This window comes from Dermacentor variabilis, chromosome 10, assembly GCF_050947875.1.
Source record: "Dermacentor variabilis isolate Ectoservices chromosome 10, ASM5094787v1, whole genome shotgun sequence".
In the NCBI taxonomy this organism is placed as follows: domain Eukaryota; kingdom Metazoa; phylum Arthropoda; class Arachnida; order Ixodida; family Ixodidae; genus Dermacentor; species Dermacentor variabilis.
Genome location: NC_134577.1, coordinates 100,531,754 through 100,603,842, shown reverse-complemented (window position 1 = coordinate 100,603,842; position 72,089 = coordinate 100,531,754). Strand labels below are relative to the sequence as shown.

Here is a 72,089-nt window from a genome sequence, read left to right as displayed (position 1 = left end):
AGTCTGCGTCCTTATGTAGGCGACTATTTTACGCTACTGTACAGGAATATTATTGTAACCGCAGAGCCTAGCGACCGAGCCGGCTGGTAGGATCCTTGAGTAAACAAAGCCAGCACAGGGCGTGATGGTCCGTGATCACAGAGAACTGTGTGCCATAAAAAACGGGGCGGAATTTGGAAACCGCTAAGGTGACAGCACTGCATTTGCGGCCTCTAATCGAATAGTTGCGCTCCGCTGCTGTCAGAAGGCCGCTATCGAATAGGCAATAATACAATGTGGTCCATGTTGGCGTTGGGCTAAGACGGCTGAGATACCGGGACGGCTAGCACCGGTACTGGTCTCTGTAGACGAGGACGGGCCATAGTTGGCAAGTATATGGTGCGTGGCGAAAATAGTGGTGAGGTGATCGAAAGCGGCAGCTTGAGGGAGACTTTTACGTAAGTGGCACATCTTTCTTCAAAAGATCAATAAGTGGTGGGGAAAACGCTGCGAAATCTTTCACAAGGCATCAGAAGCAACGGCATAGCCCTACTAAATTTCCGACGCCTTTGGCAGACTCATCTACATGAAAGGATGTCACAAAAGGAATCTTCTCTAGGTCAGGTTAATTACCGACAGCGCCAGTGAGATAACCATGCGCTGCAATATGGCGGAGGCTGTCGTGACACCTCGATTAATTAATTTAGTGGCCAGCCTGGCGGAGCACTCGAAGAATAGTTGATATGAGCTCAAACTGTGTCTCAAATGTTGGCCAAAATACGACGGCGTGGTCTAGGCAGCAAAGCCGGGTTGACGATTAAACCCTTAAGAAAAGAGTTCATACATTCTAACGTTGCTGGGGTGCTGCCTAGACCAAATGACAATTTTCAATTGATATACAGCATCAGACGTAACGAACGCAATCTTCTCTGGGTCCTTTTTATCCCCAAAAATCTGCCATACCTTGGTCTAAGCTATACAGAAAAAATAGTTGGCACCGTGGCAGCAATTGAGCGCATCCTCAGTGGAAGACAGTGGTACAAGTCCTTTCTGGTAATTCAGTTTAACTAAGAATAATCTGAAAACAATAAATCCAATCTAACTCCTTAACGAACACAATAGGGGACGCCCAAGGCCTCGATGCTGATCCAACATTGCATTTGCCGGGCATCTTGTTCATTACTTCCTTTAGAACAGCCTCGCTCTGATGGCAGCTCCTCATGCCAACCCTAGATATGGCCGGCGTTGAATGGGGCTGGCATAACCAGCATTTATGTGATGCTTAACAACTGTATTATCACGCAATTGTCGCTTGTTTAGGTCTAAGAAGTCGACTTGGCAAACCAAAAGGCGCATTGAACTGCTGCTTCTCAAAGGGAAGCTGAAACACTTTTCGAAAAAAATAAATGAGTTCTCTGCGGCATTCTACAGTTTTGAGTCGCCTGAACGCGAATATCTGGTTCAAAACGGGTGCAAACAAGCGCAAGCAGCTGTTTTTTCAAGAAAACGCGCACCAGCACCTCAGGGCATCGCGCGAACGCCGTTGTTGCACGTGATTGGTCGGGGCCGCTGTGACGTCATTCGCGGCAGTCGCCGGTCGGCGCCTAGCTTCCCTAGGATCGTGCGCCCCGGAGGCGTCGTCGTAGGCTTTGCTCAAGGAGACATAGAAAAAGACGTTGCGGACCTCCCACGGGACATCCGCGCCAGGATCACGGTCCGCCCTACACCCAGAAACGTACACCCCGAAAACAACAGGGGCAGACGACAAGCAAGAGGACAATTCCTTCTTAACCAAGCCTTGGCGAACCCTGAACGCTCAGCTTTTGTGGACGCGGCGGCATGCACGGGAAACAAAGCTTTCGCAGTGGCGGTTGTGGACGGCCGCGGATCCACAATATATGCAGCCACGGTAATTGCAAGGAAGCCTGAACAGGCCGAACAGGTTGCGATCGCTGTTGCGCTCACCGACGACAATCTTTCCCATATCTACAGCGACTCCATAGCCGCTATCAGAGCTTTCCAAAAGGGCACGGTCTGCGCACAGGCTCTCAAAATTGTTTCAAAGAAAGAGATTAAGAACCACTTCATATACTGGTTCCCGGCACACTTAAGACCAAAGATCGGCGACGTCCGCAACCTTAACGAAGCGGCACACGAGGCTGCGCGCGCGCTTACAGACCGCGCGGCTTCACCCGACCACTCGGAGAATAAGGACGCGCCCACTACATACAACGAAATCATTAAACACTACTACCTAAACGCAGACAATACAGCACGCCACACCGCACGCTCACTCGAGCTCAAGCGGTTACACTCAGAATGCTACAAACAGACACATACCCCACTCAAAACAGATTGCACCATTATATGCCTGAGCTCTACGACAAGTCTTATTGCACCAATTGCAATACATCCCTTAACGTTTATCATTTACTCTGACCGTGCTCGCAAGCTCACGTAAACTACGAACAGGACAAGCGCAAGTTTGAAGAAGCAATTCGGAGCGAAGTACTCGCTCCCCAACTCTGGGCCGTCCAGCTGGTCCACGACGCCGCCAGGAAACTCAACCTCCCGGTTCCGTCGTGGGAGACGCCCACTCCATGAGAGCCCAAAGCTCTCGTGGCCTGCAGGACCTGAATAAAGTTGATTTCCTTCCTTCCTTCCGGTCAGCGCCGCCGTTTCAGAGCGTAGCACGCTGTTCTGTTCTGGCTTCACAGCTGAATTGTAAGCATTATGGGACGTTCTCGCTGTCTCGGACAGCTTGTATTTCCGCCGTACATGTTCGAACCGACAGACGATACGGAAAACGAAGGCGGCAACGGCGGCAACGACTCTAAGCAGACAACAAAGAGACGACGTATACATCCGGGCTGTCACCCACTCGTCTATTGGCTGTACTCTTCCTTTCTTTCTCGCAAAGTCTACGGACGGTCCACTTTGTGACGTCGCTCCTGTAAACGCACGTTTGAATAACGCCTCCAGTATCAATTAACGTCGTCAAAGAGGCATGGTCGACGTCAACATCAAGTCATTTCAGGTTCTTTGTGAGCGTCAAAGAAGGACTTTGGCACCAATAAAATAATGCAGCATGACCCCCAGGAGCTGCTTGGTCCAGCTTCCCGTCTGCGAGGACATATATTTGATCGGTGACTAGTAGCGACGTGGCTTGATGGAACGGGGCTCGGCTTGCTGCGCCAAGCTGGCGGCGAACGATACGCGTCACGTTCTCATAGAAGTTCGTGCGGGGGTAAGGTCGACGCAGGATGACGTCTCAGCCATGTTAGAGAGGCGGGAGAACTACGCAACGACGCAGCGGCTTCTGGCCAGCTCGAAGTGCTGGGATTCCTTGTCAATGGCGTCGTTCGTGGACACGTTGTAGATTAACAAGCTGAACTCGCCGTCCACGTTCCCTTTGAGTACGTAGCCTAGTTTGTAAATCTCAGTCATTTCCTCGTTGACTTTCCGGCAAACGTCCATCATGCCTTGCATGTACGAGACATATGATTCAGTGGAAGACTGCATGCGAATAGCGAGCTCTTTGCTTTCAGCCAGTTAACGACTGGTCGGGTTTCCATAGAGGTGGCGGAGCTTCTCTTTGAAGGCATCAAAACTATAGAGCTCTTCATCGCGTGTCTGGAACGAAATTGGTGGTGCTCCGCCCAAGTAGAATATTACATTTGCTAGTAATATATTAGGATTATGTCTTCTGGCTAACACGCTCATACATGCTGAGCCACTCCTCGAAGTCAACACTATTTTGATCTAACAATACGCCAGGTTTGCGGGGATAGGTAACCGAGAGGTACGTTGTAGTTGCAGTGGCAGGTGTAGAGGCAGACGAGATGTAGTCACGAGCAGCCATCGCAGAAAGCTGGATGGTGCGGCCGCTGAAGAGTTCCGTCCCTATTGCAATACCCAGTATCCAGTGCGCCGGATTATGGGGCCTGTGCCGCACTCTGGATGCTGGGGCGCTGGGCAGGCGCGGCGTGTTGGGAGGCGCTGGCTACTGGTGCGAAAAGAGTGCTAGCGCGTTAAATTCGCGTTGCCCGGACACCGTATATATATATATATATATATATATATATATATATATATATATATATATATATATATATATATATATTTCAATACAGAAAGCAACAGAGAGTGTTTAGTGCAATAAAAAAGAAACGAAAGAACGTAAACATAAAGGCGCTCCGACCGGGATTCGATCGTCTGACCTACAGATCCCAAGCCTTGTACTTTACCACTACGCTACGCCAGCTTTTTTTCTTCGTTATTGCATGGAATTATCGGTACTCTCAAACCAATGCAGCTACATTACATATGAACATACAAGAGAAACAAATTCACAGATAGTATACAGTCCAATGACAGTTCAAAGTTCTGGCAAACAAACACAAGCCTCCAGACGCGAAATCCATTCAGGGACGGGATCATATGTAGCCACCACACTACGGACTTGAGCAGTCTCTTCTCGGAAGATAGAACCTCGCTCGACATGTCTGTCGATCATTCGACTTCTCCATAATGAATAAAGTCCTAATAACATAAACAAATCATATGGTGTATTACTGGCTGTCTTTTTGAAAGAAAGGAACCGGATACCATAACATGTGAGAGGAAAGTCTTTTTTGATAGTTCTTTTAAAATGTCCCAAAAAAGAAATGCGTCACGACAAAGTATAAAGCAATGTTCTATTGTCTCGGGTTCATTGCAAAGCCTACAATTTATATTCCAGGGTACATGCAGTTCTTTTTCCTGAAGCCACGTTTTAACTGGCAGTGTGGAGGTGTGCAGCTTAAAGAAAAACGTTTTCGCTGCTGGCGCAATGCACATTCTACGGACACGGCAAAGAACATCTTGACCAAATAGAGAAGATACGGCTTTCGGCACAGAGGTTCAGGGAAAAGGTTATCGATAAGTGCTACATTTAGCGACGTGCGATTAACGGTAAACAAATATTCAAAGCTGAATCTGGCTTTTAAGAATGAAATAGTGTCGACAAGTTCCTTTAACAAGCTCCATAAAGGTAGTTCTTAAGCAAAGTTTGTCGTCACAAAAAGAAAAGGGAGTTGTGACGCAAGACGTGGTCGATTAACTGCGAGAAGGAATAGATGACGGACATTTTTAAGGTAAAATAAGCGCATGGCCAATTGTCGCACAAACAAATGCACAAGACCCAGGCCTCCCTTTTGAAGCGGGAGAAAAAGGTTGTCCCTTCTCATGGCTTCCCATGATGAATGCCAAATAAAACATGCAAATATTCTATGAAATGCCTGGACATGGACACGTGAGTAGTGCAAGACCTGCAGAACATAAAGAAGCTTAGAAACGAGAAATGTATTGCATGCCTTAGCTCTCGCAAAAATGGAGAGATCACGTCCCTGCCAGGCTGTCACCTTTCGACGGATAGTGGTTATCGTGGACGTCCAATGAGGTCCACAATTACGGAAGTTATCGAGAGGTGCTCCAAGATATCGCAAGAGACTGATTCCAATGAATATTCGCGAATACAGAGGGAGTGAGCGCCCACATGCCTAGTCAAAGCCTCTACTTTTGTCAAAATTTACAGTAGCTCCTGCAGTCTCACAGAAACGCAGGGTAGCGTTTATTGCCTTGGTAATGCTTGGCTTATCGACGCAAAAAAAGGCAATGTCATCAGCCTAAGCTAGCACTTTTATTTCCTCATCGGCATACATGTATCCTTTAATGCTCGAGTCGCAAAGCACGCTTAAGCAAAGCGGTTCTAAGTATATGGCGAAGAGTAAAGGCGAGAGCGGACAACCTTGACGAACGGATGACTGTACTTGTATTATATCTGAGAGGGTACGGTTCACAATTAACTTTGTGGCGCAATGTTTATAACGAAGTGTTATAAAATTGTATAATACATCCCCTAACTGAAGATGTCGCAGTAGTTGGAACAAACATTCGTGTTGAACCTTATCAAAGGCTTTGGCGAGGTCAATCTGGAGAAGAGCTACTTGATACGTACTACCCTCTATGCACTCAAGGATTGAACGTGCGATATGAACATTTGTCTGTATAGAGCGGCCTCGAATTCCGCATGTTTGATGATCACCTACTAATTTAGTAATGACTGTCTGCAATCTATTTGTCAGTATTTTTGCAAATATTTTGTAATCCACGTTACATAACGATATCGGCCTATATCCGTTTACTCTCTTGATTGTTTCATCATCAGTCCTTCTTGGTATTAAGGTTGTGTGGCCCTGATAGAAAGATGGAGGAAGCTCACCATATTGATAGGCTTCCTCGAAAAGCTGCTCCAGAAAAGGACACAGGAATTCCTGAAATTTTATATAAAATTCAGCACTAAGGCCATCAGGACCAGGCGTCTTGTTCTTATGCAGCGTTTCGACGGCAAAATTAGTTTCTTCTCGAGTTATTGGGCCATCAACGCTGAGTCGATCATCTTCTTCTAAGTGTGGCATAAGCGAAATAAACTGATCAGCGTTTTCTTCGTATCCGTTCTGAGGCTTAACTGCAGCGAAAAGATCTTTATAGTGAGCTTCAAATAGGCTTATTATTTGGGACGTGTCTATGTATATAGACCCACTAGACTCAATTTCTAATATTTGCTTGGAAAGCGCGTATCGCTTCTCATCACTGAGAGCCCTTTTTGTGGGCTGTTCCTCTGTGAAGCGAGTCGTGCGTGAACGCACCATTGCTCCTTTGTACACTTCCGTCTCATATTTCTGTATTTGTGTGCGAACTGTGTTTATTTCATCGCTATACAACCCTGGTTCCTGGCTTTCAAACGCGTGCAGCTTGGGAAGTAGATCATGAAGATAATACTTTTCAGCTTTTTTTCTTTGAGACAGCTCACATGAAATGGCAATTGCCTCATTTTTTACTCTATTTTTGAACATTTCCCATTGGGCAAACAAAGGAAGCTGTTGACATTGTGTTATTTCTAGCCATAATTTTTTCACTTTGTTTACAAAACTTTCCTCTCGCAAAAGTTGTGTATTAAGTTTCCACAGTTCCCAGTTAGGAGCACACCTGCGAAATTTTCGGGGACCCCATGAAACAGCTACTAAACAGTGGTCTGTGAGAAATACAGGCTTCACGACGTAGTTGTGAATGTTAGACCAGAGATTCGTCGAAACATACACACGATCAAGTCGAGCATGGGAGACGCCTTGAAAGTGCGTGAACCGCACCCAAGATGGTGTGTAGGCGCCCACGTCTATTAGATTGTGATTTTCCGCTAACTGATGCAGGAAAGTAGCACTTGCATCATAACGATGAGTTAGGTATGAGTGGTGTCTGGAAGGACAAACACAGTTGAAGTCTCCCAACAGTACCAAATCTTTATCAGTATCTAGGAGCGGAGCAAGTGAGAGGAAGAAAGCCTTCCTGTCACTCACTTTTCAGGGAGCATAAACGCAAACAAATCGCCAATTACGGGAATGAAAAGAGAGGTCACAGCATATAAGACGGCCTTCCCCATCAACACGCAGCGACAATGAAGAATGATGTAACTGCTTTCTGACTAACAAAAAGCATCCAGCGGAAGCACCACATGCTTGGCTAATACACACCTCGTAATCAGGTTGAAAAGTTTGCAGCGCAAGGTTGACATCACCAGCAGACGATATCTTTGTCTCTTGCACTGCACCAGCATCAACTTCATGCTGCCTAAGCACGTGTAGTAACTGCTGCTGACGCCTTATATTCCTCAGCCCACGTACTTTGAGTGTCGCTACACATAAGGGGAGGGTGAAGGCGGTAGCCGTTTTGCTCACCTAAAGTTTTTGTGTTTCATCGCCCTCGGCCACAGGTAAATCTGTGGTCTTGCTCCCTTTGGACTTCTTTGTGGCACTCTCCTGACTACGCTGATAAAACAGGCGCGGCACATTATCACCAGGAGAGGGAGTTCGCTGAGCACTAGGAGACACTTTCTCGGGCGCCTGTAGTGCACTTTCTGTTGCTTCGTCGTTGCAAGGTGCCGGACGTTTCCTTGCCTGACTTATGTCCATCGCCTCTTCCTCTTCTTCCTTGTCATCAGGGGGCTTTTCTTTAAGGCTTGCTATGCCAGGTGGGCAAACTGAGTCATTCTCGCCGGTAGTTTCGCTAGTATGACTTGAGCTGTTGTGTCTGGTTGGCATTGGCTTCAAGGACTCCTGCTCTTCGTCCCCAATGCCACCTGTAGTCTCTCCGGTGGCATCTACTACCTCTGTAGAATCCATGAGATGATCCAGTTGTGGCTCGTCTGCGCTATATTGACCAGAACGAAGCTTATTAGCGTAGGTGGACACGCAGGCGTCCGCTGAGTGACCAAATCGGTGGCACTGTAAGCATCTCGGTGTTCTGCATTGTCGTCGAACGTGCCCCACGCGCTTGCAACGAAGGCACAGCGGAGCCCTGCCGGGGATAAGTACGAGGCATTGGTGTCCATAAATGGACATAATGTGCGTTATTGAGGTTACGGTGATAGTGTCCTTGAGCACCAGAGAAAGCTCCCGGTTTGTTGTCACCCACTGTTCCATGCCAGTGCATCCCCATACTTCTCTCTCCACCGACTTCACCTGACCATAGGCCTGGAAAGCCTCTTCAACGCGTCGTGGTTCAAGGTGAGGTGGAAGCCATAGTAATTTAAGCTTGATGTTTTTAGTCTCCGTATCTATCACCATGCTCTTCAGCCCTTTGACACGGAGCTCACCACAGGCGACGAGAGTCTGTTTTGCCGCACGACTAGCGCAAGTAACCATCCATACATGGCTCATTTGATAGTGTCCGACACCTACAATATCTGAAGTGTTCACTACCTCAAGCAGAGCGTCTCGGAAGTCGGGAGCATGGTATGGTCTGCCACTCAAGTCCGCACGAAGGAAAATAGAATTCAAAACATCGTTACCGGTTGGTAGACGCGAGAGGACAACTTTATAGCTTGCATCTTCGTTCAAAAACGGCGTCGACGATCCTCGGCCTGGGGCCGATACGCTGTTTCCAGCAGAGAGCATTTTGGAGCACTGCCGTTCCACACTGCTTTCTTTCTTTCTTGGTAGTTATTGTAGTAGCATTCAACCCGACATTCACCAGTTCTGCATTGTCAGAGAATGGAAGGCACAATGAAAGTCCCACACAAGAAAGGCAGCGTTCATATGTGAGTAGAAACGTTGGTTTTACATTAGAAGGGTGGTAAGAATAAGCACCTCACCAAAATTGGGTACCAGTCCGGTTATATATCGAGTCCACCATAAACATGTTTTAGGTGTAGGGTCATCTGTATAAAACGTACCCTTGTAGGTACCACCGTTTTGGCGTTTCGGTCCATCATTCGCGTTTTCCACAAACTGTGCGTTCCCATGAGAAATGACATATCGAAAGGTGCACTATTATCAGAGCTTGGGAGAAGGTATCGCACAGTATGAGCGCAAATCTCAGTCTTTCCTTAAAGTCCATTGAAGGACATTCCAAAATAGGATGGCGTCGGTGCAGCTAAAAAACACAATGTTCAATTGCCTCTGGTGCATCACAAAGGCGACTGTTAACAGAAGAGACAAAGATACCTTTTTTTGTAGCCATGTTCTCACCGGTATGGTTGCACTATGAAGTTTATAAAAGAATGTTTTACAGCAAGGGGATAAATACATTTTGCGAACTTGCTTTAGTACATTGTGGCCTGCCCATTTAATGTATAGTGATCAGTGAAATGGAGGCGGAAATAGCATGGAGAGTAAATCTTTGTACAACGTTTTGCGCGACACAGACTACAAGTATTCAGTGGAAAACCGAACTGTCAGGATTCGAACCGCCATGTAAACTTCTTGCATGAAGCCCCACAAGCATAAACGCGAAGAAAAATTTGAAGAAACAATTAAATCAGGTAACGCATTGGCAAGTGCGGCTTGCATGTATGACCGAATAATAGGTTGCGAAGTATCGCGAGAAAAGAAGAAACGAGACACTATTTGCCGCACATAAAGGTGTACTTAGTCCAGCCCACCTTCACTAATAGGCCTAAAAATGTTGTCTCGCCTCAAGGGCTCAAAAGTTGAAGACCATACGAAGGTTGCAAAGATTCGGTGAAAGCGTTGGATGGATAGTCTTGCACAATGAATAACTTGCAATACATAGTACATTTTTGTTGCCAAGAACTTATTGCAGTCTTCGGCTTTCCCAAAAATAGAAAGTCGTTATGGAACAAATGTCTGGGCGTAACTTTGTAGGACCGAAACCTGCTCTTTCCAATAGTGTGCACTTAATTTATTTGCGTCTAGCGGCACGCCAAAATACTTTGGCGGGACATTAGTCCACTTAACGCCTGCAAACTGTTCTGGTGTATAGCACCGTGAGCCAAACCATAAGCCTAAACTTTTTGAGGAGTTTATTCGTGCTCCTGATACGCTGCCAAAGTCTTCTATTGTCGATACTACCTTTTAAACACTGGACTTATCGGTGCAGGAAAATGCTGGATGATCTGCATAAGCTAAGACTTTTACTTAATTACCCAGTATATTGAAGCCATCGATGTAACTCGACTGAATTACGCTTAAGCATAGCGGTCCCAGGTAAAGGGCGAATAGTAGTGGGGACATCGGGCATCCTTGTTTTACTGATGAGCAAATAGAAACGGGCGTGGAGAGTTGGCCATTAATAACTAAACGAGTAGTACAACAGGTGTAGCTAAGTCTAATGTCTTCAAGAATAATGAAGCCAACATTTTCATGCTCCAGAACAGAAAATAAATAGGAGTAACTGACACGATCAAAAGCATTAGCAAGGTCTACCTGGATCATTGCAAGCTGCTCAGTGCAGCCATAACAGTATTGAAGAAGTGTACGAGCGATATATATGTTAGGTTGAATTGGATCGGCCCCTAATTCCACATGTCTGATGGAAACCAATTAGAACTAACATCGCAAATTGCAATCTATTGGATAAAACTTGAGCAAAAATTTTGTAATCCACGTTTGACAATGTGATGGCATTCAACAGAACGCAGTTTCTCTTTATCTGAACTTTTGGGAATTAGAACTGTGTGGGTGTTGCAAACAGATTGCGGAAGGGCGTCGACTTCTAAACGTGTACTAAGAACGTCCAATAATATGGGACTGATAATTGATTTGAAATCTTTGTAAAATTCACTTGAAACTCCATTGGGGTCGGGTGTTTTCGACAAAGGCAGCTGATCAATAGCTAGCTCAATTTCTTGGATCGTAAGGCTACCACTGATGACTGCACAGTCATCATCTTGTAACTATTTTACAAGAGATACAAAACTCTCTAAAACTTTTGCATCGTGATCGTCCGGAGTGGCACTAAACAACACAGTGTAGTAAGTTTCGAACGACCCGCCGTGGTTGCTCAGTGGCTATGATGTTGGGTTGCTGAGCGCGAGGTCGCGGGATCGAATCCCGGCCGTGGCGGCCGCATTTCGAGGGAGGGAAATGCGAAAACACCCGTGTACTTAGATTTAGGTGCACGTTAAAGAACCCCAGGTTGTGGAAATTTCCGGAGACCTCCACTACGGCGGGCCTCATAATCAGAAAGTGTTTTTGGCACGTTAAACCACATTATTTAATTTTAATTTCAAGTTTCGAACTGAGAAATTATGTCATTCGTATTCGTTAGAAGAATACCTTGAGAGTATATTTCCGGAATTACTTTGGAAATGCCGTGACATCACTCGTCAAGTAAAGCTTGACGTGTTGGTTGCTCAGATGCAGAGCACGCCTATTTCGAGATCGCATTCGCGCACCTCTGTAACGCAGTGCACCATACTTTTGTAACTCACATTTGAGATTTTCTGTATGAACAATGTAAGTGCCTTGCATTTCGCATTCCATCTCATAAAAGCTATATAGGCTCTTAAGAAGCATTCTTCTTCATTCTCTCTATAGAATGATTTGAGCGATCCAGCTTGTATAGCCACTGTACGAACCTCTTCTTTAAATAGTTCCCAAGCGACAAATAATGGCAAGTCAGTAGAAAGAGAATCTGTTAGAGCCATGCGCACGCGATTAATAAATTCCTGATCATTTAGGAGCTCAGAGTTAAGCTTCCAGATTGCCCACTGCGGTCGCAAATTAGTTACAGATTTTTTACCAATCTTTGCGACAACCATACAGCGATAAGAGAACGAAACAGCGATAGTAATACAGGATAGTCCTCGAGAGAGGAGTGATAAAGAAACATAAATCCGATCAAGGCGGGCGTAGGAACGACCTTGAATTCGCGTATAAGAGCGAGCTCCCTGTCCCGACCCTTCTATATCAACGAGCCCAGCATTTTCTATTACGTTAGACAACACTTCACCACTCCTGTCCCGCTGAGTGTTAATGCCGCTTCTATCGCTCGGATCATATACACAATTGAAATCTCCAATAAAAACAATGCAAGCAACACAGTCCAATAGACTAGACACAGTACCAAATAAAAGAATTCGTTTTGCAGCGTCATTAAATGCATAGGTATTGACTATTCGCCATGGCACACCCTGCAACACAATACCACAACATACATATCTACCTTCAGTGTCGACATGGTAACTAAATGCTGAACAAAGTAGGCCCTTTTCAGAAACAGGAAACAGCCTGCGGATAAACCAAGAGCGTGTGAAACGTAAACATTATACTCAGACCGGAAAGGTTGCAAAACCCTTTCTATCTCGACATCACTCTCAACCTTCGTCTCCTGCACGGTGACGAAGTCGAGGCGCTTCCTAGACAAAAGCCGGCGAACCTACGCCTGTTTCTGCAAAGACCAAAGGCATCGTGCGTTCAAAGTTGCGAAGAGAAGTTGCTGGGACAGGGCCATGGTGACTACCAACTATTTGGAACTAATGATCTATGTGATCGTTCCTAGAGGGCAACGATGAAGCACCCTCCGAACCCCCACCAGGCCTTCTGGACCGTGATCGTCACCACTTTCCTGGGTGTTTCGCTGTTTTGCGGCGACGTGCTTTTCTTGTGGAATTGGTCGTCTCGCTGTCCATGCTTCATTCCGATGTGTTAGTGGCACGGTGCTTCGGAATTGAAGCATCCGCGTTACTTCGTCTGTCCTCTGCCAGCATAGCACACATGTGGAGATGCTAGGGTGTATCAAATGAGTCATCTGAGGCTCCCTCATTCGCTTCCTGGGCAGCAACTGGCTCCGTGGTAGCCTGCGCTTCTTTGGGTTGCTGCTTTGGTTGGTCATCTTTCTCTTCGCTACATTCCTTTTTCACGGGCAGTTCTGCGATGCCATTGCCTTTAACATGTAGAGGGGCTTTACTGGCGCAGCTGGTCTCTACAGAAGAGGGAACGTCTCCAGTCGCGTCGAGAACCTCCGTAATATCCATTATATGATCTTGCAAGCTTTCATCCGGAGGCCTTGTTCTGTGTCGTAACATATCGGCGTATATTAAGACACATTCTTCAGCTGTATGGCCAAAGCGCCGGCAGGTTTCACAACGTGGGGTTCTGCAGTTACGACGAATGTGCCCCACCTTGCTACAACGCTGACAAAGTGGGGGCCGGCCTGGAATTAACACAAGGCTCTGCACTCCACAAACAAGTAGCAGATGTGGAAAGTCCCCCACGCTGACTCCATCGGCAAGAGTCAACACCACGTGATGATTTAGCGTACGCATTTGTTCCATCTCTGATACTTTCCAGCTTTCTGCTGATATAGACTTGACTTTCCCGTAAGCCTGGAGCGCATCTCGAATGTAGTCGTCTTCCAAACGCTCAGGAAGCCAAAAAGGCTTCATTTTAACTTCCGTGGGCTCAGGATCAATAACGACGCAACGTCTACTTTTTACTGATAATTCCCCGCATGCGACTAGCTTTGATTTTGTCATCCCTGATTGGCATGTCACCATCCACACGTGCGACATCCAAAATTGACCGATCATCTTATTTCCCTCAGGCAAATACTGGTCCGTAGGGCGTCTCTGAAGTTTTGGGCTCTGTACGGTCGACAACTTAAGTTAGCATGCAGGAAAACGGAGTCCACAACCAGCTCACCGGTAGGAAGAGGAGGTAGCACAACACGGTAGTCATTGCCACTGGCTGAAGCTTGAGCAGCACCTCGACCAGGGGCTGATAGATCCTTTGAAGCGGAAAACATTAAAAAGTGACCGTTCGGAACACCGTATTCTTCTTTCTCAACTACGCCACGCCAGCAGATGAGCATGACCGGATTATTTGCCATGTCAAAGTCGAGAAGCAGGTTTAGTTTCGCAGAGATACGTCTCGCATAAACATGATAGATGCGCTATCACCCAGTAACTAAAACTCACACCTGCACTACAAAGAAACATTTGTTGTGCGTATCCAGTAGCATGCTCGCAAGACCAAAACATCGATTTTCACTTGCGATTGGTATTCTAACTTCGAAAAAAATCCTAAATAAGCCGCCAACCCGGGACGCTGTATGGGCTGTTACTGCCTATTTTGATAGCCATTTCTTGTTCTTCAAGCAAGGGATATGCAACTTTTTCTTAGTTCAGCGATGCCTTTCAGTCAACATGTCTGTCTAGTCATATATCTAGCTGGGAGACTTTGGCGACAGCACATATACCTGTGTTTATGACGCGTCACATCGTCGGTCATGGCTTCTTGTGCTGGCAGTGTAGACATGAAAAAATGGTTTATTTAAGAACACCGATGCGAAAGCTGAAATATAGAGTGATTTATTCTTGTTAGACTTCTTGATTCCTGATCCAAGACGCGGCGATAGCGTGCAGACGGACTCGGCGGATACGCTAGGTTTAAGCTTCGGTGGGCACCAATCTCGGCGCGGGTAGCTGGGGCAAACTAATATGTGTGTATTTGAGCCTCAGAAAATTTTTAGTACAATAGGGAAAGTGGAAGCGCACGAATCATCTCAGCTTCGTTATCGGTGCGATAATATCAGTCAGCGGCAGCCTTCAAACTCGGAGTCTGTTCGCGCGCGACTGAACGACTTCTGCATTTCACGTCGACTCCGCAACACTGCGACAACGGCGACAACCCCCAGTCATATGTTACATGCGAACTAATAAAGAACGCGGCGTCCTTTGCGTTTGCGTGGTTTCGTTCAAGAATTTAGTTACCCACCCAGTCAAAAGGGAAAATGCAAAAAGCGAAAGAAATCTTCAGTACCAAATGTGCATGGATGAACAGGGCAGCTCATGCACATTTATTCCAAGCTTATAGACACGATATAGAGTTTTATGACCCCAATATATAGGAATATTTAGTAGAAGATACTAGTATCAAGAGATGGAATTGTGTGGAGCATTTAATATTCAGCAGCGCTCGTTCTTGCTTACTGGAACCAGCGCGGCAGAAACACAACCAGCGCAGTTTCCAGTGCGAACCAGCGAACTGCAGCGAGAACCATCGCCTGTACAGTACAAACCAGTGCGCCCCAGCGTCATGGCAGTGGAATCAGCGTCTCTTCCAGCGTGATCCAGCCCTTATCCAGAGTTTCACTGGCGTCCCAGTGAGTCCCAGCGAGCGCCAGCGTACCCAGTGTGATCCAGTGCCAAAAAACGCGCTGGTTTCACACTGGAAGGCACTGGAAGACGCTGGTTTTTGCAATAGGGGTGGGAAGAATGGTGAACGGCAACGTGCATCAAAATGTTACGTGAACGAGAAAATGAAGACAGAAAATTATTCACAAAGTATATCAATAAAACCAACTGCAGCGCTGGCCAGTGCAGCCGACAGCTCAAACCCGAAGAGCAGCTTGTCTTCTTCGTCGGGGGATCGCACATATCGTCCAAAAACAAGCACTATGCAGATAGGAATATTAGCGATTGTCGCGTCCTGGTGCTCAAAACATTAGAACGTTTATGTTCATTAAACTGTAAAATTCAAAGCCCACTTTAAATAAATAATAAAGATAGTATTTTGAGCAATCTGGTGTCATGTCACCTCTTCAGCGTTTTGTTGAGATAGTGCAGTTGTTGTTCTTCCGTTCCACCAATAACCAGGACATCGTCGAGGCACACAACGCAGACGCGGTCTACGATGAACCCGGCATTGTTTACAGCGCGCGATGATAAGTACTTGGGGATGTTCGCAGTCCAAAAGGCATTCGGTTAAACTCGTACAAGCCAGAGGTATAGGGAAGACTGTCTTATGCGCAAGGTTCACCTACCAATACCCGGTTCAATATAGACTAAAAGAGTCTCGCATGTCGTACAGTGTCAATAGCGTGGTCAATACATGGCAGGTCGGCTATCAGCCAGGTATGGTGTGCTTATTTAGCTCCCGGGAGTCCACACAAAATCACACATCGCCATCCTTTTTACACACTTGAACGACAGGTGAAGTCCGCGGGCTGGAAGACGCCCTGATGACGTTAGCGGCTAGCATTGTTTGTACTTGTTCGGCAGTTACGCCCCGGCGATCTGTGCCTTTCAAGCATGGCTGAAAGGACACAGAGCCTTGCCAGCTCACTTTAAGGAGCATGATTCGAGGGTATATTCGGAGCCACGGAGCGGAGGAGGACTATACTGCAGTGAACGGCGACCTGAACATCAGCAGAGAGGAGGTAACCAGCTCCTAGAACCATGCCAGCGGGCAGTTCCTCGGAGACAGGAACCGAGGGAAGGAACTTGCTTGCGGATTCGGTTCTTCAGGTCCAGGGCAGCGACGGAGAATACGCTCGTACTGAAGCCCTCTAGGAGTACCTGCATCCAAGGCTACAGGGTGACTGGGGCGTGGCGTCGAAGCAGCGCTGTACACTTCAAATCAAATGAAGTTTACTTTATTCCAGCCTCGCAATCAGAAGAATAACGACGTGGTGGGCCGTGGACAAACAGGCAGAAAATGGCTCGACAAGGTCAACGCTCTCTGTAACTTGGCACAGACGGATTGCAAAGATACGCGCAGAGCTAAAACATTGAATACCACAACAACATAGCAAAAAAAACATCCAACAAAAACGAATGCAGCAGAAAATAGCTAGTTCAGATTGAGCGAAATGTAACACGCAATCATAGCACTGAAATGCGATTCGGGGTGTGTTCTCGCTAGAGGTAAACAAGTGCATTATGCCTATGTTGACCATATATATATATATATATATATATATATATATATATATATATATATATATATATATATATATATATATATATATATATATACGAGGAGTTGCGAAGAAATGGTTTTATTTACAGTAGATGAACGATGATCGTAGCGTGATCGTAGCGCAGCCCGGCCTCTCACACTCCTCGTTCTCTTCGTCTTCTCTCTTCTTGTTCGCGCCTTTCGTATGCGTTACATTTCCCCGCAAGCAGACAAAGCCCGTGGGGCGAGTCAGGATGGACAAGCAGGGTAGAAAGGCTTCAGGCGAACAATATGAGTCAGCTGAGTTGTGCTTGATCGCCGAACATTGTACAGGAGGCGAGCTATGACGTAAGTGAGTTCGCTCAGGCGGTCCACAACTACAAATGGCCCTGAATTCTGTGACAAGAACTTTTGGCACAATCCACGCTTGCGTTTCGGTGTCCAAAGAAGGACCAAGTCACCTTTTTCCAACGATACGTGTACGTGACGGTCCTCGTATCGCTCTTTCGAACGACCTTGCGAGGCCAGAGTACGAAGACGAGCTATTCGACGGGCTTCTTCGGCGAGACACAATGTCTTCGATACAGAATCGCCACTGTGCAGTACGAAGGGTAAGAAATTGTCCAGAGGCCTTCATGGTAACCTTGCATACACGAGATAAAATGGGCTATAGTTCGTGGTTTCGGGTTTCGCCGTGTTGTATGCGTAAGTGATGAATAGAAGCATGTCGTCCCAGTTCTTATGATTGCAGGAGACGTACATGGCAAGCATCTTGGTCAGCGTTCCGTTCGTCCTTTCAACGAGGCCATTGGTCTGTGGTTGATACGGCGTGGAATGACGGAACTGTGAAGTGCACAAACGGAGTAATTCTTCAATGGCGTCAGAAGTGAAATGGCGACCGCGGTCGCTGATGATGACACGTGGTGGGCCATGACGAAGGACCACGGAACGCAGCAGGATGAGCGCCACGCAATCAGCGGTGGAAGACGGCATGGCTGCAGTTTCTGCATACCGTGTAAGATGGTCGACGCAGACAATTCAACGGTTCTTGTTGCTAGATTACGGGAATGGAGCCAAAAGGTCAATGCCTATTTGCTCGAATGGCGTACTGGGCCGTGTCAATGATCGAAGGGGACCCGGGGCTGCGGTGGTCGGACGCTTGTGACGTTGGCACGTTACACAACTAGCGACATAGCGCTTGGTTGTTTCGTACATCTTGGGCCAGTATAAGTGCTCCTACGTGCGGTGCAGCGTTCGTACGAAGCCGAAATGGCCGGATGTCACATCGTCATGTATGGCGCGTACACTGTTAGCAAAAGTTAGCCGACATTGGGGTTTTTGCGGCTCATGAGCTGTGAAGACTACCGTGCACCAGAAAATTACTCTGGCATGAGGCAGTAAAATGCGTTACATTACATCGTTTTACTACCATCTCTGAGAAACGTAGTAAAAGGATGTCATGAGCCGGCTTCACGACGTGGAGAGTTTTACATCACGTGACCAAAAATCATCTATTGAGAGTTTAAAACCACGTGATCTGGAACCAGCCTGAAGGTCACGTGATTAAATACTACCACTTTACTCCGCAAGGTCTCGATCATTGCAAGCTCCGCCCGATCCAGTTAAGCCTATGCTCGGCGACAGGCACGGCCGCGGCAGAAATGGCAAAGATCGATGCCGTGGCGGTGCATCCGCCAACGGAACCGCAGAACGTTGGAAACTTGGAACGTATGTACGTCGCGTAGGAGGTCTATCAAGTGGACGTGGTCCGGCGCGCCGCCCCTTGCACGACCGACGAGCCAACCGACTGCATTGCGTCAGTGCGAACTCATCGAAAAATAATGTTCCGATTCCGCTCTGCACGGCGAACCGGCGTGGCCATGCTCGCGTTCAGCGACAAAAATCGCCTCTATAATCGTTCCTGGACCGATCCTCTCTACGGCAGGGAAATATCTTGCCGTTCGCGAGGGATACCGCCATCGGCCGGCAGCCTACAAACGGCGAGTTGTCGCGTCTGCTGCTCCGGCCGGAAGCAAGCGTGTCGGTCAAAGTTCATTGCCAAGCACAAGCCCACTTTTGCATGCTTCTACGAGCGGGAAAACGGCTGTCTCTTGTCCACTTTGGAGCTATAAACGAAATCGTCACGGCCCACTGTAGCGCAAAAGAAACAAAACGTTGGTTAGTTGTAGCGACAGTCAATGGAAAGCCTCACGCACTAGAAATAGATGCGATCATGTCGAGCGCTAGTTCGTATTCCGAGTAGTGCAATGCGGGTGTCACACCGCGCACTCTCCACGGCGATCAAACCCGATCAGGATCGAATTTCTCGGTCGCGTGTGCCCACCTTGAGCAAGCCGTGAGAGGAAGCCAATCACAGTCGAGAATTTCGAACGGAATCGGGCTCAATCGCGATCGAAAGTGGCCGTGTGACACTGGTATAATAAAGAAAAAAAAAACACCTTGGAACGCTCATTCTTATACTCCGACAGGGGTTCAAATTGTGGATGAGCAGATTTGTCCTTACTGTTTTTTTTTTTATTGCTGCCACAGCAGATTTCACAAGGCTGTACCCATTATGTAAACAGCCATGCACACCAATGTTTTCAACATACTGTTTCACGGTCACTATACACATTGTATAATTGTTCCTCACCAAACAAATGTAACTCTATACATGCAGCTGAGGAGCTATAGAATTTGATTAGCATCAATGTTGGTTTACAGAACCTTTTCCTCAGTACAAAGGCATTCTCAGACCCAAACACGTTCTACAAAGCAAAACAGTGGCCCATCGTCATATTAAATAAAAACAACCATCACTGATTTTAGTGGGAGCCACAATGGCACGGGCTCACGACTCAAACCATGCTGCTCTGAAATTACGTAGCACTTTGACTTCCCAGTGTAAACACAGGGTACACGTTAACACCCACATCTACTGATCAAGGAAGCACTGTTGATTGCTGTTGGCTGCTATCTACAGTCTGCAGTGGCAAAGGCTGTGTATTCGTGCATTTTACATGTTACTTTTACCATAATGTCGGCCATACAACTCGGAAAATCCTCCTGTTAAACTGCAAGTGTAACCGCGGCTCACCAAGAGCAGAATTTCCTTGAATCCTGCCAGTTGTGCCAAATACCTTGAAATTCATGCCCTTGGCAATAGGGAGTTTTAAGTTTTGAGTGTGCAAAGTGAGGACACAAACAGCAGGGCTTACAAAAGAGTGCCAGAAACGTATACAAGACTATCCCAAAGCTGCACAATATAACACAAGTGGGGTATGACGCTTTCCGTATGCAAAGGTCTCTTTGAGAACCCAAACCACTTAGGTTACGCAAATTAGAAAACTTCATATTAAGTTGTACACTAAGTGCTCTGTATGCTTCAAAGCATGCCCAGGAATTCTTTACTACAGGGCGATGGACACGTCTGCAGTAGAGTGATTCTTAAATTTAAGATGTGGCTGCCCAGTTATAAACAAATACCTGGCAGCCAATAGGCAGTTTCGATAGACAAAATTCATGTTCATGACCTCAAATAGCTCGCCCAAACCAAAAATTATGTTTTGCCAAGCTCATTATTTGCAATGGAATCGGTGCGGCGCTCACTGCAGGGGATAACTGGCCCCCTCTAATGTACAAAATATTAAGCATTAACTGGGCTCAGAATAAGAAAAAGATAAGTTTGTGTAGGCGTAACGAGTCTGGCTCTTGCCCCCACATTCCAAATACACTTCCAGAGTCTAGCTAATATCACTCACGCTATTCTCAGCAAGGTCAGTTAAGTCAACTGGTTTCCCCTGATCAAGTACGTTGAACTAGTGTAGTATAAAATAGCACTCAACACTTTCACCTCAGAAGACAACAGCAACACCAGTAGCAAGAATCTACAAGAAAGTAACGTTTGCCATCACAGGCCTTCTTCACATCTGCCTTATCCCTCTATTGCAAGAAAGTACACAAGTGAACAGACACACACAAATATGTGACAGTATTCAATGGCAGCATAGTTTATTTTGAGCTTTATGGACTACACATATTTCACAATAAATGCCCTTTTTTTTTTAACCTAGGAAGCAGTGCATCCCATCATCATATAGAAACCAAACTGTGCAAGCAATTAGCTAGTAACTGAGAAAAGTGTACAAAAGCACCCACTTAGCCTGGGAGTGAGGAAAGAAGCAGCTCTCAATCACAAGATGACCGTTACCTGGGTGCATGCACATTATCTTCCAAGAAATATATTCGTCTTCTCGTCACACAGTACATGGAACAGAACAGTACATGAAGCTCGTCAAGACAACCCCAGACTTAATCTTGCTTCTAACATACATACCGTGGGTCGCATGATAAACACAAGGAAGAGAAACCAAAGCATGGATTATGCCTGTGTCATCCACGCTTTCATTTCTCGTTCGTGTGTTTATCATGACAGCTCACAGCGTGAATCAGTTCCGAGTCGCTCAGCTTTCAGTGTTCTCTTCCGACAAATAACGAATTCTTGCTAAAAAGCATGAGGCTCATTTCCTCTTTGCCTTGTTGCACAGCTTCACTATGTGAGAGGAAGTAATACTGCACTGGCTCTGGTCGTGGGTAGCACTGACACTTGAAATCATACAAATGTGGCAGGCAGCTCATGAAGCAAGGCACATGAGGTATCTCCGAGAGCTAGACAAGCTTGCTGGTACGTCCTACTGCAATGACTGTTCATTTACATTGTGCTCACATCACCGTCCTGAACATGCAGCTTTCTGCATGTTCAGGACTGTGATGTGAGCACAATATGAGCCAAAATACCGCCACAAGTCAGTCTGCCGACTGGGATACAAATGACAACTCTCAAATGCACAAAGCAGGCACCCAAAGCTGTCCTACAAGAGTGAATTGCTGAAAGACAAGTTATGACAAACACCTTCTTAACTGATACCTTAACACAAAGGCCTTTAGGTGAGCTTGCCAAATAGACATGAAGCACTGACATACGCTACCTGTTACAACCATAGTCTAAGCAAAGCCACTAAGCTTATGGCTTTAAAACACTGCAATCATGTATGATTCAATGCAGGGGAAAATCGATGCTGGTTGAGTGATGTGTTGCTTGGTTAATCACTCAAGCCACCTCGTTGAGCGTGTTCTGAATGTTACTCTGCAAGCCCTTGAGTAGCTGTGCAGCAGCACTGCACCAAGGAGTGAGTTATGTCTGGCATGCACATTCCTGTGCTTGAAAATGACTGTCAGTCAGTGAATCAGTGTGCAATCATCCTTGAGTTCAATCTGCATCAACCTTAGCAAAATTGAACGTGTTGTACTGAAACAGGTCTACAGGCATGACGACACACACAGTCCTACTTGTTTAAAGCAGTCAACAGTAGCCGAATGTCACTTCGTTCTAAATGCTTTTCTGTTGTAACTGTAGAGAAAAAATGCATTAAAGCCCATATGAATGTGTTTACTATGGCTGCATTGCTTTGCTCTTAATGGTTTTGCTATGCCTTTACATTTACTGTGTAAGCCCAGCCAATTCAACTTAACGTAACCTCACCTGCTTCATCTAGGAAAACCCCAGAACAAGTTCCATCTTAATTTCACCATACTGTGCTCTATTAAAATTTGAAAAGGTATTTGGAACTTGTGACATTCCCTCTCGGTATACAGATTTGACAAAGGCTAAGCTAACATTATCAAATCCATTCAGAAATTTGCAGGAGGTTCTAATCCAAGTTGGCAGGAGCTATTGCAATGCTGGCCAAAGAGCCCTAACCCAGTGGTGTGCAACAGGGGTGCTGCAAGACTGCTGTGAAATTCCAAAAAATAACATGCATCCCACAGGACCTGTGAGCGAGCATTGCAGCGAAGCAGTGATGGGCTCCCAAATCTCTGTTCGGATGTCTGTCGACCCTCCCTCAAAAGTTCCAATGCTCCTTCAGTGCTGCTTAGCAGGTGCATGTTTTCATCATAATTGCATCGTGATCATTGCATGTTTTATCTGTCATTGATCCAGCTAGGTTGTTAAAACAAGATTGAGAGTCATATTAGAAATTCATGTATCAACCCGTCCACAGAATCGAAGCACGAATGGGACTGCCCTAATATTTGCCTCTCAAATGTGGTATACTTAAAGACAATTCAGATAAGGCCTTATGACAGTGGCCTAGTTAGGTTCATGTACATGCATCTACATTGGTGCTGAGTCTCTCTCTATATTCAGTTTTGACACCTTGTATGTGTATCTAGGCATGTACAACATAGGTTTACCGTGTGTGTATACAAGATAGATTAACTCGAGAAATAGATGAAGCTTTCTACATCCACAAAAATGGCTCGAGTGTTAGCCACCCTTTGATAACAGTTAACTGTAATTCCCCAAAAGTTGTGTCTAGTATCAATTTGATACTACCTGTCTGCCTTTTGTGCAGGCATATGAGCTCTGGCATGGTTTTCACTTTCATGTTCAGTTTTCTTTCTTTTTCTTTCTGAGGGTGCAGCAGTGTGACAAGCCATGATTTGATGTTTCGGTGTTTTGAGGCCACATGAGCCATTATTTATCTGTGTTTATTGCTCTTAGGTTATTGTGATGGTGGTCAAATAGGTGCTTTTCATCATGAATTAGCTTTAGTTTGAAGTTAGTGCTTCATTGTCCTGTAGTTTTCTCTTGTGTGGTTGTCTGAATTCCTATTAAGGCAAACATGCATTCATACTATTCTCGCATATTTGTGATCTCTGTCAAACTTTTCATATGTATACAAAAGCAGCAACCAACGAAGCTCTATTCTTCACAGCTGTTTTTAGAAGGTGTGCTCATAAGTGGGGTTTCAGCTTTTCAGTATCTTCTGCCAAAAGTACCTTCTGATATAATTTTTATTTCGCTTGGCTAAAACCAAAACATTCAAAATTTTCATGTATAGTTTTTTTTTGTCTTACCGAACAATCAGAAAGCACATTCTCAAAAGCCTTGCCAGCGCATCTGTCTTATTAGGTATCTAGAAACAATAAAAAATGTTATAATTGGAAACATGAGGTCTTTGTTTACGAAAGCTAATCCTATACTGCTAGTGTCAAGTACAAACTCATCTGAGGTAAGGTGGGCTTTCTGAAGTTGCTTTTTAAAGCAGCCTCCATTGTTTGAGTTGAGCCTACTCTTTTCATGCTGTTTTGGTGTGATCTCACTGTAAGCAAAGACACAATTGCTGCCCTTCCTTATGAAAGCCCTACACATCACCAAATTCCTTCAGCAAGCATATTGTCAGCCATGACAAGTAAGAGTAGTTCTCTTCATTTTGCAACACCAAAAAACTCTTAAACAAGACCACTTTAGAGAAAGATTTTTTAATTGTACAAGAGATCTACTAGCTTTTGCATTTCCTTTCTTCTCTAACACACATAAAAGAAAGCTTGTTACCTGGTGACTACTATATAGAATTTGTTACCTAGAGCTTTATATATATATATATATATATATATATAGATTATTATTATTTTTTTTCAGATGAAGCATTTAGCAGCGTACCGGTATTTAACATCGGCTTGGAGAGCAGTTATTATGTTACTCACTCACGAATGCTGGCTCCTATTGGGAGATGACAGCAGAATGTATGCAGTTGAATTGTTAGAAGTTAGTGCATTTTACAGTATATGGGGGAGCTTGCTCGTGTTGTATTGCAGCTAGAAATAATTATTCTGAATCCCTTCGTTTAAGCAAGACACAAGGGCTGAAATACACGGCAACAAATTCTTATTGGAAAATGGAATGCGCCATAAAATAGGTAAAAATTTGTCCCATTAGGAATAATTGCCAATAAATGTGGAATTCAAGGAGAAATGACTAATATGGGTTACACAGATAACCAAAAGTAAATAGATTATTCTAACTCCTATTTGTAGTTCTCATAGCCATAACGCCATGCAAGCATCTGTATGCATAAAGGACACTGTGATCAGGTGCCCATTATACAGCCTTATATTAATCAAACAGTATTGTAAACAAAACAGCTTTATGAAAATTGCCTATATAGGCCCTAGTTCACATGCTAGTTCTTTTTAAATCAAGCATTCCAGTTTTCTTCAGTACCTGAGAAGACTAACAATGAATAACTTACAGTTGTAAATTCAGATAAAATGTTGCATTTTTGCTGTATGTTTGTCCTCAAGGGAGTGTCGTGTGCGGGATTACAATGACATGGCACTACGCACACGTGTCCATAGGCATGGGTGGAAGGTGAGGGGATCCTGGGGGAACTACAAAATTGGTTCCGGAAACAAAGGAGCTTAGAGGACAATTTGTTCACATTGACACAGTGCATCGAAATAGCAGAAAAGGAATACATGCCCCTATGGCTGTTATTTCTGGATATAAAGGGAGCCTACAACAGTGTAATTCAAGAGGACTTGTGGCACACACTAGATGTGGAACGTGGAGTAACTAATCTCTTCAAAGATATCTATAAAAGTCTCAAGCTGCTTATAAAATGGGAAAAAAGGTAACTGAGCCTACAGAGATACAATGGGGCTTAGACAGGGGCTGTCACCTTTGTTGTTCACGCTCTACCTACAAGGATTAGAGGCTAAATTAGAGAGAAATGGACTTGGCTTCAACCTTTCTTTTGTCAAGCAGGAAGAATAGATTGAACAGTCATTACCAGGACTGATGTACGCGGATTATGTAGTACTAATGGCTGACAACAAGGAAGATTTGCAGGCATCGATGGACATCTGCAGTAAAGAAGGAGCTAGGTTAGGTTTAAACTTGAGTAATGAGAAATCAGCAATCATGATTTTTAATCAAAATAAAGGTGGCAAGCATAGGATACAGGAGCTAGGTTACACTGGAGGTAGTGGATAAGCACAAATATTGCGGCATGTGGATAAACAATGGAGCTGAGTAACTAACGGAACACGAAAGATAGGACTTAAAGTAACAGGAATGCAGCTGTGATGAAAAATAGGGCACTACAATAAGTGATAATTAATAGGTACAAGTAAATAATTACATTAGGTACGAAGTGGTCGAGAGGGATTTGGAAAGGAGTGATGATTCCTAGTCTGACTTTTGGCAATGCGGTCCTGTGCGTGAGATCAGAGGTTTGAGAAAGGTTGGAAATTAAGCCACGTGGGGTAGGTAGGCTTGCTTTGGGAGCACATGGAAATACACCAAATAGAGGGTGCAGGGAGACAGTATGGTCACCATTTGGGAGCAGAGAAGCTAGCAGCAAGACATAGGAGCGATTGAGAGAAATGGGGGAAAAGCAGTGGGCTAGGAAAGTTTTCTGCTACTTGTACATGAGGAATGTTGACACAATATGGAGGAAGTGAACCAGAATATTGTCAAGCAAATATCTGGACAGCAACAGGAGGCCAAACCAAGAATCATCGGTTAAGGGCAAGGTTTAACAAACAAAGAGGGGTCTGTGGGAAATAGGGATGCAGACGAAATCAGCACTGGGAACATACAGAATTTTCAAGCAGGAAATTGCCAAAGAAAATATCTACAATAATTCTAGGGGAAGATCTTTGTTGTTTGAAGTCAGGACGGGACGGGAGTATTGCGGACTATACGTACCAAACCAACTATTAAGGGATAGACACGTTATGCGGTGCGTGTGAAGAGGAAGGAACGGCTGAACACCTGATATTTTTTCTATAAAGGGTTTCGCCCTACAGTTTAAAGCAACAGGGTGGATTTTTTCAAAGCATTGGGGTTTAGGGGCAGTGCAGACAAGGTAGAAATAACCAAACAGAGGTTATCTGTTTGGTGGCTAAAATTAAGACGAGTGAAATGTAACCCTCCACTAAGTACAATTACATGCATACTACTACTCTGCAGTCACACATGTTATGATAGTCACGGCTAGGTGGTGTGAGCCGCCCCCCGATCTAAATGGTTCAGCCATCCATCCATGGTGAAATCATATGGTGAGATGCGGAATGACGCGATGACGCCTCTAGCAGACCGCGGCCGGCGCCAGCCGAGACGGCATGTAAGCCATGCGCGTGTGGCTTATTAAATAGTTGTCAATTAACACTTGCGTCTCGTCAATCTCGTCACATGCTCGGCAGACGACCACGACATGGTGGCAGCGGCAGGATGCTCGGCAACGCCGTGAGAAACGCACCGTTGAAATAGAAGTCTGAAAACTCCCGTAGCGCAGGGGCGCAGTGCACCGAACACAAAACTTCACTACACATGGCTTCGCCTTCAATGCCTACAGCTCCGCTCCGGGTAAATTCCTCGTTGGCGTAACCTTCTCCTCGCACGGGCGCGGTACGTCGGATGGACTTTTTCGCGCCTGCGGCGCTCGTGCTGTATCAGTCATGCCAGATTATGCCTTTCTCGCGCCTTGCGGCGCTCTACCTTCAAGATAACATCACTGATTTTTCAAGAGAAGCAGTAGGGGCCGTAGTATACAGAGACCGGGCCTGCACTCTTGTAGTAGTATCTTCGCTTGTGCCAGGCTTTTCGTATGCTGCTCTCCGTGACTTTCCAAAACATTTCTACTCAAAGTGAGGTTATTTTGAAATTAGAGTGCCGCAAGGCGCAAGAAAGGTATAATCCGACATGCAGCAGGAGCACCGCAGGCGCGAGAAAGTCTATCCGACGTACCGCGCCCGTGCGAGGAGAACGTTAGTAACGAAGAATTTACAGCTCCGCTCAACCCGTTCGTAGTTGAACAGCCGAAAAAAATACAGTTTCGGCGATCCGAAGAGTGGAAACGGTGGTTCACGAGATGGAAGCGCTATCTTAGGAAGCAAGCTGACGAGAAGCAGGTAAACGCCCTCGTCTATGCCATGGGTCGTGAAGCCGAAGACTACCTAGCTCTGCGACGCCGAGAAACTCGGCCAACTCGGCTACGACACAGAAACCCGAGCCATAGAGCCCGAGCGTTCGCGAAATATTTTGTTCCGCGGACGAACGTCATACACGAGCGTGCGATGTTCAACAGCCGGAAGCACGAAGCGCACGAGACAGTCGATACGTTCGCCGCCGAACTATTCAGACGAGCCGAAACCTGCGAGTACGGCGATCAGAGGAACTGACTGATCCGAGATAGGCTCGTGGTCGGTCTCAAAGACACGCAGTTAAGTGAGAAGCTGCAACTTAACGCCAAGAAACCGCCGCCACCCCTGCTCGCAACTCCAAGAGCAAAGGAAAGTCAAATCAGTAGGCTCAGAAAAACCAGCGCGAGCAGACTGCGCTGACGTGCAAGGGGTGTGGCTCAACAACGCTCCCACCATCACACTGTGTGCCCAGCGAACGGCAGAACATGCAGTGCTTGTGACGAAAAGGGACGTGTACACTTCGCCGCCGTGTGCTTATCCGCTTACAAAAGGCGTAACAAATGTGCGACAGTCAACGGCTTGCCCATGAAGTTCGAGGTAGACACTGGCGCGGATATAACCGCTATACCAACAAACCTGCACGATGAAGAAGTTATGGGCAACTTAAAGCAAGCAAAGAAACAGCTGCTTGGACTTAGCAGGACCAAAATAGTAACGTACGATTGGACTGTTCAGTGCAATTAAGCCTGTGCTGGAGTGGCCAGTTGTGTCAAGAATAAATTTATGTGATTGACAGAGTCACGAACTTCTTGGACATCTCGTAATCAATTACTTTAGATGTCCTACCAAGCGTTCTGGAGGTAACAGAGTCAACCTGCTAGGTCAGCGACCCATCCAACATTCTATGCCACTTTCTATACCTGATACCTGTACAACATTCTATACCTGACTTCATGCCTGAGCCTAGTCAAGACAAAATACAAAATGATGATATTCCTATGTGCTATTACGTACCTGAGGCGAGTACCTCTGCCCATGTTGCCCTATGCCAAACGTGAGTTAAAAGACTAGAGTGCCTGGGTGTCATCAGAAAGGTTGAAGAGGCCACAAAATGGTGTGCAGCTATGGCAGTTGTGAAAAAAAAGAAAGGAGGCGAGCTTCAAATCTGCATTGACTTTGAGGGGTTGAAGAACATTCTGCGTGAACAAGTCTTAATGCCCACCATCGATTAATGCTTTGCCAAATTCTCTGGAGCTACATGTTTAGCAAGCTGGACACAAGTTCCGGTTATTGGCAAGCTCCACTGGCAGCCGAGTCCCAGAGGTACACCACTTTCCTGATGCCATTTGGCCATTTTCAGTTCCTCCGATTTCCACAGCACCTGAATTTTTCTAGAGGGAAATGCTAAGAGTGCTAGAAGGCCTGCACAGCCAAGCATGTCTGCAAGACGACATGATAGTGTTTGGCTGCATGAAGGAAGAACATGATGCATGACTCCACAGAGTACTTCTTAGCATCACCTTAAATGCAGCAAAGTGTGTACTACACCAGCAGTCAGTGAGATTCCTCAGGTACTTTGTAACAGCAAACGGTATCAGTGCTGATGCTGAAAAGGTCAACGCGGTCTGTCATCTAGCAGAGCCAGCAGATGTAACAGAAGCGAGATCCTTCTTGCAAATGGCTTATCACCTGACCAAATTTCTCCCAGGGCTCTCGCAGCTCACAAAACTGTTACGTGACCTACTTCATAGTAATGCTTAATGGTGCTGGGATACACCACTAGTAGAGAGCTTCAATGCCATTAAAAAAAAAAAAAAAACACTGACAACGACACTGGTGCTCCCCAACTACTACCCTTGCAGTCATCTCACTGTGTCTGCAGATGCATCACCGTACAGTCTTGGGGCAGTCCTCTTACAAGAGACAGCAGGTCATAGGCTTCCAGTTGCCTATTCCTCAAGATCCCTCTCTGACATGGAAACACAATATGCACAAATAGTCTTAGACCTGAAGATGGAAAAATGACAGCAAGCAATTGATGGATAATGGACCAATATGAATAATCAGTTAGGATTATCCAAAATGTGGACTTTGCTCAGGCACCTTTTGAATTCTGAGGAAAGTAAAGCCACGTACAGACAAAACATAAATAAAATCTTACATGCATATGACAAAACTGAAAAAGCTTTTATCGATGAGATAGCCACAAGGTATTTATCTCGGGCTAAGTGAACTCCTCACCTAGATTACACAGGCACCAAAAACAGACAATTAGACGAAGAGATTAGCAAAGCGGAATTGAGAGCAGCTCTACAAAAGCTTAATACTACATCCACGCCGGGACTAGACGGAATAACAAACAAGACAATCTGAAATCTCGATGATGCCTCTGTAGACCAACTTACCAAGTATATAAACAAATGCTGGCAATCTGGTACAATACCACAACAATGGAAAACGGCCCAGATTATTCTAATACCTAAACCAGGCAAGCGGTTACAGTTGGAGAACCTGAGACCGATTTCACTCACGTCCTGTGCGGGCAAACTCATGGAGCATGTTGTCCTTATGAGACTGACCAACTATCTCGAGGACGACATTCTCCCCCTACAATGTTGGGCTTCCAGAGAAATTTGTCTACACAGGATGCAATGCCCCAACTTAAGCATCAAATTATAGATAACACAAGCTGGAAGACCAAAGCTATCCTAGGATTGGACCTAAAGAAAGCTTCTGACAGTGTTACCCACGGAACAATATTAAACAGAATAAATGAGCTAGGCCTAGACCGACGAGTATACACTTACATACAAAACTTCCTTACTAACAGAAAAGCACACATCAGGATAGAAGCCTTAACTCCGAAGAACTACAAATCGTAAGCGCAGGTACGCCCCAAAGTTCCGTAATATCACCGATGCTGTTTAATCTGGCTCTGATCGGATTACCGTCGAAGCTACAGGAAATCGATGGCTGCAATCATACCATCTGCGCTGATGATATCACCCTCTGGGTGAGCGATGGCAACGATAGACACGTTGAAAACACATTACAACATGCAATAGAAGCAGTTGAACAATACCCAGCAGGAACCGGACTCGCGTGTTCAGCAGAGAAATCTGAGCTCCTAATTTATATACCATTGCGACATGGCCGAAAATCATGCAACTACGAGGAACGAAACAATCCGAAAATTCACCTAACTACGGCGGATGGTACGCCCACACCCAAGGTTGACAAGATCAGAGTATTGTGGCTCATCATTGAAAGTAGCGGCTACAATGGAGAGACCATACGTAAATTAGACAATATAACATCTCAAATCATGCGGCTATCCAAACGAATAGCCAGCAAACATAGTGGAATGAAAGAAGGCAATCTGCTTAGACTAGTCCAAGCATTTGTACTAAGCAACATAGTACATGTGGCATCGTACCTACGATGGTACTCTTCAGAACGATACAAATTAGGCTGCTTAATCAGAAAAATTTACAAGCAAGCAATCAGACTCTCCATCACCACTAGCAACGATAGACTACTGCAGCTAGGTCTACACAATACACTGGGTGAGCTAATCAAGGCACAACACATAGCACAGTATGAACGCCTGTCCAAACTAAAACAGGTAGGCAAATATTGAATCGCCTGGGCATAGGGTATCGTACCCAACATGGCATCAAAGCAGATATACCCAGACACATCAGAGGCACGATAACCGTCCTTCCAATATCCAAGAATATGCATCCCACTCACTATCAGGGTAGGTGGGAAAGCAGAGCCTGCGACATACAGAAATTGGTAACAGCAAGGACACCACATTTGTAGACGCAGCTAGATAAAGACACAAGCGCGCCTATGCAGCAGTGGTGATAAATTGCGAGGGAAAATGCACGACGAGTGCTACAGTGAACACGCCACACGTATAAACCGCAGAGGAAATAGCTATCACGTTAGCCGTAGCACAAACGCAAGGAGATGTAATCATCAGTGATTCCCAGACGGCAATACAAAACTTCGACAACGGTCAAATCTCCCTGGAGGCACTGCGACTCCTAAAATCAGGTAATAACCCTGACAAAAGTGTGCATCTTGACCCCTGCTCACACACTACCAGAGGGCAGCAATGAAGCAGCGCACCGCATGGCTCGAGAGCTTACGGACCAAGCTTCGGTTAGCCCTGCCTCACCAACTACCGACCAGTGGGCGTGGGAAGATCGAATGACCACATTTCACGAAATTGCACAACACCACAGATTGTAGAGGCGCACATTTCCGCCGCTTCACCCAAAATTAAGCAAAGAACAGTCTGTTAAATGGTGGCAGTTACAAACCAGATCCTATCCGAGTCGAGCTATCATGTACCTAATACACCCAGATTTATACATGACTGACAAGTGCAGACATTGCGACTCTAGAGCCACCCCAGAGCATATCCGATAGGAACGTAAGGGTATAATACACAGTAACATTGGTGCCGCCTCAAACAGCGACAACCTCTATGCACGCTGGAAGTCTGCGTTGCTCAGCTCGGACCTGCAGCACCAACTCTGGGCCGTCCGGCGAGCCGAGGAAGCTGCCAAGGGCCAACAACACTTGGCCGACGCCTAGGCGGGGTCCAGACCCACCCCAACAAATCGCAGGGCACTCAATAAAGTTATTTGAATGAATGAACATGCTTACAGAAAAACCAAGGATGAGCACAAAATGTAGAAGTTTAGAGCTTTTCTGCTGCATGTTACTCATCTGAATCTGTGAGGAAAGCATAACGAGGGCTAACATAGTTATTGCCTCCCTGTTTGTACATGTACAGCAGGTCATAAAATTCCCTATGGTGGTGAACATTTTCAATTATGACATTATGAGCTGTGCTCTCTACAACAAAGGCATGAAAATGCTCATCAAAATACCTTGTGTCAAGAATGGTGGCAAAAACAAACAACTTTAGGTTACAAACTGCAATCAGTGTCACTGTAGCAAACTCGGGAAGGTCATCATCTGGTACAAGCAAAGGTATGACAGCACCCACACTTAGCGTCCTTCCAGATACAGTAACAGAATCTGCACAGTGCACGTCTGCTGAAGTCGGCCAGAGTTCTCGAAGTCTGTCTTTCAAGAGGTCAGGTAATGAGTCTGGCTCTAGTCTCTTGCTCCCTATGACGGTCAGTGATTCTTGAGGTTGTGTCAAAGCATACATAAGTTGCATTTGGTGTCGACGACTCAGTGTTGAAGAAATGTTCCTGAAGTTGCGTACTTTCCTAGTGAGAGACTTGAAAAATTGGTGCTTTGCTTCAAAACGCATGCAGGACAGTTTAGAAAGAGGGCCATACAAAAGTAGAAGGCTGGGGTAATGAGTCAGATAGTGCATCTTTGGGATAATGCTCACATCTGCAAAAGTTTCCTTAAATGCACTGTAGAAGTCTTCAATAAGCACCTTCAAATAGGCAACAGAACCACGAGACACCTGTGGTGCAAGAACAATGTCCACTATAGCACGGAGTTCGAGGTATACTTGATACGCAGGATTTCCTTCTGGGACACTGTCTCCGACAAGCAGAGAGAAAAAACGAAAAAAGCAGAGCTTTTCAGCAGCTGACCCCTTGATGGTTGTTCTTCCGAACACTGCTGCACGTGACAGGGCTGGCAATCGAGACTTTTTGTCCCCTCCTCGAAGAGGAAATTTGGCAAGCCGCTCATTCAGCTGGTCTAGAGTTAGAAGCTGACTTGATACAATGTGCTGGATGACATGCTTCATGACAAATGGGATGACCCCTTCATAAAGGTCATGCATAACATCTGGTGGCAACCCTTGAGTCACATCAAAAGAATTAAGAGCACTTAGACAGCTTTCACCTGTAACACCATAGGTATTAGAGAGAGTTGGATCTTGCTTTATGAGTTGAATATGACGAGCATGCATTTCCTTTGTTCTAATAACAAAGTCATCTTCATGCCATTTGTCATTAATTTCATTTCTGGTTGCCATGCAATACCGGCAGATAGGGCCAGATGAAAAACATTCGCGGAAACCACCAAGTTGGTGGCTTGATAAGTTGTCACCACTCACAAACAAAAGTGAGCCTTTCACAACTTCTTCGTTAAGCTCAATGCCATTTGCTTCTAGTTGCTGAAGATCTTTAAGAAGTGGTTCAAGAATTTTATGAAGAGTGAATTTGGTCACAAGGGATGTCCTTGCAAGCATTACAAGGTATTTATCATTCAGCTTTGACTGCGATTGTGGTGGAAGATTTAAGATTGTTAAGTACCCAGCCAGAAGTTTATGCTTTCCACGTTTGCTTCCCAGGGGGTTACAGATTTCAAAGTCATCAAAATAGAGCTGAATGGCCAATAATCTTTTTGTGCTGGCATTTCTAAATATGCTGTGCTCTTTAAAATAGCTGCCATCAGATATGTCTTGCAAGAGGGTTGAACATGATTCTTTGAATTCTCCAAAAAGCTTGTGCACCCCAGCAACCGCTTTTATAGTTTCTAGGATCGGAACATATTCAAAGCACTCATCTTGGGAATCTGAAAGATACATGGTCTTAGGAGACACAAAAGGAAATACACTTTTCCAATAGTTCTCCCGTCCGGATTTCGTCGCAAGATGCTCAAGCCTTGTAATTTCCACTGAATTAAATGTTGCTTTGAACTCTGTAATGAAGTGGAGCAAATCATTGGCGATTTCATTAGTCGTGCTTTCCGGTAATTGTCTCCCCTCTTGCCACTTCAACAGCAGAGAGGACAAATGCATTGCACATTGATCACTGGTGTCAAGCACCGCAGTATTGCTGCTACATCTCTGTTCAGGCTCTTCATCACTGGACACACTGAAGGAGTCCTCGATTGCACCATGTGCACTGCTGAAGTGTACTGGTTCCACAGGGGTCTCACTGGTACTTGTTAGGAACAAATGGTTGTGGTGTTGCCTGACATGCTTCCGGAAGGTGCTATACAGTCTGTAAGTCTTGACACAGCCTTCCAGATTGCAATGCCAGTTACTCTCTGTGCCATGCCATGTGCAGAAGTGCCGGAAAAGGGTAGCTAAAGAACACGTTCTTTGGTGGCACCGGGGACAAGCATATGCATTCGTCGAGTCCATCTGGAATAGCAAAGTACATTATTGGGAAAGAATGTAGTAATACATAACTATAAGAACTAGACAGAACGCGAAAGCTCCAGTGGCACCTGAATATCACCATTTACACTGTTAAACATCTTGCAATCACAGGAAGTTATCATTTGTATTTAATAAATACAAACAATGAAAGACAAACAGCCCATGCATTATGCATTATGAAATACAGTTATCTTAATACTTGTATGCTGGTTTCATACATCAGTTGGGAAAGAACATAGCATGTGATAGAATGCCTGATGCAAACAGGACAATATGGTTTCATCAAATTAAGTTTTTGAAGTACTTGTGTGCTTGATAGCAACCCACCCAGTCAAAACAAAACCATTGAGTTCAATGGAATCTTTCAATAGGAGGTAATAGGTTCTAATTGGACCCAATGAAGTCACTGTATGAGTAGTACCATGTCCCCCCAAAATATTTGATAATCGTAGTAAGCATAATCGTAATGCATAACTTAAGTAAAAGATCTTTATATTTTTGTGTGATCAATGGGTGAGAACTGTTTAGCTTTTTGTGAAGTTAAAAATCTCCTTTGGAACTACCGATTTCTTTTGAACTACTGGCACGACTTCGTCAACCAATTTTTGCTTATATTGTATGTGTCTTGCCACTTACACCAGTCTATTCTGAGGACCCTTCTTTGTCTACCGCCCTGACAGCAGTCATCAGCTCTGACTTGACTCCTGCGCAGACGCAACAGCTGCTTGATTTGTTGAAAAAAAAAGAAATACGCTACTTCTTTTGACGTCTATTCGTTGATCTTGGGCCAAGCAACCGTTGCAGAGCACTGCATTCTGACAGACGACACATCTATCGTGTGGCGCCGCCCATACTGTGTGTCTCTAGCTGAGCGGAAAATCATTGACAACGTCGCCGACATGCTGGCATGGCATATATAGACCTGACGGAGGTCTCCCACAGTGAAGGGATGCACTATGGGCATACATGTTATTGAACAGAGCTGCCACTGTGTGTTCATGCTTGACTGGGCTTCCAAATCTGTGTCATATATCAAGGCTAAGATACATCTGTGGTTGTATTTTTTTTTTCTTTCTTTTCTTTTCGTTTTCTGGGTCATTCCATGCCAAGTGTCCCAGGCTTGGCAGCTCGACCATTGCAGACTTTTCTGGCTAAGTGGAGGATTTCGGGGCAACATTTTTGACAAAATAAGTTTTTCTCCCTCATGATCTGAAATTTTGTTCGCTTATGTAAAAGTGTGATCAACAAAAATTGTATGAATTATCTCTGTAGAGAGCCTGGAAATCTCTGCCTGAGTATCTAGAGAGGCTTTACTTAGACGTGTGTTTATTATGATGATTTAAAAATTTATTTGTTCCACTGCTTGTTACATATCCTCAAAAGCAAAAGAAATCTTTTGTGTTAATTTTTTTTTTAGAAGACTTGGTCTCTCCCTGAACATCACAAAACCTTTTTATGACTGGCTGTAAGTCATACTTCTTTTTAGTCAAATGCTCGCAGGCACAATGGGTATAATGTTTTCACAAAAGAAAGGGCGTGTCCATCATTACCCTAACTACAGTGAACTAGAATGCCGTACAATTTGCCATAACTATAACCATCGCTACAGTGTTAGTCCAAGAGCGCCAATTATGCCAATAAGATAGCACTGTTGGCACTGACCGAGCGTTGCCTAATTCAAGTTTATCAGTCGGCCTGCATTAGGCAACATGCAGTCAAGGCCAATGCTGCCAGCTTAATTATTGGTATAGCCTATAATAAACTGGTATGCAAGACCGAAATGCAGAAAGAATAGCTTTTTCAAGAGTACATTTCTCTCATATGATTATGCGCCTAAAGGACATCTACGATCAAAATCAATGCCAGCTGAATTGACATACACTTTTGATTAGGCGGCGAACTTCTTTCAAATTCTCGTGGAGATGGAAGGTTTTGCCTTGTATGGTGTTTTCTTTGTGTACTGCTCGTTATCCTGTCATTGTTTGTAACCATCTCTTGATCATAATTTTGTAAATGTAGTTCCTGTACATACACCATTACACTGATTGTTATAAATACCATATGTATAAAAAAAAACTAGCGCTGTTTAATGGTTGCGCTATTACGTATTTCGTACTGTATCGTGATAATTGTATAAGTTAGATTCCACGTCCATATTTCTTCTTTCATTTTAATTTAACGATTGTTCTGTGTGTGGAACTTTGTTATCCACAAGTTGGTTTGCAGTTCACTAAAAAAGTTGTTTGCGAATGCAAGGTGCAAAGGTATTTCGAGATATTTCCCAAATTGTGGGATGAAATACATGAGCGTTCCAGTTGCTTTTGTGCTTCAATGTATAAAACAGCTTTATGGTAAAAAAGTAAGTGGAACAATGCATTTTTACAGCAAGTTTGATGGCGCATATCTCTAAACTTGTGGTATTCTGGAAATTCATTCCAAGTGGATACGCCTGACAAGCTCACCGGCTACAATTCGTAAATTACAATATGTGTCGTAAAGTCATTAACTAGGAAGTTAATTAGCGATTTTTTTGTTAATTAGTTGAATATGTGCTTCGATTTTTCGTGCTACTAATGTCTGCCGCATCGAATAACCCAGCTCAATGATAAGAATTATGCTACCTGACACAGACAATTTCTAAAAATTCCGTAAAACTTAAAAATTAACGCTCTGTATACCGGGTGATCTTACAAGGACTCTTATTTCAGGGGACGCTCAGTAAAATCCTCGCAATAGTTAAGCTAAACAACAACCGTTCGATTGAGTTTACTGGTTATTCAGATCATATAAGATAAAGAACGCGGGCATACCCGCTGCATGCAACTTACCGTAGGAGCGTAACGCAGTACGCAGCGCCGTGGCTACGTAACCTCCGGCTCACAAAAAGATAAATGTACTTATAAACGTCCTCGCATTCTGGCAGGGAGTCCTGCGCGAAGTTGAACAGAATCTGAGCGCAGCACGCTGAAGGTGGTTCGCTCGTCGATGTTTCGCGGTTTCGCGCGCGAAAAGAATAGCGCCAATAGCACCTCTTCCTCCACGCGATCACTTTCTCTCTCTCTTTCCGGATAGTGCAAGTGGGTGCTCTTAGCGACAGCTCGCTTGCTTGTCGATCTTTCGCGCGTTACAGAAAGCGCCTGTTCCTCTCCACAATCACTGTATTTCTATCTCGATAGAAAGAAACTCTCTATCTCGATGGAGAAAGTGAGTGCTTGAGACTTCCGAGATCTGTGGTAGGAAGGAAGAAGGGATAGGTGCAAGAGTTGCCACCGCTGTTTTCGGAGGCTATGCTGCTTCTCCGAGTTTTACGTTAACAAATATCGTATTTGCAACAATATATGGGAGCTGTTTTACGGAATTTCCTGCCATAATAACGCGCCTCGCATTATAACTTGGTTTCGGGACACGAATATAACGTGTTCATTTTATTTAATTTTCTCCGATGCTTCAAATTGTAGCGAGCTAAACCACATCGATTGAAACGCTTGTTTTCCAGCACCTTTTCTTCTTTTTGTTCTGCCTCACGGTTGTTGTGAATAATATGCGGCAACTTCGCGTTTTGTTTAATTACACTATATATCCATAGTCAGACCCCGGTCCCCGCCGGCGCTCCGCCACGAAGATCCGGAACATCATGCTTTACATGTATTCCACATCTTTTGAAGAGACGCGCTGATTGCCACTTGCAGGGTGTAGAAGGTGCAGATCCCTGACGCCTCTGAGAAAAGTGAGAGCTGAAACATCGTGTTGGTGTCGAGCAAGACTTGGCAATCTGTGTTTCTTTTGCTGCATTTTGACTCGTGTAAATACCTTCTTAAATACAGTCAATTAGTTTTGTTCCGGAAGCGAAAAGACGCACGTATTTTGTCGTTGCTTGGCCATGAAAAGTGCCTTTTATTCGACATTTGCGCCATTCAACAGTCGGCATTACAGCCGAACCCGCACACTAGAAGGCTTGTGTGCAAGGATCGAGATTATAATTAAGTGAACAGCAATATTTTGTTGTGCTAGTCTGTGGACGAAAGCATATATTTTGACCGCGTGCCTTCCTGGCGCGTCGGCAGAATATTTCCATACAGAGCGAGTTGCAGATGACGCTATAATTTCAGGCCCCTGCAGGGCCGCCTCTCGCGATGGTAGAACTGTCGATCTCCACACCCTATTTGATATTGAGTCCACACTTTGCAAATGGGGCTTGCGACAGCATCTCACATACAGGTTTATTTACAAATATATATGTCAACCATAGCTTGTGGAGCGACAGAGCTCCAAAAGCTGTGACCGCTCTCTCTGCTTTACAAGAAACAAACAACTTTTAAATGATACGATTCCCAAATAATCACACTTGCCCGCTGCTCAGTACTGCAGGGCCGTACACGTCACAAGCGGATTTGCAAGCACGCAGCTGTTACATATGAACCAGTGGTTACAACAAAGTCCGCGAACGAGTTTCCTGTGGGCTGCCCGGCCTCTCGTTCTCACGCGCGAGCTCATATGTGCGACTTCCTCGAGCCCCGCCACTCGGCTTCTGTCACTATAGCAGTGCCGGTGTGCGCGGTCGGGTGGCAAACTCCCCAGCACTCGATCCACAAGCGCCCTACGAATAAAGTTTACTTAGTTCCTCGGCTGTATGAATGTAAATAGTTATCTTCCTTACGTAACGTATATTGTCTCTTCATGTACATCTGTGCTTATATTGGGGGCGAGCTCCACCACTGGAAAAGCTGGCGCCTCCGTCAGAGTGACGTGGTATGAGGGATCACGTGGACACAGCGGCCGCGTCGGCTGCTTCGGAAGCGCCGAAGCGAGCTGAAAACGAAAGATCCACATGCGCTGCGGTTCTGATTAAGCGGGGAGGTTTTCTCTTCGGGTGTGCACTTGACAACACTCGCAAACCCTCTAATAGGCAACGACTGCCTTTGAAGGCATCCATCATGGTAGGCTACTGCTCGATGCCGCAGTGCCGGACGTATACACAACGGAGCCGAGTGTCAGCCTTCATATGTCAGCCTGCAGGACAAGAAGCTGCGTGGAGTTTACGATACTTAGAACCGACAAGCAGCCGTCGGCTACAACTCGGGCGTGCAGCAAGCACTTCCGCGAGTCATATTTCTGGTACAGCGTCGGGGTTGCGATGTTCGGTGAGCAGCAGAAAGCGCGCACTGAGACGCTCGCCCGCGCGCTCAACCCTGTTAATGTCATGAAGCTTTGGCCAATGAACTTGTTGATTCTAGATAATGGCAAGTTCATTGCAATGAAAAGGCAACGGTAAAAAACACATCAAAATAAAAGGCGCGGCATATTCTCATGCTTGTAGCACCAAACAATGAAATGTACTGGATTAAGAAAAAGAAGCAGCGGGTAATTGCTCGTTGCGAGGACCGATAAATATACAGTGCGACGCAACTTGACAAATAACTATACTGAAACGTCCGATGCTTTACAAAAAAAAAATAAAGAAGATTGAATCGTCGAGACGGGACATCACAAGTCGCCGTCGTAAGCGTCGAAGTCCCTAGTTATAACGAAATTATTTTTGAACAGCTCTGAGAGTATCCACGCAACAATGATTGCTTGTGTACTGTCAAATGCTCATATGCTGCGGCCTAAAGCTCACGGCACGGTGCGAAAGTGAAACATTGTGCGCGGACATGCATGCAGACGCGCAGTTGGTCACCGCGAACCCGTGCAATCGCTGTATGGAGGCTTCATTTTGTTAAGCTCCATTTGGTTATACAGACAGCCCACTATAAGAAGATATTTCACATAGTTCGCTCTTTGCGATTGCCGACCTTTCACGCAAGAAACCGGTTCGGGTGACTCCATCGCGGCGGCCACCCGCACTGGGCGATCACTGTACGTATTCGGTAAAGAGATAGTGTCTGTATACCATTCTGTACTTTCTGTTTGTCCAAGATTATTATTTTGACAGTAAGTAAAATACTTCATTCATTTCGAGAGTAACAGTAATGTCCAGGATCGCTCCCGCGTGCTGTTTTTATTGAACGCCGAACCCAAAACTATAAGGAACGCGCCGCGTTATCCCTCATACTAAGCAAGCCGAGCGCTTCCGACAGATAGCGACTCCGTAAGTCCTCGCCCCCAACAGCCATTGTATGATAGTGAATTATAAAGTGGCTTAGATGGCCCTTGTATCCTGACAAAATAAATAAATAAATAAATAAATATATATATATATTTATACGTTTGAAAAAAAAAAACAGAGAGAGAGAGAAAGCTTGCTACATAAGACCTGAAAATATAATGTCGCCTCACAGGCACCTACAAAGCACGCCGATCTGTGAATGTGAAGTTTTATACAACACTGAGCGTGTGCCACTGGGTGTGCGTCCGTTCTTGGCCAACCCGAAATAGGCATATCCCACTACGATTCTACCATATAACATATAATGTTGGTTCGGAGACTTCCCAGGGGGCTCCAGAGGGCATTGCGCACATGCCACGCGATGAAAAGGTCCAAACGAGTTTCTCGCGTCGGCTTAATTTCATATATATATATATATATATATATATATACACACACGCTCTGAGCCACCCCCCGACGAGCGCGCAAGGAAAAAGAGGCAGCAGTAGCAGCGCAAAAGTCGAAACCTTGCTTGATAAGTTATCGGATAAATATAGCTTTTTCATCCGTCTTACTGACCCGCAGGCACAGCATGTGACGGTGCGTCCAATCAGCGGTAAATGTCGTAGAGCTAAACCTGGCAGAAGCAAAAAAGGCTGCCGAAACTAAAACCAGAGTTCGCTCATGAAAACAGCGTATCCTTAAAAAAAAAAAAAGAAAAGAAACACCCTGCGTATTCTTGTTTTTTTTTTGGCTCGTGGTCGTCGCGCTCAGAGCGAATTGAAACCCAGAAATCAGCGGCATGAATGGTACGACATCGCTGGTCGACAAAGCGGACGGAAAGCTTCGCACGGCCGACAGTTGAAATCGCGTAGAAAAACACGCGCGCCGGGCATGCCGCTGATGCCGCCGCGTCGTCCGTCCAATCAGAAGCTACTACAGCTGACGGCGCGCCCCACAATTCCCTGCGATTGCTCGTTTTGGCGCTCAGTTAGTTCCTATATGCTCCTTAAGCTAGGGTCATACGTGCGCAGCCGTCCGTTGCGCTCCTACGAGTACGCGCACTTTCCGAGCTCCACCATTACCGCCAGCTTACGAACTTTGACGTCCGGCAGTAGTACCTTTCGAGATGGCGGGGGTAGTGTGTTTAGCCATCTTGGAAACTGGCGAGCGTAAAAAGCTCGTGCTGCCGACAGGAACCCATGCAGAACTTCTGGCGGCTTTGGAGCCATTTGTGCCCGTCAACGAGAAGACACTGGTGAGTACCTTGAATATCTTGACAGCTTTGCATTTGGGTTGGATGGTTAATATAGTGTCACTTCCGTAAGTAGTCATGCATGGTTGGAAAATTACAAGCAACGCGGACAGCTACAGAGGGACTCGGAAACTGACAAGACAAGCGCTTTTTGTATCCCTTTCTCTATCCCTTTCTCTATGCGTGTGCGCGCGCTTTTTCTCGCTGCTTGTAACTTCCCAAGCATGAATGCATGCCAACTCGCAACTTTGGGTACTTTTGGTACAACTATTATGGACTGAAAAAACGAAAGCTCCCGTTCTTTCGATGTGTGTTTCTTTGTCTTAGTCGCGTTTTCGCGCCACAAGATACTTGTGACAATCGCTGCACTGACCCACTAGTTGAAACAAAGAACATGCGCATCATTCGCGTTGTGAGATTTGTCCACAAGTGGTATATTTACATGCGTGAGAGTAATTAATTTTCCGAACGTGACAAAAATTTAATACTACCGAGAATTGGCAGGTGCTTCAGCGCAATGCAGGGTGTTTCACTTAATTTGAGCCATGCACATGCTACGTAGCTGGACAGAACCAAGGTAAGGTTGTTTGCCGTCGCTTGGAGATATACTATTTTATGCATTCCGACTAATTAGATAATTGATCTTAATAAACTTCCCTATCATAATCATATGAAAGGTGTAAGTAAGAAAATTGTAGAGAAGCATGAATAACTCCCGATACAGCTTTCTGTTGCTCAATACGCGGTACATAAAAGTGCTTTTCCGAGTGTGAAAGATGCCCGCGAATACACGCAAAGTGCCTCGAGCGGCCAGTCGCGCGGCAATTTTGCGTGCATTCGCGGGGTTCTTTCACGCTCAGAAAAAGTTTTATGAGCAACAGAAAGCTGTATCGGGAGTTTTTCATGTTGCTCTACAATTTTTTTGTTTAAACCTTTCATCTAATTATAATAATTGATAAGTTAATTAAGGCATCATCTAATTAGGCGGATGCAAAAGATAATCTCAGTACCTCTCAGCGATGTGGCATTTGCATATTCTAATTTGGCTCAAGCTACGTGAAACCCCCTATATATATATATATATATATATATATATATATATATATATATATATATATATATATATATATATATATATATATATATATATGCGCGAGAAGAAAGGAAACCGAGGAGCCCAATTTTTAGTAGTCATATCATAAGCCAACAAAGACAGCATAGGAGAAATTACTTGCACTTATTGAGTCAAATAAATGATAAATTAATGAAAACAAAATGGCTGAAAACACAACTATGTATAGTTGTTCCTATATATATCTTTGTTGGCTTCTTATGATATGACTAATAAAAATTGGGCCCCTAGGTTTGCTTTCTTCCTGTTCACATATAATTGCTACTTCATTGCTCTGTATTTTCTGTGCCGCCTACTTTACCAAGGTACTCTCCTGAGGCCTCTGGTGCATGACACATCACCGCACTAAAATAAATGCATGCAACATGATGTGACACTATTTGCATGCCCTTATTCATTCCCGATCAATAAAGCACGTGCCACTCAGATGCATGTTGTAATTAGCCACACTGTTTGTAGTTCTTGGATAATTTGGGTGTAGCTATTACATGGATAAAAATATCAATAGGAAACTGCGTCATCAGCTTGGGAAAAAAGTCTTAAGAGGTTGGAATGTAACAACATGAGTCTATGCCATGTGCAATATGTTTCTATTCCTGCTCCTTTGGGCTATGAGCAGGCTGCACTGATAGGCATTAGAAGAGCTGTAATAGTATGTGTGCACCCAAGAAACGCTGATATTTATAATTAAAATGCCTTGTTCAGCTCCAGGTCCACGACGACGATCTGGATGACTTCATTGACCTGGAGGCAGATGCCATAATTCCTACCAAGGCAAAGATAAAGGTGGCAAGAAAAACAGTGCCTCATACAGATGTGAGTGTATTCTTCTGAAATAGAAGTCAAGCAGCCACCAGGGAATTGTCTTTAGAGCATGCTTCTGTTTAATTGTTTGTCTCCTCAGTGTGGCAAAAATTGAAAAATTTGACAGTTAAAAGTGCAGCCTTCATTTCATACGGTGCATGGCGTTGCTTGTGGAAGAGTTCAGGCAGCACTTGTCGAAAAGCTGTCGATCCAATTCACCCATTTCCTATGACCCGGTAAGGAAAAAAGTTAAAGGGCCCTTCATCAGGTTAGGGCAATGCAAACACACAAGCCTGGTGTGTAGATCACACACTTATTGTGTTTGTGAAGTATCAAACTACTGCATGCTGCAAAAAACAGCTAAAATTTGAATTTAAAGCTTGTGCGCCCTTCCTTTCAAGCCCCACTTTTTGCCAGAGAATGAAAATCTGAGGCACTGCCTGCAATGTTGCCGACCATGACACGTGACTTTGGTAAATCATTTAATGCAGAACCTGCGAAAAATGTAATTGTAAGTGCGGTGCACTGCGAAAATGAAAGAGAAAAAATAATAAAGGACGCAATACTTGTAATGGAAACATGACATCTCCTTGACTTGTCAGAGGAGACAGAGAAGGAAGGTACATTTGGTAGAGGCATTCAAATTCAAGGGAGTCAGGATGTGGAGCTGTTAATTTTCAATCTGCACCTGATGCAGTTGCAGATTCAGGTTTAGGTATCAGGTTCAAGTAATCCATAGTTTGTTCCTCTTACCTATGCTACATAGGATTTGGCTGACTCTGCAGGCTTGCTAGCTTGTCATGCTGTTTGGTATTAGTAGTGTTTGCTATTGTGCTGGAATTAGCTGGTGCATCTTACATTTAAAAGGGAAAATATTCTTTTAAGCCAAGTCAGGTTTTCAAGCAATTTCAAATACCTTGCTGCTACTGCTCACGTTTAACTATAATTTCGAAGGGCTGTAATTATTATTGCCAGCACTACAAATGGCCTTGTTGCAATATGCTTGAACTTATTCATTTAAAGCACAGCTTAGTTAAGTGACATTGATTCTTTCATTGAGGACTTCTGTTAATGTACAAATCTGAAACTGTTGCTGCAGGAAAGCATGATTGCCGTGCAGTGCACGAGTCTGGACACCAGCTTCTCAAATGCGTCCGACAGTGCTGGCCCCACTAATGAGCTTCTTGGTCTCAGGTAAAAGCTGGTACTTCATAGAAAAGGCACAGAAAGGCCCTTTGTCATTCACTGGAGCTAAAAGCAGTTACTATTTTGTGAACTTAACAATAACAATCCTTTTCAGTGATGGCTCCTCCATCGTGGAGGTGCATGTGCCACTTCAAAAGCAGTTTGACTATTTGGACTTTAAATTGCCATCATTCGGCCCATACGAAGAGGTCCTACAGCGGAAAGAGCCCGTGGGGGGACCGGTGAGGCGGGCAATCATTAACCGCCTTTTTCAAGCGTGTTTCGAGATAGTATGGTAAGCAGTGCTTTTGCATTAACCTAATGTCTGGTCCCATGTTATGTCGACATGCATAGAATTTGGCCTCCAGCCCCACCTGTTAAGGACCGCAGTGATAGCAATCGCACTGGTACCTATTGTTGATGACTGGTGGAGTTTTTTTTATTGTAGGATTCTTAGTTCGAAGCACCTGGTGCCAAATAATTTCTTTATAGGTCTTACTGGTATCCGTCTGGAGTGACTGAATTTGGCAATAAACCAGTTGTACCACTAAATAAAAAAATAATTTCACTAACCTTTTTCAAACCTTTTGTGGTAAGCCTCTCACAGTGCTGCTAAGGCTGCTGTCATGGTACTGCTGCCTTCTTTTTTTCATGAGACAAGAGAAACCAGGCTCTCATCGTAACACTGTCGTTAGGGCACTCGCCTTCGGTGTCAAGGCAGGCAGTTTGAATCACAGTACTAATGCCTCACGTGTATTTTTCTTTCTTTCCCGTTTCAACTTTTTCTTTTGCTTTTGCACAAGCGGTATATTACAGCAAAAAACTTAATTTCTCGTGCAGTGTTTTAGTGTTGAATTGAGATATGAGAACTTATGTTTATAAACTGGAACAGCTGTTGATCTTAGTATTGTGTGATATTGCAGACACGTATACTCCCTATTAGGGAAAGTTCTGACAGCCATAGCTTGCACATTATTTAAACTCGGGATAGTTTTCACACATTTCTCCGCAAGCTTCTAGTGGTTTTGGTTGTACTAACACTTCCCACAGCTTCCTCCAGGTTCTTCTTGCCTTTCTTTAGTTTTAAGATATGTGGTAAACGAAGAATATATGCTTTCTTTTTCATGGTCATAAAAAGTAATAAACTTTGTATATGCTGTGCAATAGTAAAAAATATTCAACTGGTTGTTACTAGATGCAGTGATTTATTAGCGTGTTCCCAGCTGCAACAACTAGTGAACCAGGTGAAACTGCTTACTTAGTGCAGGGAATTGGCTAAAAAGCCAGTTGAACTGGTAAGAGATCTAAATCTGAGTGCCCAACTCATATTGCAATACCAGCCGTCTCAAGGCCTATTGCAAAGTGCAGCAATCGCGTAGCCGAACAAGCTCTAGGCAACTACAGTGAAAATATTCTTTAACATTGCAATGAACACACGGCAGTCCACAGCACTAGTGACTGAGAGGCTGTTGAACACAGTGCTATGCTCACAATTTTGTTGTGTACCAGACTATCAGAAAATCGATTCCAAGTTTATGTAACCTGAAGGGTGAGCAGAAGCACACAGAATGCAACAGGCCAACTATTCAGGAGGGTACAACTGTTTTTAATACTGGGTGTTCCAGTGAACACTTAATAAAAATTTTAAAGGTTGCCTGGGGCACATATCGCAATTCTAGTGCATGAGCTGGTCTACTCAGAGGTGGATATTTGCAAAAAAAAATTGAATGCATAATTGACTAATTAACAACATTCACTAACTACTTTCCTAAAAATCATTGTTTTATGTATTCAAGCACAAAAGTACTTGGAACGCCAATGCATTTCTCCACAAATTTTGGGAATCAATATATCGAAACTGGTGTCATCCTGAGAATTCGTTCCAAGTGAATCCGCCTTGCGAACTCCATGGCTACAATTTGTAAATTGCAATATGGCCCGTGAGGTAACTAGTTAAAAAAACTTAATTAGTGCACTTCCGTTACTTAGTCGATTAGGCATATCAATATTTTTTGCATGCCCGCCTCTTCCAGCAGACCAGCTCATAAACTAGAATTGTGCTATCTGCCACAGGCAACCATTAAATATGTTTGTAAGTGTTCACAGAAACACCGTGTATACTGCCTGCAGTAGCATTCCAATAGCAAGAAAGAAGTGCTGAGCCCAGATAAACAGCACTTATTCTCAGGCTAGTTGGTTCATAACTGAAAAGCAAAATAACTTCCCAAAAAACCCACACAAGGAACATGATAAAGTGCCACTGATGTGACTACTGGTGCCTTTCACTGCGTTAAGAAAACGTGAAAGACATCCAGCGTAGTCATTACAAATGTGCCAGCATAGCTTCTTTGGTGCTTGCTAATGAATAAATTTTGTTTCTAGATGTATATTTGGGTGGCTGTTGTGTGCATTGCCTAGTCCAAGTGCTGCTATGTGGCCATAGCTTTTGTAGGTATGTGTTAGCGCTACTGCAGGCAGTTGCATAATAATGTGGCTATATTGTTGTGAATAAAATAAGCTGGAGGGCGGCACCTTCTCAGTTCCACATATTCTTACACCACAATGCAATTTCACTCATAATTTCTGCTTCTGCAAGGTGACTTGCAGGCAGAATAGTCTCACTACCTTAAAAGGTTATAATGTAATGCCAAAGAGTAGTAATTGAACAACAAGCCAGATAGCCCCTTCAGTCACGAATTAGACTAGCATGGATTACTTGTGCAAGTTAATTATTGGTTGCAAGCATACTAGAAAGAAAAAAAAATTCCGCAATTGCTACATAAACGTCCCCTGTTACACCACCCGTCAAACACTGTAGTGCCTTCTCGAAAGCGATCTTCAGTAGCGATAGATTTTCCTCAGTACAACGGAGGTACTTGAGGTAAGAAGAATGTTCAATTTACCTTAAGTGTAACTTTTATTATCTATTCCTTGCCACAACTGCACAGGTATGGCAAAAATAAGTCGTGTCTACAAATGTGTACAGTGACTGAAGGGGATACGTTGCATGCCCTTAACAGAGGTGTAGTGCCACTTGCATCCTGCACTTTTATAAACAGCTTACTGCATTGCCTATGTATGTGTGCATGTGTGTATGTTTAGATGCTTGCATTCATGGATGTAGGAAACTGAAGTTGCGTAGTGTATTTCCTGAGTTCCTTTAAAATGTAACTTTTTGTCTGACATGAATCTTTCTTTTTGGCTTGGACATAGTGTGGTTTGCAGGTTGGTCTATGTTGAGTCAGGGGCTGATAACCAATTATCATTTCTTTCAACCATTTACAATATACCTAAGAAATAATGATTGCATTAATTGGCTTTTTGAAGATTCTTTACAACTTTAGTGCTTTCCTGAGATGTTTTCATGCTGTACTGATAATACAAACATATTGATACATCTCCTCTGAATAGGTATCCTTCCAAGGAGCTTTACTGCACTGCTGTGGAGCAACTGATTCAAAAATATCCGCACTTGCGTGACAATGTGAAGAAAGGCAGTGGCATGGTGAGTAAAACTTTTCCCATCATTCCCTTCCAATTTTAGTACATAGGTGCCACATTGAGGTCTTATGCAGTGGTTCTGACAGCTGGATTGATGTGGTGTGGCAGAGTTCATTGCAGGGTCTTATAATCATGCAAGGACAACAAGAAGGAAGATGCTCAGTTTATTAAATGCAATGATGAGATGAGGATGGGCATTAATGATTCAGTGTTTATGAAACTAGGAAGCCGAATTCAGAAACCTTGAATATTGTGTAACTTCACTCAGGCACCTCAGATAGCTGAGTCTTTTTATGTAATATGCAACAGGCTCAGATTATATCCAGGAAATGGATAGAATATGTCCAAATCTGGGAAACTCATGCTACAAAGTTCAAATATCTGGTGGTGTGCTGATACCATACATCACTAAAAGCTTCATGGAGTTCTCAGTGTTATGTATCCTGTGTGCACTTACACAAGTAAAAGAAGGAAGATCCAACAGAATGAAATGGTAGAAACAGAACTAGTATAGAACGACAGAAAGCTGAGCTAGTTGGTAAGGATTCATTATGCAAAAAAAGTGAGGCGTGTTGTCCACTTCTCTTGTGTCCTGTCTGCACGCCTCACTTTTTTTGCATAACAGAACTAGTACTTAAAATGTTAGTTTTTTCATGCGCAGTAACATTATTTGTTTTGAAAACATACCGGATGTTTTAGCGAACACTAAAAAAATTTTAATGGTTGCCTGTGGCAATTAGTACAATTGTAGTTCATGAGCCGGTCTGTTTAAAGAGGAGGGTATTACTTGCACAAAAAATTAATATGCATAATATACTAATTAAACAATTATTTAACTAACTTTTAACTAATTACCTCTTGGCCATATTGCTGTTTACAAATTCTAACCGTGGAATTCGCAAGGCGGATTTGCTTGGAAAGAATTCTCAGGATGACACCACTTTTTAGATATTGATTTCCGAACTTTGCGGAGAAATGCATTGGCATTCAAGTTACTTTCGTGCTTTAATGCATATAACGATGTTTCGTGAGGAGAGTAACTGGAATTCCAATGCATTTCTCCGCAACGTTTGGGAATTAATATCTTGAAACTGGTGTCATACTGTGAATTCATTCCAAATAGATCCGCCTTGCGAACTCCACTGCTAAATTTGTAAATTGCAATACAGGCCACAAGGTAATCAGTTCAAAAATGTAATTAGTGAGTGTATGTTAACTAGTCAATTATGTATCTTGGGCACTAGGCACACACACACACAAAGACAAGGGAGGAGAGGGGACCGAGCGCCACTTACAACTGCTTTATTCGGAGGCACACCACACACTTATATAGCCGTCTCAGACGCATAGAACACAATCAGATCAAGATTGATATGGAAGCGAACTGGTTAAATATTTCTTCTCAGCCATATATAAAGATATTGATGGGTCGCTGACACGCATGCTTCCTTTCTTTCCGATAAAGAAAGCTTCAATTACTTCCTGAGCTTTTTTATCTTTACTCTTTGCAAGAATACGCGCCCCTGCAAAACATGGCTCACAAGAGCGTGACGGGCAGAACTTAATGTGCTTGGATATGTTTGGCCCTTCTTTATCTTGCTCTACATTTCTTTCACGTTCCCTAATTCGGTCGTTAATGCAGGGCCCAGTTTGCCCTATGTAGGAGCGGCCGCATAAGAGGGAGATTTTGTACACACCTTCGGCGCACTTCATAAACGGTCGCCCATGCTTGGTGCCGCATCCATTTTTATCTTCACATATATATTCTTTCGATACAAGAACAAAGCCTTCCTTGCTTTTTGGGGGCTGAAAACACAAGCAGTACCCCATGTCTGCTAGGAACCTTCTTTAAATTGTGGGCCATCTTGTGTACATAGGGCACCACCACAGGCGTCACCACCTCATCTCGAGGGGGATCTTCCACAGCTCTCACAGCCGCACTCATATTTTGTACTAGGCTTTAAGCGACTGCAATCACAATCGAATCAGGGAATCCAGCTGGAGACAGCCTGGCCAATTGGTTCTGCCAGCTAAACTGCATCCTGTGAGGGCATGATTTTCTGAGGGCGGATTTCAGGCAAAGTGAAGCAATCCCCCTTTTTATTAACTTCAAATGGGCGGAGTTGCATGGCAGGAGCCCTTTTTTTGCACGAGGTGCATATGCGCAACAAATATGATCCGTACAAAACTCAACGTTTATATCTGGAAACTGTAGGCAGTTACCCTCAGGCACTTCAACGGTGAATTGCAAGCCATTTCTTTAGCGAAAAGAAAGGAAGTATGTGCATCAGCGATCCATCAACATCTTTATATATGGCTGAGAAGAAATATTTAACCAGTTCGCTTCCATATCAATCTTGATCTGATTGCGTTCCTTGCGTCTAAGACGGCCATATAAGTGTGTGGTGTGCCTCCAAATAAAGCAGTTGTAAGTGGCACTCTGTCCCGTCTCCTCCCTTGTGTCTTGTGTGTGTTCGCGCCTAGTACTCCAGATGAATTGTGACCAACTCGCCCAACAAGACGTCCTTTTAAGTAGATTATGCATTTCGATTTTTTGTGCAAGTAATGTCTGCCTCTTTGAATAGACCAGCTGATGAACCAGAATTGTGCTATCTGCCACAGGCAACCTTTAAAATTTTTTAAAAGTGCTTGCGGAAACACCCTGTACATATACTAGACAGGAAAGGGATGTGAAGAGCAGGCTGGCAACTGCCAGTTGAAGGGGCACAACGCCTGCCTACTCTTCAAAAAGCAGGAGACAGAAATAGAAGATAGGAAGAAGGAGTTGGAAGAGAAAAGAAAGAGAAAGATTACATATCTCAAAGAATTAGGTAGAACGCACACAATACAGGTCACACACAGTAGGGCCGGTCACTGCAGGTTGCGCCACTAAATATTGTCGAAATAGAAAAAATTGTGTCCGAGTTCCTGTCACCCGAAAATGGAAATAGGCTACAAATGTGAACCTAAGCTACATTCTTTTAGAAAAGTAAGAGTGTGATGCACCTGATTGCATTGAAACGCACAACCACTGGGGTACAAATATTCGTTGAGTGTCGTACACTGCAGGCCAAGAGGGTGACAGTCTCTCACAAGCGACGTGCGCTGTGCAATGGAAGCAGGACACTACTATCTATGGACCGGCCACATGTCCTTGTCATTGTAAACGTTTGCACACGTTCACACAGCCAACCCTTGGCTTGAGTAGTAGTGCTCTAGAGCGACAAGGTAAGCCTTGATCGCGAACACGGGGTGGGAACTTCCATTTGCGACACGCTGGTCTAGATGCTGCTTGAGTAGGTGTTGACAAATCACCAGACGAGCTTCATCAAGCTTGCACAATATTTCAGGGCAGGCACAGCTGTTATGAGTGCAAGTGAAGCCAGCCGAACAGCCTCGTTATTTCTGGCGATCTTTATGTGTGAAGGTATCCGTTGGGCAACGAGAGGTGTGTCATATGAGACAATTTTGTTAGCAGAGTCATTAATGCTGCGCACAACTGGACAGTCGGTCTGACTGCATTGTAATCTGCTAAGGGCAGCGCAAGTCTGTAAAGATGGCAATCACACTTACACAAGTAAAACAACCAAGATCGAACAGACCGAAATGGTATCAATAGAACAAGTACCTTTAAAAAATTTGTTTGTGATGCACAGTAACAGGTAACGGGCTTTTGTTCTAGGTATGCATACACATTTCTTTAGCCAACTGGAATTCATGTGTGCTTTTATGCACTAAAGTAACGAAAGTTATGTCTTTTATGCATCTCTGTTCAAATAATCTACAGGAATCATGGAAAGTTGCCCTCAAGAATAAGTTTAAGAATAACAGAAAGAAGGCGGTGAATAAGTCCACGGAAATGCAAGCAGTTCGAGCCCAGAGCTACCGCAAGAGTCCCAGGGAGCCAGTGGTGGAGGTGGCGAACAAGAAGCTATGCCGCCTCTCTGTTAGTGTTTGTTAATTATTTTTGTTTTGTTTTGCATGCCCCTCTGAAAAATGCAGTTAAAGTGTTGTCAGTGGTGCACATCTTTTCGCTGTTTTTTGTTTCACTTATATTTTTCTTTTAACTATCAAAGTTTCGTCACTGAGGTGCTGGTTTTACATATTGCAGGACAACAATGACCTCATCATTTATGGGGAGACCCTGGAGTCACGGCAGAAGCATAATGAGTGGCTACAGGAGAATTTTGCAACTGCTGATCCAGAAGATTTGCGGCCACGTCTGCTCGCAACAGCCAAGGAACGGCATGAGTGTCTTCGGCGAATCACGTTGTCGGAGGCGCTCCTGCAGTATCCTTTCCTAGCAACAGAACACTCGGTATGCTTATGTTCAACATTTTCGTGCCATTCATGCTAATCATAATGGTCTCTGTTTTCAGCTGCTGATGGAGTTCAATATATTGTTCAAAAGAACAATACTCGACAGTATTGAGCATGGCTGCAGCCGTCTGTGCAGCATCATTCTGGACCACGCGGAGCAGGACGAGGTTGTGCGATTCTCTGCCATGGCTTCTGGTAATATTATGTGTTGCTATTTTTTATAAATTTTCAGTGTTGACAAAACTGCTACTCCTTTCAGGGATCAACAATTTCTGTATATACATGAGTTACTTTATACAAAAATCTTTCACATAATTACTTTTATTCACTTGAGCTAAATGTACCCAGAGCAAGTAACTTCTTTACTATTTCACATGCAAGCTACAACAGGTTTTTTCAAGCTGTAGAGGATTAACCACTGAGAGAGCATGCCGAGTTTGTAGGAGCCTGCTTAATGCGACTTCATATGATGATTCTGATTGGTAACTGTCTTCTAAAGATGTAGTTCTGGCACCACACTGAATTTTCTTATTCAAAACGAAATCTGCACGAGGTTACTAACATCCGGATGGGATTCTTGAACACTAAGAATGAGCTGTTTTCTTTGTAATATGCTGTCTAAGGTGTGCTTGAGATGGCCAGGAATGTTGACCACACCGCATGAGCACACTTTCCAATGAATATGAAACAGCTTTGCAATAATGTAACAGCATTGCAAACAACTGTTACGTTAAAAGTTTATAGCGCAAACTACAACCTGGATAACATTCTTGCGTAAGCAGACCGAGACAAAATGAAGACTTAGATGTAGTGCTTGCATCTACCTTTTGTCCCTGTGTGCTTGCGCAAGAATATAGAACTTTGCATGCCAACAAGCCCAGCATGTAGCAGCGCTACAGAAATGGTAAGATGTGTGCCCTGTCCCTTTATAGCCTTATGCATGAAGTAACTATGCCTTGATACATGCGTGGCTCTAGCTAATTTCTTTCTTTACATAAAATGTATGTATAGTTCATAAGTCAGTCTTGCTAGTGAAGTAGTACTGAAGTGTATCCCTCACTGTTTGCAGAGGATGGTGTGCTTGGCGTCCTCAACTTCATTGCAGGCCGCTGCAATGAATCACTTGATGCTATCTTAACAGAGGTAAGTGCTTCAAGACAGAGGAGCTATTAACATATACAATAGCTGGACTGGAGCACAGTTGTGTTAATCTCCTTTTGGACTGCATGTGGGGCCTGTTTCTGCCTATCATAACTTTCTGGGGCACTGCGGGTCTGCTCTTCCCTCGCTAAATGGGAGCTGCTGACCCTTTTGCTCAAGGGAACCTAAACACACTGATTTCATCTGACATCTGTTGCTGAAAACTAATGCTTAGCGAAAATTTAATGACCATGTTTTGTGCAGTCCCAGTGTATTAGTTGGCTTTTATTTAAGGTCTTGGTTAGTGTATTTCTGAATTGTGTGCTTTGCGCACATATGCTGTGACTTCCAGTAAGACAAATTTATTTCCATATCTTAACATGCCCCCTTTTAGGAAAACTTAAATATAACACACACTTGATGAATGAATAAAACAAGGCATTTGCTTTTTGTGACCAAAATTAGGGGCTTTTTATGGAGTGACCTTAGGTTCAGGTAATAATGTTTTTTTTTTTAATTTCTGTTGTTCCACAGACAGCTGCGGTCCCACTGACTCCATGCCTCCAGAGGGCATCTGATGGCTCCCTCGCGCTACACATCGATGCGCAGCGATTGTTTGTGACGTCGTCACTGCTGGCAGGCCTGGCCTGCCTTTTCGCTTCGTTCTGGGTATTCCACGTAATATACCCAAAAAAAGCCCACAGGATTTTAACATTCATTGAACACTGCTTTCTCGATTTGGGCTACACAAAGCCACGGGTGAAAGCATTAGAGTTGGTAAACTTTTACAAGAACTTTTGCTAGGCAAAAAAATTTTCAGATGCATATCCTCAGAAAAGTATCTGAAAATTATTTTGCCTAACAAAAGCACTTGTGGGTTCTGTGGCCAGCAGGTTGCCCAAGCCATATAGCACAGTGCTTGCTTTAAAGGAGCATGAAAGAGAAAATTTATTTGAGCGTTATTAAATCATTCTTCAACACCGAAAATGCAACTCTTACCATTAGAATTGGCTTGATAAGCCAGAGAACTTGCAAAAACGAAAACTGGTGTCACCACCACCACCTTATAATTCCTGAACCAGCTTGCTGTGATATTGAATTTGACGGTGTCTGTTCGGGTCTAGTTAATGTTCTACTGGCCAATATTGATGAATTCTGTTCTAAAGGAGTCAAAGAATAAACTTAGTTGAAGTATGACTCCACACTGATGTGTGGGCACTACATAAAATTTCGAAAAATGAAAGTTAAATCTTCATTCTCTCCTATTGATCCGCTTATTGCCACAATGTTCATGAATACAAAGTTCTGAAAGATTGTTTTATCAGTCTAAAATGATTTACTGTTTCTCTTTAATGTCTCTGTAGTGGACCTTTAGCAACAAAATGTGTGTTAGTATGTCACTGGTATTCTCAGCAGAGGCAAGAGCACCAGCAGCATGCTCAGTGGTTCTGTAACAACTGATAATTTGAAGGATGTCCTGTGCCACTAAGGTTAGGCCAACGTGGCTCTGTGTTAGCACAAGTGTATTATGCAAAACTTAATGGCCCAGAAATGGGTAATTCAGGGGGGAGTTGAATTAGCTATTTTCATTTATCTTTTTCTTTATCATGGACTTCTCACATTACACTTTGTCACAATGCATTCACATTAATGTAACTGTGGAGAATAAGGTAGTTTGGTATTCAGACATGCCTTCTGTGTGTAAACAGTGCTAGGTGAACAATACAAAGAGACACCATAGATTCTGACTGGCAACATGAAGGGGATTGAGGGCAGCTACAAATATACATCCTTGTAGTCGCACCTAGGTAGCACTATGTTCAACTTGTGACACAAGCATATGGCATCCATCGCAACCGCATGCCTAGAAACAGACTAGGGCAGCAGACTCAATTACCTTTTAGACTATCTAAGATGCACTAAATCTTTAGGCAACGAAATTGAAATCTGGCTTATACGCATGAGTACCGCAATACAGTTGTGCAACATGTTCCTCTTCTGTGGAAAAAAGGCTGCATATGTTTTCTTTCAGCACAAGGGGGAGTGGTATCGGTTAATGGCTGTTTTCACATATATATTTTGTCATGTGTATATTAGCAATAACCACTTTCCTCATCTGAGTGAGGTCATTTTGAAAGTTGATAGAACATGTTGCTCATGGTTGTTGCAATTTTCTTCCCAACTATCCATTCACTGCACTGTGCACCCATGTCTTGGGCAACTAGCTGTTTGAAGGTCAGTATGGTCAATGGATCTAATGATAATCTCTAGTGTTCTCTCATTTGCTTGTTGCAATACTTAAGTTAGATTTTGTATATTGTGTCACTTGTTTATTTTCACTGTACTTTAGTTTCACTACATCTTGAATTCCTTGTGATAGTTTTTCTTTTGCAATGAAAGATATGGTGGGCAGTTGCCTGCACTGATGTGATAGTATGAATGCTTGCTGTATTTATCACGATTGTTTCATTTCGCTGGGGCAATAATGGTCATTAGCAGTAGATGCTATTTGCCCTTAAGTGCAATATTTTTATGTTGCATAGTATTGTTCATAATCCATTGAATGCACTGCACACCCATGTTCTGGACAACTGCCTGTTTGAAGAAATCTGCATATTCAGTGGGTCTAATGTGAACATCTCTACTACTGACTTAGCTTCACTACTTCTTGAATGTGTTGCACTGTGATAGTACGAATGCTTGCTGTATTTACCACATGGTTGTTTCATTTCGTCTGGGGCAGTAGTGGCCATTAGCAGATGTCATTTGGCCTTAAGTGCAATATTTTTATGTTGCATAGTTTTGTTCATAATTATCCATTGAATCCACTGCACACCCATGTTCTGGACAACTGCCTGTTTGAAGGAATGATCTGCATATTCAGTGGGTGTAATGTGAACATCTCTAGTACTGCCTGTGTATTTATGAGTTAGATTTTGTATTGTGTGTCACTGTGTTCACTACATCGTGAGTGCGTTGATAGTTTTCCTTTTGCAGTGAGATATGGTGGGCAGTTGCCGGCACCAATGTGATAGTACGAATGCTTGCTGTATTTACCACATGGTTGTTTCATTTCGTCTGGGGCAGTAGTGGCCATTAGCAGATGTCATTTGGCCTTAAGTGCAATATTTTTATGTTGCATAGTTCATAATCATCCATTGAATGCACTGCACACCCATGTTCTGGACAACTGCCTGTTTGAAGGAATAATCTGCATATTCAGTGGGTTTAATGTGAACATCTCTAGTACTGACTGTATATTTATCAGTTAGATTTTATATTGTGTTTGTTTTCACTGTAGTTTAGTGGGATTGCACATTGAATGTGTTGTGATATATTTTATTTTGCTATGAGAGATCTAATGGGCAGTTACCAGCCCCAGTCTGTGTATTAGTACAAATATTTATTATGCTTATCACAGCATTTTTAAGGCCATAGTTTTGTGATAATTAACTCATGCCTGACTTTTTTATGAGAAACATGTCAGAACTAATAAACAATCATTCATGCTTGGAATCCTTGAAATCATCCTTGTGATCTATCAATTGTCTTCGAAATACTTCCACATCAGCCCCAAGAAACACCAGGATGGGCTTGAAAAATTACTCTCGGAAAGAACCGAGAAAACCTGATGAACGAGGTAAAAAAATACTCCGAGATCAGCTCCAACAAACTACAGAATGGGCTTTAAAAATTACTCAGGTAGAGCTAAGAAACCTTGATAACGAGGTAAAAAAATACCCCCACATCAGTACCAAAAAACTCGAGAATAGGCCTAAAAATAACTCTCAGGAATAGCCTAGAAAACCGGATAAATGATGTAAAAAAGTAATCTCACATCACCTCCAACAAACTCCAGAATGGGCTTGAAAAATTAACTCTCAGATAACGCTGAGAAAAGTTAATGAAAGAGGTAAAAAAATACTCTCGCATCAGAGCCAAGAAACTCTCGAATGGACTTGAAAAATTACTCTCAGAAGTAGCCGCTAGAACTTTGTGATGGAAGTAAAAATATACTCCCGCTATCGTCCCCAAAAACCTTCACACAGATTAAAAAATTACTCTCGTTTCTACATACAAAAAACTTGGTCAGCATGGTAGTAAATTTTTACCTCGACTGGTACGTAGTAAAAAAAACCCAGAAACGGGAATGCGATACAGGACGAGCGGTTTACTCCCGTTTCGCGTTATTTTTGTTTAGTGTGTAGAACGTCGGAGCGGAGATTCTCGGGGAGAACAAACAGAAAAAGCGCTCCATGCCCGGAGTAATTAGTTTTGTAAAGCAATTTATCACGGACAGTAAAGTGACCGCTGGCTTTAGAAGTACGGGCGGCAACATAAAGCGGATCGAGGGCAACATCATTCCGTTGTTCTCGCTGAAAATGTGCCGCGTCAGGGAACGTAGAAGTAACAGCAGCGAGACAGTCGCAAAAATTCTGAGTATCGCAGTCGGTAGTCGCAAGAGGAATCCGAGAGAGGCAGTCTGCGTCAGCGTGACGACGGCCACTCTTGTACGATAGCACTAAGTCGTATTCCTGGAGCCGCAGCGCCCACCGTGCGAGGCGACCAGAAGGATCACGCAAACCGACCAGCCAGCGTAAAGAATGATGATCGGGGATAATCTTGAATGGTCTACCGTAAAGATAACACCGGAAATTTTGTATGGCGGAAACGGCTGCCAGGCATTCCTCTTCCGTAACCGTATAATTGCGTTCAGATTTGCTCAGGCAACGGTTGGCATATGCGACAACATGTTCTGCGCCACTTTGACGTAGTACACGCACCGCTCCTATCCCGATTCCACTAGCATCAGTGTAAACTTCAGTTGGGCAAGATGGATCGAAGTGACGCAACAGGGGTGCTGACGTTAGTATAAATTTCAGTTGAGAGAATGATGCGTCACACTCTGGTGTCCAATTGAAGGATGCATTTTGTCGCAGAATACTTGTCAACGGGTAAACGATGTCGGCAAACCGGGGAACAAAACGACGAAACTACGAACATAGGCCAATGAATGAGCGGAGTTCTCGTGCTGACTGCAGTGGCTTGAAGCAGCTCACCGCTTCAATCTTACGAGGATCGGGTCTGACGCCATGCTTGTCGACAAAGTGTCCCAGGACCAGTGCTTGACGTTCGCCGAACCGAAACTTTTCGAAGTTTAGAACCAGCCCGGCTTTCTCGACGCCGGCCAGAACGAGGCTGTGGCTTTCGTTATGTTCTTCCAACGTGCGGCCAAAGATTACAACATCATCGAGGTAGCACATGCATATCTCCCACTTTATACCACGTACTACTGTGTCCATGAATCTTTCAAAGGTGACAGGAGCATTGCAAAGGCAAGAGGCATAACATTAAATTCGAACAGGCCATCTGGAGTCACGAAAGCGGCCTTTTCCTTGTCGGCAGGGTCCATAGGTATTTGCCAATAACACCATATCAAATCAAGTGTTGAGAAGTAAGAAGCAGCGTGTAAGCAATCAATGACGTCATCGATTCGCGGTAGTGGATAGACACCCTTCTTCGTCACTGCGTTTAGATGTCTGTAATCCTCGCAGAATCTCCACGAGCCTGTTTTTTCTGGACCAGGATTACTGGGGCTGACCATGGACTAGACGACTTTTGAACGACACCTATGTTCATCATCTCCTTGACTTGCTGTGCAATAACTTTGCGCTCGGACGATAACACTCGGTAGGGCTTCTGACGGAGGGGGTGTGCTGAGCCGGTATCTATGAAGGGGTGCATCTCCATTTGTGAAGTGGAATGCAGCTTCATGACTGACAAGGACTTGTAGCAGTGCTTGCCGTTCTTATGTACCGAGAGCCTTGCTGATCATGCCAAGTATTAGCTCTTCAGAATGGCGATTATCGCAAGAAGAGCAAGCTGTAGAGACGTGCGTAGTTAGTGCCGCTACTGAGCTACATGCGCCTTTATTGAAGAGAGCGATTTTCATACCGCGAGGAAGGATAACCGGCGTGGCGGAACAGTTCAGCGCCCACAATGTGGCGACTCCTTTCGTCATGCACACGACAGAGCAGGGCACAAGTATATCTTTTTTAGCACAGTTTATGCGGAGAGGCCTAACTACAAGGTCAACGCAATCAGCATCAATAGTAGTTGTAGAAACACGAACGGGCGTCAGTCACCACGATGGTGCGATCACCTCATCAAGAACACTGAGTGTGTCTGCGTCCCTGTCCTCACCACCCGAGTTTTGTTCGGAATGTGCTGATAAAAATGACTTGTTCAATGATATTTCGGCACAACCACTGTCCACGGAAGCGCCGCACTGTTTAAGAAAATCGATGCCAAGAATAACATTGCGCGAACAACGAGAAAGAACAAGGAATTCCCCCACAAACACTTTCCTAGCGATGAAGCCACTCGCAGCCTACTCCACGAAAGGGAATACAGTCGTTCCAAGAAAACATAACTTTATAGATAGCTTTTTTTTCATTTTTGCAGAAAAAATGAGCAGGAAAATGAAAGAAAAGCGACGGACCGTGGCCCTGCCATACGTGCACAACTTATCTGACCGCTTGAAAAAGATTGGGCGCAAAGCTGGAGTTAATATAGTGCTTACTGCCCCGAAAAAACTAAAAAGCCTCTGCCGACGCGTCAATGCTGAAGAGCCGATAAACCAGGAAGGATGCACGATAAATCACTAGAATCGTTTTGTGGAGTGCACAGAAGCCGTGGTGTATTCAATACCTCTGAAATGAGGAAAAAGGTATATAGGGCAAACTTCGAGATGCACAAATGAAAGACTAAAGGAACACAAACTTAGCGTCGAGCAGGCTAACAGGAATCTAGGCATCCATGTCAGGAATTGCCCCTCAAAAGATTGCGCCTCAGAATTCAGACGCTGTAAAGTGCTGAACAAACACAATGACCAGCTCGTCCGGGAGATAATTGAGGCAGCCGAGATTACGAGACTTCGTGACCAATGCGTTAGCACGCCATCCTTTTTACTGACAAAAAAAAAGAACTTGAGCTTCCGCACGTGCAACCACTATCTTGAATGCAAAAAAAGAAAAAAGTGAATGTTTCACATGATGCGCGATCCCGTGACTGCGACACGTGTGGGCAATGGTTATAAGAAGCCGTGTTTCTTTCGGACAGCGCTTGTGGTGTCTTCTTGTCTCGTCCCTTATCTACATTTTTGCGCTGTTACTAGCAGGATGGAAAAACCAACAAGCCCAAGCTCCTATTCTATTGTCTCTCCTGCTTGCTGAAATCCGTTATATCGTTCATAAGTCACACCGTGGTAGTAGGGGTCGGTGCTGTTCTTCTCGCGGCCTGACAGAAGTCACAGGGCCTCGCGGGGTAAAAACGCGGCTGCTCTCGTTGTGGCCGAGCTTCATAAGTAGGGCCTCGGTCGTACAGACGTGGCTGCTGTCGTGGTTCGACTTCATAATCCTTGGTGCCCCTTGCCGCAGGATACGGGGAGAAGGATGCCACGTGTGGCTCAAAACCTGGTGGTAGGCGGAAGCTATGAGTGCCTGGTTGTTTCAATAGCGCGTGCATGCTCAGCTCTTCCCGAACAATTTGTCGGATCGTTGATGCAAGATCAAGGGGGCTGGTTGCTGTCCACGCTTGCAACTGTCGTCACATTGGCTAGCCTGCCAAACTTCGGCGTGATGCGCCTCGTCTTTAGTTGCTCGAAAGTGCGACAGTGCCGAATGATGTCAGCGACGGAAGCCAGGTTGTCTTTTGTGATGAGGAAATTGTAAACATCCTCGGCAATACCTTTTAGGATGTGCCCGACTTTGTCGTCCTCAAACATTCCAGAGTCCACCATCCTACACAGTTTCATTACTGCCTCAATGTAGGTCGTGCAGGTTTTGCCTGGCACTTGCGCCCGTTGCAGTAGCGTCTGTTCTGCCTTTTTTTTTCTTTGCGGAGTCGCCGAATCGCTCTTTCACTTCCGAAACAAATGTTCCTCATGTTGTGAACGTTTTCTCGTGATTGTCTAACCCCAAGAACGCAGTATCCGTTAGAAAGAACACGACGTTCGAAAGCTGAGAAGCGCTGTTTCACTTGTCGGGCACTCACCCGATTATAATGGATGAGCCCTTCCTCGACGTCTTCATCCGATCTTCCGGCGAAGAGACGCCCATCTCTCAGTTGCAGAACAGAACTTGTCGGCGCAGTAGTTCGAACGGGCCGTTGTTCGTCTGCGTCGTGGGACATATTCAACTCCGGTGGATTCGGTGGGAGTCCAGCAAGGCGACGGCTCCGTCGAAGAACTTGTGTTTCAGCCTATGTCTTTCGTTTCGATTACCCCGCACTTTCCACCACAACTGTTACGAAGAGTTGCGAAGAAATGGTTTTATTTACAGGAGATGAACGATGATTGTAGCGTGATCATAGCGCAGCCCGGCCTCTCAAACTCCTCGTTCTCTTCGTCTTCTTGTCCGCGCCTTTCGTATCCGTTACAATATGTATATATATATATATATATATATATATATATATATATATATATATATATATATATATGTATGACATGCACGCAGCCTAATAGCCAAAAATACGCAGCCTAAGAGCCACCGTTGAAATGACGTGGCAATAAGTAACGCAGCATCTGTTTTCCGCAGTTGGTTCGAGTTGGCGCAAGTTCCCATTTTTGGTGGTTCGGGCGAATAGCGGGTTGTTTTTCTTTTTTTTTTTTTCAAAGAAGAAATGCTAAGATGTTATTCCTCGGTACACCTACTTGATGGTGTTTAACAAGTGTTTACTAGTATAGCTTCGGTAAAGGGGCTAAGTTTAATTCGTAAAAAAGTGGTTCAGTGTAACTGTTTTGTGGAAAATTCACGAACGCACGAATTGCTTTCTTCTGGATCGTATGGTGGTTATTGATGCTGGCTAGGGTAGCCTTGCCCCGCACTAATGACAATAGTTTATAACGTGATACAAGCCAGCTGTTATAAATTAGAAACTTGGTATCTTTTGGCATATAAACTTAGCAATTGGTAAGTATACCACAGACTCATGAAATCTTTTCTATAATCAGTGTCGAATGCTTATTCCAGACATAAGTTCTTCAAACAAAACTCCAAGAATTTTAACGCAAGGGACTATTTCAACAGATGCGTTTTTATAATATAACCCTACCTAACCATCTATATTGCGGTTTTTAGGTCTGAATACCACAAGTTTTCTTTTAACAGCGTTTACTTTACGAAAAGTGCCTCTACTCCATGATGATAGTGCTCGTAATACGTGGTTGGCCCCATTTACTGCGTCAACAGCATTACGAGCAGTAAAATGTAGTGTAGTGTTATCAGCATATATTATAGATCGTGCGGAATTATCAATTGTGACTACGTCGTTAACATACAGGCAGAACAAAAGTGGCCAGAAATGCTCCCTTGTGGACCATAATCCCTAAGCTGTTTTATTTTTAAACATGATGCTTTATATATACTTGCTTTTCGCGATGTTGACCAGATCCCGAAAATACCCCTCGGAAACTATAGTAGCTCAGCTTTTTAACAAACGTAGTATAATTTGTGCTATCAAAAACCTTCGAATAGTCTACGAATACGCCTAATGTGCACATTTCGCGTTCAAAGGAATCTAATTATAGTTTCTTTCTTTAATAAAAGAGCGTCTAAAAGAATGTCGGCTCCGGTAGCCACAATAGCCGTAAGCTCCGCGATGACATCGACTGTTGGAAGCGGCCGCGTTCGGTATTGGATGGTTTGACGTTGCGCTTCTGGGCACTTCTTGCAACAATGTCCGAAGCGCCCACACGAAAACCATCCGCGTCGAGATGCAGCAGACACCTCTCGGCAGCCTGTTGCCACGTGCCAACTAGCAGTTTCCTGCAACTCCGCCGCCCGTCACTCGAAAGTTACGATGTCACCCTGGACTGTCTGCAGAGACGGGAAGGCCACATGGGTCGAGTCATGTATTCCATCCAACAGACATGGTAGGGCTGCCGAAGAGGACCAGTTTGCAACAGGCGTAGATAGTTGCAAACTTGTCCTAGATGTAGATGTAGCTGTCATGGATGTCATAGATGTAGCTTACGATAACTTCAGCTCCGGCTTGTGGACGCGGCCGTGTCTCTATGAACTGAGCGTCACAAGTACTCGGAAGTGCTGCAAATGCGATCATCAGGGCCACGCTCCAAGCTGGCAATGAGGCATATTTGCTTCCTTAGAAGCGATGCCACGGTATAGCCGCTCCTCAGAGACGCCCTTCCGCAATGGATTTCTGGACGGACTCTGGCCAAGAGTGTATCAGGGCAGCATAGTCGACGGTGTAGACCCACATGGTAGCGTCGTCCTTAAATGCATGAAACTCTGCGATTACAGTCTCAAAGAACGATGCAACTGCGGCGCCCCGAATTCCGGATCTAGAGTAGCTTGCCATATTGTTCAGCTGTTGCGTTAGCATGGTCATGGTCCGACCAGTTTGTGTGTTGCAGCCTTGCCGAGGAGCCGCTTTGGAGGCTTGGACTCCATCCGCGGTTGGTTGTGAACGAAAGTCCTGAAGCATTCGGCCTCTTTGAAGGGCCATGTGCGTAAGTGGATTGAGGTCTTCCGATGTCTGTGCTTCTCATCAGTAAGAGAACAGAAACAACACTCAATCTCTGAGTCGGCTGTTCTATTCTTAGCCCCTCTTCGTCGTCGTCATGCTCCTAGCGCCAGCACACGAGCTTCGTTCCTGTTCTCCGGCATTAAACTGTTTATACTTTTGCTACCTATTCAGCAAAAGTTGCTCTCGTCTGCAATGGACCAGCGAAATATTTTTTTTCTGCAGCTGGAGTGGTGGCGGCAGAAGATGTCGCTATTTATAGATTTATTACACCCTCAGGGCTCAATAGGCGCCATAGAGGGGGTGGACACACTGCTTGCAAGGAATCTGTTATATATAGCAAAAGAAAGGAAAGACCAGCGGAAGAATATACAAAAGGAAGAATATACAAGCGGAAGAAACCACAAAAGAAGAAAAGGAAAGAACAACTGCGAAATTATCGTCACTTCAAAAGATGATCCGGTAAAGCGGGCTTGAATGAGCTATGGTGAATGGTGAATGGTGGTGAATGGTGCTATGAGCTATGGTGAATGGTGAATGAGCTATAAGCTATGGTGACTATGAATGAGGAATCGTGGTTCACCTCAGCACAGATTCTTGGCATAGGAGAAAACAGGAGTATGAGATCGAGATAACGAAGACTGCCAGCTTACTGCTGTGATCGATTTAAGGCGACGCGTACGCAGTCAGCGAGATCAGTACCATATTTATTAAACAGTGACAGAACGCTTTGCACAATAAACAATATCGCGAGATGTTGCGCTGAGTTTGAAAGATAGGAGAATCGAGAGCCAATTTTATCTACGACAAACAGGTGGTATGTCGCAGGCGTTTACCTTCGCATTTAAAATAGAAAAAAAACAGGTGGTACCTGAATAGCTAGACATATTCAAACGGACTTAGTCATTCTGAAGAGATTCAAAGGTATCAATGAGAGCGTGCTGAGCCGGATGCCAACAGCACACTCGTATTCGAGCTTAGGAGGAATTATTGTTTGAGAAAGTAATACTTGTAGGTGCTGTGAAGTTTCCGAAAAATACTTCACAAATAATCGACAGTGTGATTGACATTCTTTATGATGTAATCACTGTAAGTGCCCATGACAAATCATCAAATATGTAAACAACGAAATAATTATTTATTGCAGTCCTATGCCACTAATTATGCGCTGTAAAGACATTGAGGTAATATTGCTTTGCAAAAATGTCATGTACTTACATTTACTGATTTGAAGCGTCACTTACCATTTACTGCACCGTTAAAACATTTTGGGGGGCCAGAATGAACAACTGTACTGTTATGTTCATTTTTTCGTGATGTATAACCAAGTCGTCTGAAGATAGCTCCGCGAAAGAGGAAATGTAATCAGGAAGATCGTTTACATTGTTATGGTGGGAAAACAGGACATTGTCGACGAAGGTGAATACGACGAAGTGGCAACCGCGTCTCGGAATTCTCAGCTGCTGTTTATGTATCTCCTGTGAATACATCGTGTAAATAGTTTCATATATGTAACATTTACGTGGAGTTTCGGAGTAATCTACGCGGAATCTCCATGCGCCGTCCTTATTTTTGACCAGCACGACAGGTGACACCCAGTGACTTTACGATGGCTCAATGAACTCTTTCGCTAGCATCTTGTCTACTTCCAGTTTGATGACGCAGCGCTCCAAAACTCAAACTCGGTAGGGTCGCTGATGGATGGCTGGATTATCGCCTGTATGCATACGATGTTTGACAAGTGACGTCTGGCCTAAGAGTCGGTTGCTCATGTCAAATGTGTCCTTGAACGAAAGCAATATACTGCATAGCTGCTCCCACTCCGCAGGTGTAAGATTCGGGGTGATTATTTTCCGAATACCGCTGTCAGTACAAATAGCAGACCTGAAAGGCTTACAAGAAGCATCCACAGCTAAAGTCTCAACGCAGCTAACATCTAAAGCACTGATCGTAGCCAGAGTGACATTTTTAGGGAGAATTTCCTTAGTGACACCGAAATTCACCACAGGGCGATACGCGTGATTGTCTGTAACCCTGAGTATCGTATGCGGGATAGTAATGTTGTGGGTGAGAACGGTGGCAGTTATATGAGTGGAGATTTAATCCCCATCGGGAGATGGCGCAGAAAGCTAGATATCGATGTATGTTCAGATGTGTGGTGGATCGGGAACAGAATCCGTCGGTCTTAGGTGAATTTTGTGTCGTGTCGGAGGAACATCCAGTAGAGGCAGGTCAAGATGCACAATACCTGAGCATCCATCGATGAACGCTGAATGGGCAGAGAAAAAGTCTAGGCCTCGTATGAAGTCTCGGTGGCGTTGGTAAAGCACAGCCAAAAGGACGACAGTATGGTGGCATGCGCAGTAGACATTCCGACCACGGTCACCGTGCTGCCATCGGCGATTCTAATAACCAAGTAACGGCAGGCGTAACAATTTTTCTTAGGTGGTGGCGAAGGCGGCTGGTCATAATCGGTATGTGTCCTCCGGTATCTATGATTGCTGCGACGGGCGTGAAATCAACTTGGGCATCAAGAAGGTTATGTTTCGTAAACAGCATCAAAGGGGGATTTTGTGGGGAATACGACATTGCAGGACTATCTCGAGGTGCCCCATTGCCTAGTTTTCTTGCTGGGGCTGTCCTCAGTAGGTGGGTGAGGGTGAGCAGTGAAGCTGGGGTGGACCAGACTGGAGACGTTGAGGCGAGGGTGTGCGAGCATAGCAGCGAGTCGAGGTAGTAGCGTAAGAAGCGTTGTAGAAGCGACGGGGTGAAGAACTTCGGCGCGAACTTGAATTCCAGATAATGTGTCGTGGTGTGGATGGCCAATGGCTCCGGCAGGGACAGGAAACGTGACCGATGCGGTCGCAGCACAAACATATCCGCCTGTCGCCAGATGTACTACGCCAGTCAGATGGATTCCGGAAAGTGTAGGAATAACGGGCACTGTAAAGTGGACTGCGATAGGACCAATGCATAGGAGCAGGGCTGGCGTCAGGACTACTCAAGGAGCAGGCGCTGAAAACCATCGCTAATATTGCAAGTCGTTAATATGCGTCATATTAGCGATTTCCTGGCGAAGCATGGACTGGATCAGTGATATTGTCTCAGCAGTGTTCTTGACTACTGCCGACTCAACTACCTGTTGAGGCGAGGCAGGTAACGCTACTTCGAGTTCCCGGCGAACAATGGTGGCCATATTTTCACTTGGTGGTAGCAAGCTAGTTTGGTCGATGGGGTCGGTACAGGAAGAGGTCGCTGCAGTATTTGGAAGCCACGGAAATTGATTGTATATACGACGACTCTTCGCCTGCTCGAAATGGCGGCAGTCATTCTCGATGGCTTCGACAGTAGATAAGTTTCTAAAGACCAGATGTTTTAATGCGTCGTCCGCGATGCCTTTGATAATGTGTTCAACCGTGTCCGCCTCTGGCATGGACGTGCCTATTTCAAGACTGAGGGTGAGGACATCTTGAATGAAGGAAACGCATGATTTGGTAGCAATTAGGGCACGCGTGGCCTGTTGCTCCTTAGCTGCCAAAAATATCGGACAGCTGTGGTGTTCTTCCAGGCAGGCAGGAACCAGGCGGTTGCAGGGAAAGTACGCAAAGGGAATTGCTTTATTCGATTGACAAGGTGACTGGCGAGCGCCAGCACAGCTGGGCCGCCGGCTGTGATAAGCTGGGAAGAAGTGCGCCGGTTACGCTCGGCGCAGCGGTATATAAGCTCTTATCAAAGGGGCGTCATTGCAAGGTGTCCGCTGCGTCAGGCAGTCCACCTGCAGCACTAGAAACGCTGCTACAAAAAAACGAAGACCTGTTTAAGGATGAGTTAGGGACCATACAAGGAGAGCAGGCAAGCCTCAAGTTTAAGGATGACCAAGTGCCTCGTTTTCTAAAAGCACGGAGTGTGCCTTTCGCACTTGTGAAAAGGGTAGAGGCCGAATTGGAAAAGCTCGAGAAGTTGAGAATCATTTCTCGTGTCGCCAGTAGCAAGTATGCTACGCCAATTCTTCCCGTAGAAAAGAGCGACTGGTCAATTAGAATCTGTGTCGATTACAAACTCACGCTGAACCCAACCCTAGATGTCGAGACGTACCCGCTTCCAAAGCTGGATGAGCTGTTGGCAGCGTTAGCGGACGGTCAGAAATCCTCCAAAATTGATTTAGGTTGGGCTTATCAGCAAGTCGAGATGAACGAGGAATCCAAAGCCTACCTGACCTTGAACACGCCCAGGGGCTTATATGTTGTTAACCGCTTGCCTTTTGGCATCGCCTCAGCGCTGGCGATCTTTCAGAAGAACATGGATAATATTCTGAAGGGCCTTGACGGAGTTACTTGTTACATCGATGACATCATGGTCACCGGAAAGACTGAACAGGAGCACCTAAAAATTTGGAGGCGGTATTGAGACGGTTATCAGACAGAGGCATCAGGGTAAAGAAAGAAAAATGCGAGTTCTTCAAAGACAAGTTTCAGTACTTGGGACATGTCATTAGCGCGCTCGGAACTGAACCGGCAACTGACAAGCTAGAAGCCATCGCAAAGGCTCCGCGTCCCACGGACAAGCAGCAATTACATTCACTCTTGGGCTTGATAAACTACTATGGCAAGTTTGTTCCTAACCTGTCAAACGTCGTTTTACCCCTAAACAGATTGCTGCGGCTCGATGTTCCCTGGGCCTGGAGTGACGAGTGCGAAGCAGCCTTCTCGGATATCAAGCTGCTGCTGCTGTCGCAGCCACCGCCTTTCGCCCACTACGACCCCAGTGCGCCCCTACAACTGTCGTGTGATGCATCGGCATATGGTAGAGGAGCTGTCATCTCTCATGTGGAGCCAAATGGTCAGTGCGATTCGGTTGCGTACGCATCGCGTACCTTATCTTCAACGGAAGTCAATTATAGTCAGCTGGAAAAAGAGGCGCTCGCTCTAGTTTTCGGCGTCAAACGTTTCCACTACTATCTTTTCGGGCGTTCATTTGTTCTCGTTACTGAACACAAACCCTTGCAGACAATTTTCGGTCCCAAGATGGGAATACCAACTGTTGCCGCAGCTAGACTGCAACGCTGGGCTTTAGTGCTGTCTGCTTACAATTTTACTTTTAAGTATAAGCAATCGAGTGAAAACGCCGAAGCAGATTGCTTATCTCGATTGCCTGTGCCAAGTGAAAGTGAAGAATGCTCGGATGACCAGTTTTATCTCCTACGCATGCAGTCCTTGCCAATTAACTGTCGCGATGTGGCACGCGAAACGGCCCGAGATCCAATTCTATATGAAGATAGCCATGTAGCACGTAATGAACGGTTGGCCTGAGAACGTCGTGAGTGAAGAAATGAAGCCGTTTTTTCACAGAAGCTGTGAACTTTCTGCACAGCTAGGGTGTCTTTTTTTCTTGAAATGCGTGTCGTTATTCCTCGGAAACACCAGTCGCAGATGCTCGAAGAATTGCACCAGGGGCATCCTGGAATTGTTCGGATGAAAGAACTAGCACGCAGTTACGTGTGGTGGCCAGGCATCGATCGCGACATTGAGACCCAAGTGCGTTCTTGCAACCCCTGTTTAACTCAGCGCGCGATGCCTTGCCCGGCTCCTTTGCACCCGTGGGCATGGCCAACCAGACCACGGGAACGTCTGCATATCGATTTTGCAGGACCTTTCAAGGGTGCCATGTTTCTGGTTGTGGTCGACGCTCACTCCAAGTGGCCGAGGTGTGCCAAATGAGAGACACGTCCGCGGAAAACACAGTAAACCGTCTCCACGAAATCTTCTGCAGGTTAGGTTATCCTGAGGTTGTGGTATCTGACAATGGACCGCAATTCATCTCAGCTGTGTTTTCAAACTACCTTAAGAGCATTGGCACGCGCCATGTAAGGACGTCAGCCTACCATCCGAGCAGTAATAGACAAGCTGAACGATTTGTCCAAACTTCGAAAGCAGCACTGCGGAAAAGTACTGCCGCGAGCTTAAGCACCACTTTGGGACAGTTTTCGTTGTCTTACAGGAACACTCCACATGCCACCACGGGCGATGCGCCGGCCACTCTCCTGCTACAGTGTAGACTCTGCACCCGTCTAGACGCCGTCAAGCCCTCGCTGCAGCAGAAGGTTTCGACGCGGCAGTTCGTCCAGACAGTGCGTCGCAAGCAGCGTGCACGTGAATTCGCTGTGGGTGAAAGTGTTCTTGTGCGAAATTTCAGACGCGGTGCAAAGTGGTTGCCTGGAATTGTGTTAGGGCGGACTGGACCTGTTTCATACAGAGTTCATGTGGAAACCGCTCGAGGTGTGTTTGCCTGGAAGCGCCACCAGAACCACATAATTCAAGCCAGGGATATGGACTTTCCGTACATCCCTGAACAGTGAGACGACCCCGAGCAGCCGCGACCCGGTGCAGCCAGCTTCGTCTTCTCTTCCAGCCACGGCAGAGCGGCGTTATCCTGCAAGGCAGCGGCGCCCTCCAGACCGCTATGTGCCATGAACTACTTTTTGTCTCAGCGCATGCGCCCGAACTACGATAAGAACGGGGGAGTGTAGTGGCTGCACGTCTACCGATAAGCTACACGTGCGCTACTGCGATACGCCCCTTTGATAAGAGCTTATATACTGCGGCGCCGAGCGTAACCGGCGCACTTTTTCCCAGCTTATCACAGCCGGCGGCCCAGCTGTGCTGGCGCTCGCCAGTCACCTTGTCAATGGAATAAAGCAATTCCCTTTGCGTACATTTCCTGCAACCGCCTGGTTCCTGCGTGCCTGGAAGACCACATAATGGCGACGAGTATCAACGCATCGACAGCGGGACCCGGCAGCTAAGTTGGCAGTCTCTTGTTCGGAACCGACAATACTGCGAAATTTCCTCGCAGCTGGGACAGATGGAACGTTTTGACGACTCGACCAGTGAGTGGACGTCGTACGACGAGCGACTCTTACCGTACCTGAGGGCAAACAAGGTTTCAGCCAACCTTCAAGTCGACGTTTTCGTGAGTCTCATCGGTCCGAAAACCTGGCAACTGTTAAAGTCTTTGACTGCTCCCGATACGCCTACATCGAAGTCGTTAAGCGAGTTAAGGGAAGTTTTGAGCAAACACCTATCGCCAAAGCCATCCGTAATTGCCGAGAGAGCCAAGTTTTATCGCGCCGTGTAGGGCGAAACGCAGACGATAACTCAGTTTGTAGAAGAGATGCGCTGGCTAGCTCAAACCTGCGCTTTCGGTTCTTTTCTCGACGATGCGCTTCGCGA

General features: G+C 44.8%; 1 protein-coding gene across 2 annotated transcripts; it reads left to right on the top strand.

Annotated features, from left to right (window-relative positions):
- The first annotated feature begins 41,784 nt into the window (after window positions 1-41,784).
- Window positions 41,785-56,668, top strand: LOC142560854 (uncharacterized). Of its 2 annotated transcripts, XM_075673259.1 has the most exons (10): window positions 41,785-42,233; window positions 44,068-44,178; window positions 45,266-45,360; window positions 45,467-45,646; window positions 48,763-48,856; window positions 52,640-52,798; window positions 52,964-53,170; window positions 53,232-53,367; window positions 54,242-54,315; window positions 54,847-56,668. In XM_075673259.1, exons 1-10 carry the CDS (start codon window positions 42,105-42,107, stop codon window positions 55,114-55,116), a joined length of 1,455 nt encoding a protein of 484 aa, XP_075529374.1. In that variant the 5' UTR covers window positions 41,785-42,104; the 3' UTR covers window positions 55,117-56,668. The 2 variants fall into 2 exon arrangements, with proteins under 2 accessions (XP_075529374.1, XP_075529375.1); XM_075673260.1 differs by lacking the exon at window positions 52,640-52,798.
- The last annotated feature ends 15,421 nt before the right edge of the window (window positions 56,669-72,089 follow it).

Excerpts from the sequence above, each read along its gene's own strand:
- LOC142560854 (XM_075673259.1), top strand. The coding sequence starts at position 42,105 with ATGGCGGGGGTAGTGTGTTTAGCCATCTTGGAAACTGGCGAGCGTAAA. Across the intron at positions 52,799-52,963 it reads AGAAGCTATGCCGCCTCTCT|GACAACAATGACCTCATCAT; the intron begins GTTAGTGTTTGT and ends TACATATTGCAG. Across the intron at positions 53,171-53,231 it reads TCCTAGCAACAGAACACTCG|CTGCTGATGGAGTTCAATAT; the intron begins GTATGCTTATGT and ends CTCTGTTTTCAG.